The 60948-nt window shown below is 39.6% G+C and overlaps 1 protein-coding gene across 1 annotated transcript; it reads right to left on the bottom strand.

Moving 5' to 3' along the window:
* Positions 1-32479: 32479 nt before the first annotated feature.
* Positions 32480-60560, bottom strand: tmem86a (transmembrane protein 86A). The gene is made up of 3 exons (XM_038275630.1): positions 60388-60560; positions 45207-45471; positions 32480-38809 (listed from the first exon to the last, which is right to left on the bottom strand). Exons 1-3 carry the CDS (start codon positions 60406-60408, stop codon positions 38382-38384), a joined length of 714 nt encoding a protein of 237 aa, XP_038131558.1. The 5' UTR covers positions 60409-60560; the 3' UTR covers positions 32480-38381.
* Positions 60561-60948: the final 388 nt, after the last annotated feature.

Below are 60948 nucleotides of genomic sequence, written 5' to 3' on the forward strand. Positions count from 1 at the left end.
TAAATCTGGTGAAGATAGGAATAGTTCATTAATAAATACACCCTGTCAGATGTCTAATCAGCCATTGAGGTAAAGCTAATAAAGATCAAATACTGCAGAACCTTCCTCATCTTTAACAAAATAACCTCCATTTGGTTTCTCCCAGCTGTGATATCTGATTTAATCTCAGTAGAACTCGTAAAATTCCTCCCTCCCTTTAGATAAATAATCTCATTTCGAGCGCAATGAAATCCTTAGTGTTTCATCTCTGACCTACTTTGATGGCCGATTTATAGTATTATATTCGATGATTGTCTTCTAGGTTTATCCCGTCATATGAAAACTGGAGCTGTTTAATCACACTCACCTGTTAAATAACTGTAAAATATATTTTACCCCTGTAGCAGAGCACATTGTCATAACTACTCTGTTTTGATTCTGCTCTTATATTTGATTGTATAACTAATTTCCTTCAGAGTGAGAAGAAAAAACTAATTTAGTGTTTTTCTTTTGTCTGTTTGTTGGTGTATTTTGAAGTAATCACAGCAGGGGAGGTGCAGACTTTTAACTCAAATTAAAGATGGACCCATTAAAGCTTCAAAGACCACATGTGGCTCAATTTACTGGCAATTAGCAGTGCAAAAAAGAACAAAAAAACAGACCTTATAGACGGTTTATTTAAGAAAATGTATCTTCCCCCACCAAAGAAGCATTTGGCACATTTCAGCTTTCCTTCAGAGATCGCCATGCTCGAATGAAGCCAGAAGGAGTGGTGTGCATCCAAATGATACAGACACACAATGTTGGCAGTTGATGGAGGTGGCCAAGTTGCTGTTTCATGGGGTGTTACAGAGCCCATGCCCACAGCGTCAGGCCTGTGCCCAGTTGGTTGTCACTGGTGTTAGAGTCTGCAGCTGAGCTTCTGATATAATCTACCACTGAAGATTGCTGCTGGGGGGGAACACTCTCTCAGTATGGTTGGATTTTTGATTTTGATAGCAAATCCACTATTCTGCTTCTGTTAGGCATTTTAAAAAATCTCTCCCATTACATGCATCCAACATCTACCTTCCTTTGTCCGCTTTTCTGTCCTTCAGCTTTTACTTTTCATCATTCTCCCACAAACATCCCGCCTCACTGTTTTCCTGGGCAGCACAGCAGCTCACAAGCTTTGATGAGAGATCTGAGCTGAAATGTCACAGGCATTAAGAGGTTTTGACCACTGCATCCCTTTTGGATCAGCTCTGGCTGCACTGTGCGTTTAAGTTTCCTCCTCCATTAAACAAGTGCAGAGTGACATTTCCTCCTGCTGTGTGGTGCCATATTAAACATCTTCCTGTGGAAGCAAATGGAATAGTGAAAGGAATTGTAAATAACAAAAGCCTTTAAAAGGTTCACAGAATGAATTTGAACTTCTTTATTTTTGCAATGAGTAGCTGAAACTTACTTTTTCTGCTATCATGAGATTCATATGGATTCATACTGCTTGAACATTTTGACATCTGGCATGTTTTCTATTTCAGATTAAGGGACAGTCTTATTTTTGCAATACAAAATGTTGTACATGTAGGCCAAAGAAATTTAATCTGGTTATCTAACAATTCCAAATTTTTATACAAGTTTGTCAAATATCTTGTTGTCAATGCATTTTTATTACCCCTTTTCCATAATTCAATTGATTTCAAGAAATACTTTATGGAAAGTAATTTGGATAATGCATATCAAATAGCTGTCCAGTTATTTTCTCCCATCTGACAGGTGGATCTGTGAAGCTCTTCCTGAGTTGCTATGGGGTTTCTTCATTTCTTCTCTACATAAATGTCTGTCTGAGATATTCAAAGCTTGCAATCTTGTTGTAGAACCTTAACCTGTTTTAAACAAACTTTTCTACAACTTGGTCAGAAATGTTTTTGTTACAGTTCTGATCCATCCAAAAAGAACCCAGGAGACCAGTAAGTCAGACAAATAAAGTTCATTTTCAAACGAGGGACTGGATCGCTGAATCATCACTTGGAAACAGGAACTCTGGAATGGAGAATGTAAGGTAAGAGTGGCGTTAGAAGGATAAGACTAATGGTGCACAGTAGGACATGATTCTGCGAGGAGGAGGGCTTCTGCCAGGAAGAGGTAAGTAGTGATGAGATTCTAATCCCAGTCCCTATGGTGGAGAAGCTCAGGAGAATTTGGCTTAATTGGGGGGCTTGTGATGGTGGTGTTGGGTTGTGCAGATATGAGTGATGATCTGAAGCCAAAGAGGAGAAGAGCGGTATCAACCTTGAATCATGAATTCCAGAGAATCTACTGTAGTTATGAGAGTGACACAGAGAAACTTGGAAGTTAATCACATGGAAAGGTTCTCGGGGAAATGACCGGCCATAATGGACATGCAAAAGAGAGTTAACAGGGACAGTGATGATTCAGAGGCTTCGGAAGGTTAAATGTTACTGTATAGGATTAAGGCCTCCATGTACTGTGCATGGTTTCCACACTCACTGTCCGTGGAAATTTGAGACTTCAAACTTGAGTGTTTCCGTCATGGCATCAATGGACGAGAAGATTGGTCCTTAGATTTTGACTACTTGTTGTCCACAAGATGACACCAATTCTCAACCTATCTGCTTGATGTCATATACAAACTTTTACGATCAGACCACCGTTTCTCGACGAGTAAGTGTACGCGGTCATAAAAATTGATCTTTGTGCAGACCTGTCCTGCAAATTCCTGCTTTAAGCCTGTCTCCAAAAGACTTTAGTATACACAGATTTCTGCGGAGTGATGGGAGTACCCACAAGTATGGGGGCCTTTACGCCCCACCGAAAAATACTGGTGACCAACTCTTCATAAAACACTCAGGTAATAAGTCTAGTGATCCAAACATGTATGGAGAGTGCACCTACAGCTAAAGTGTTCAGCCGAGCTGCAACTTCTCGCTACTCTATTGGGAAATAGGAGGGGATACACAAACACACCTCTTTTGCAGCTTAAGCCTTTTGTTGGTGCTGCAAATGTCATGAAATGCATAGCTCCTTCCCATTTCAACAGACATACATTTTCAAAAATAGTCGTGCTGACACTTACATTAGCTGTGAACATGTAAACATGCGGATTCGTTTGATTTTCTAATTGCAATGTGTTTGTTCAGAAGATGCAGCCACAAAGAAGCAGCAAATATGAAAGGATACCATCAGTTGGTAGTCTCCTCAAGTCTATTTCTGAATACACTGATAGCCTTCTTTATATAGCTTCTTAACCTAACAGAAAAAAAGAAATCTATAACTGACAGGATTAGCAGTCTCACAAGCTTTTTCTGCTTCACTGCTGAACAGAACAGCCTAAAATAAAGCTTTACCATCTCATTCATTGTGATTTGTATTGTGAGAATGCAAGAAGGCTTCAATAGAAATCTAGGTCACTCCTATCATTAATATGCCAGCCAGGTGAAACACAAAGAGGATTAGAGAAAAGTAATGCTGTTTGGGCTCTCAGCTTCTGTCTCCTATTTTCTATTACTTTCTCTCTTTAACCAAACAATAAAATGCAAGCGTTCCCTTGTGTAGCCTTAAAAAAAAAAAAAAAAAATCAATTTCAGACAGAATATGCTTGTTACAAAATGTCCTTGCATTAGTCTTGGTACACTTTTTAAAGCCTGTGTGTATATATATATATATATATATATATATATATATATATATATATATATATATATATATATATATATATATATATATATATATATTTTTTTTTTTTTTTTTTTTTTTTTCAGTATTGTGGAAGACCTCCTGCCTTGTGCCAGTACCAATAAAACTGAGCCATCAGAGAGACTCCTGTTGGGCTATGTGAGCAAGCAAACCAGCAGCGATCAGGACCCCCTGCAGTTAACTTATCCCTGTGGAGTTGGGGTTGAAGATGCCATCATACACACCTCAACAAATCCACTGTCATTCAAACACAGCAGGCAGCACTGTGAGCATCATGGTCTTCAGGCTGGTTTAAATTGTCAGAAGATCCAGCAGGTTAAAAATGAATTGAATAAATGACCCATTTTGAGAATTGTTTTCTTTTTAAAACTTTATATGATTACACTCCAAAAGGGGCAGTTGTGTAATTTTAAAGAGCCATTGATGTGGAGAGTGTGACGCCATCTCTATGTTTGGGTAACAGAATTACCTAAAGTAACCTTAACAAGCTGATAAAGGTCAGCTTTGTTCTGGAAACTCATTTAATACTCTCGCACCAACCCCCTTTGTTACTAAGATCTTGCATGTCCTGTAACTGCACTGCTGCGCTCTCCTTCTAGAAGATAAAAAAGCTAAGACCGTGCAGCAGCGAACAGACCACAACCTCAGACATCATGCCTGTGAAACGAATCAACTAAAGAAAAATCTGTGATGCAAGCAGGGCTACCCCCACCGTCATACAGCTTTAAAACAGTGCATTAAACACTAGACGATTGCTTTCCCCTGGGCTCCATGCCTGTTTGGAGAGACGAAATTCCACATGGCATCTTCTGAAAGTGAGCTGAAGCTAGGCCTCTCCATCCGTCCTGCTACCAGCAAACCTCATTGGACTCACATTGAATCACAAGATATCCAAGGCTATGGTAACTGCAGAGATCTACAGCTAAGGTGGGAGACTCTGTCCATAGATCAACAACAGTTGTATACTGCAGAAATATTGCCATTGTAGAACAAAGCTATAGCTTAAAGAAATCCATTAAAAGCATGATTTCAAGTTTATCAAAAGTCACCTGGGAGGCACAGCAAACGTGAAAGAAGGTGCTATGGTCAGATGAAACCAGAATCTTCGCATTATTATTATGGGTGTTAGGATCCTCAGGCTTGCCCTCCAGAGGGCGCCGAGGATCCTCTTCTGCTCTGTGTTTTTCCCTTAGGGTTGGAATTACTGTGGGGATCTGGAGATTACCCTCTGTCTCCAGCAGAGTGCGCCGTGGGTCTTCTGGAGCTGGAACCTTCCTGCTCACCTGTTCCTAATCCTCTCATCAGAAGACCTCTCCTTTATAAGCTCCTGCCTGACCTTGATTCCACGCCGCAGTGTTGATCTTAGTTGGTTAGCAACCTGAGCCTCTGTTACTGGAAGAATCTTGGTTATCTCTAGTGTGAGATCAGATTCTAACTCTTCCCTGTTTCTGCCTCACAGGCATCCTGTCTCTTCATGAAGCTCTGGATGAGCTTAACCTCCTGTCTCCTTGTGAAGCTCTGGATGAGCTTAACCTCCTGTCTCCTCGTGAAGCTCTGGATGAGCTCAACCTCCTGTCTCCTCGTGAAGCCCTGGAAGAGCTGCCTCACTGGTAACCTGTCTCTGGCCTGCAGCTCTGGGAGAGCTGCATCACAGGAAACCTTTCTCCAGCCAGAAGTTCTAGGTGAGCTTAACCTGCTATCTGCCCTGGTGAGCCAACCCGAAGATTCCTACGTGGATGAAGCCTGATGACTTCTCTGTGGAGTTTCCCTAGAGGTTCCCATGTGGATTTTCCCGTTGTTCCCTGCAGTGAGCTGGAAGCTCAATCTGAAGAATCCTTTGTGTAATTCCCCTGTTGTTCTCAGCAGTGAGCTGGAAGCTCAGATCTAGGCCAGCCTTGCTAAGCATTAAGCTAGATGCTTAGCCTCACATGAACTCAGCTAACCAGCCATCTCCCGTTCCCTGCACAGACCCCAGTGAACCAGCCCCCTGCCGGAACTGTTCCAGTTGATAATCCGTGTGCTTGTGTCCTTTAATAAACTCTTTTGGACTTTTACCTGTGTCTCCGTGTGTGTTCTGCATCTTGGGCTTACACTAAGGAACCCCATCATGACAGAACACTGCGGCCAAACACAAAGCCCAGCAGATCACCTCCGTCGTTGGACTGAGAAACGGGACGCTCAGATTCATGAACATACACAAACCCTCCGTGAAATACTGTTAAATCAAACCTTCGCTAACCACTTCTATAGTGCTAACGCCACGTCAGCGCCTCGTCCAACCCCGAATCCACTTCCGTTTCCTGGGTCAGCGGCAGAGACGTCTCTTCCAAGTAAAGATAGTAATCCTCCTCTCAGGTCAGAACTCAACCCGTTGTTTTCATCACCCGGTCCTTCTCTTCCTGAGAGATTTTCTGGCAATCCAAGTAAGCTCAAAGGATTTATATTTCAGTGCCGGTTATTTTTTGGTTTTCACGATTCCAGTTTTACTAAAAATAAGGATAGGATAGCTTTTGTTGTTTCTCTTCTGTCTGGTTAAGCCCTTGAATGGGCGGAGACCAAATTTCCACCTAAAACTAGAGAAAACTGTACATTTGAAAAATTCATCCAGGAGTTTGAAAAAACCTTTAGTCAGGTCTCTAAGTTCTCCGTTTCTTCCAAGCTTCTGAATACCAAACAGGGTAATAGGTCTGTCGCCGAGTTTTCCTCCGAGTTCCAGAGTAGAGCAGCCGTTTCTGGGTGGAACGAGTCTGCACTCAAGTCCGCTTATCTCATAGCTCTAAACGAATCTGTCAGAACCGAGCTTTCTTTTTACGTCGAGCCAGCTAGCCTTGAGGACCTCATAGAACTAGCCATTGGGTTAGACCCAGCATCTCAAACCAGTTTCAGTTCCTCTCCGCGCCAGTTTAGCCTCAGTTCTCATGTTCTAGACCATCATTTAGCTCCATCCGTTAAAGGACTCAAAATTGGCTCACCAGTTCCACGTCCAACAGTTAGAGTTCCCCGCCAGCCTGATCAGACACCTGCACCCGTCACTGTTATAATTAAACCTGTTTCCTCGCCAGATAATCTAGCTACCTACATCCATGAGTCTGATCTTTGGCATTACTTTTATGGGGATAGAGAGGATATCCTCCCTTTCGAGCCACCACCCTCAGCTCCACGCCAGTCAGATCCTGATCCAGGCACTTTCGTTCCTGAACCCGTTCCCATGACCGATTCCCTAGCCACTGATTTTGTAATCCGTTCTGGAACTCTTACTTCTCAACCGGTTAATTTGTCGCCAGATTCAATCAGTAAACCCGTTAGCTTAGCTCCAAGGACCTCTCGGTGTAAAAAGAGGCGTCGCCTTAAGTCAGCTCTGTGCCGTCCAGAGACCCCTGGGTCAGCTCTGTGCCGTCTAGAGACCCCTGAGTCAGCTCTGTGCCGTCTAGAGACCCCTGAGTCAGCTCTGTGCCGTCTAGAGACCCCTGAGCCTGCCCTGTGCCGTCCAGAGACCCCGGAGCTTAAGATTAAGAGGGCTTCAGAAGCTAGAGTTGGTGATGACAAGCCTCCAAGAGTCCCTCAGCAGAGGCCACTAATCGCCAAGAGCCCTCTACAGACGCCTCAAGCCTCCTCAGAGACTGAACTTGAGCCTCCATGGGTGTTCCCTCCAGTTCCAGAGGTGGAACCACAGTCGGTGGTCCCACCTGCTCCTGAGGGTGAACCACAGTCGGTGGTGTCACCTGCTCCTGAGGGTGAACCACAGTCGGTGGTGTCACCTGCTCCTGAGGCTGAACCGCAATCAGTGGTCCCTCCTGCTCCTGAGGGTGAACCACAGTCGGTGGCGTCACCTGCCCCTGAGGCTGAACCACAGCCGGTGGTGTCACCTGCTCCTGAGACGGAACCACAGTCGGTGGTGTCTCCTGTCCCTGAGGTGGAGCCACAGTCGTTGGCCTCCCCAGTTCCTGAGGCTGAACCACAGTCGGTGATGTCACCTGCTCCTGAGGCGGAACCACAGTCGGTGGTTCCGCATTTTCCTGAGGTGGAGCCACTGTCGGTGGTCTCCCCTGTTCCTGACCCAGAGCCGGAATCGGCGGGCTCCCCTGCTCCAGAGCCGCTATAGGCGGGCTCCCCTGCTCCAGAGCCGCTATCGCCGGGCTCCCCTGCTCCAGAGCCGCTATCGCCGGGCTCCCCTGCTCCAGACCCGGAGCCGCAATCGGCGGGCTCCCCTGTTCCAGTCCGTGAGCTGCTGTCGACGGTCACCTCAGAGTCTGTTCCTGAACCACCGAAGAGGGGACGGGGTACCCTGTGGGGGTACCTACTGAAGGTTTGGCGTCATCCTCCTGAGAAGCTGTTTCGCCTCCGGCCCCGCGGCCGGCCCCCAGAGCGTCGACTTCGCCTCTGGCCCCGCAGCAGATCCCCGGAGCATCGACTTCGCCTCCGGCCCCGCAGCAGACCCCCGGAGCGTCGACTTCGCCTCCGGCCCCGCAGCAGATCCCCGGAGCATCGACTTCGCCTCCGGCCCCGCGGCAGACCCCCGGAGCGTCAGCTTCGCCTCCGGCCCCACGGCAGACCCCCGGAGCGTCAGCTTCGTCCCCGGCCCCGCGGCAGACCCCCAGAGCGTCGGCTTCGCCTCCGGCCCCGCAGCAGAACCCCGGAGCGTCGGCTTCGCCTTCGGCCCCGCGGCAGACTTCCGGAGCGTCATCTTCACCGCCGACCCCGTGACAGACCCCCAGAGTGTCAGCTTCGCCTCCGACCCCGCAGCCGGCCACCTGAGACTCTGCTCCGTTACCGGATCCTCAGCCGGCCTCCAGGACCTCTGCCTTGCCTCCGGCCTGGCGGTGGTTCCCCTAAGACGCTGCTTCGTCTCCAGCCCCGTGGTCGGCCTCCTGAGCATCTGTCTCGCCTCCGGCCTACCGCTAGGCCGGAGGCGAATCGGCCTCGCCTCCACTGCCGGTCCCACGGTAGGCCACCTGAGACTGTGTCCTGCTGCCGGTACCTCGGCCGGCCACCTGAGACTGTGTCCTGCTGCCGGCCCCACGGCAGGCCACCTGAGATTGTGTCCTGCAGCCGGTCCCACGGCAGGCCACCTTAGACTCTGTCCCGCTGCCGGTCCCTCGGCCGGCCACCAGAGACGTTGCCCAAAACATTTTCTGGGTTTTCTTTTGTTTTCGTCCACCGTAAGTGGATCGTTTTTTGTTCTGGACTCTGGTTTTGTTTTCTACCCCCCTGGCCTGTTTCCCCCTTCGCCCACCCTGGGTGGGTTGTTTTTTGTTTGTTGGACCTTTTTTTCCGTTGGTTCTGGCCCTCCTCGCCCTAGTGCCCCCTCCGCCCGCCCTGGGTGGGTTGTTTTTTGTTTTCTGGACTTTGTTTTTTGTTCCTGGCCATCCTTGCCTTTGTGCCCCCTCCGCCCACCCTGGGTGGGTTGTTTTGTTTGTTTTTGTTGGACTTTTTCTGGGGGCGTCTGGAATCCGCCCTTGAGGGGGGGTACTGTTAGGATCCTCAGGCTGGCCCTCCAGAGGGCGCAGAGGATCCTCTTCTGTTCTGTGTTTTTCCCTTAGGGTTGGAATTACTGTGGGGATCTGGAGATTACCCTCTGTCTCCAGCAGAGTGCGCCGTGGGTCTTCTGGAGCTGGAACCTTCCTGCACACCTGTTCCTAATCCTCTCATCAGAAGACCTCTCCTTTATAAGCTCCTGCCTGACCTTGATTCCACGCCGCAGTGTTGATCTTAGTTGGTTAGCAACCTGAGCCTCTGTTACTGGAAGAATCTTGGTTATCTCTAGTGTGAGATCAGATTCTAACTCTTCCCTGTTTCTGCCTCACAGGCATCCTGTCTCTTCATGAAGCTCTGGATGAGCTTAACCTCCTGTCTCCTTGTGAAGCTCTGGATGAGCTTAACCTCCTGTCTCCTCGTGAAGCTCTGGATGAGCTTAACCTCCTGTCTCCTCGTGAAGCCCTGGAAGAGGTGCTTCACTAGTAACCTGTCTCTGGCCTGCAGCTCTGGGAGAGCTGCATCACAGGAAACCTTTCTCCAGCCAGAAGTTCTAGGTGAGCTTAACCTGCTATCTGCCCTGGTGAGCCAACCTGAAGATTCCTACGTGGATGAAGCCTGATGACTTCTCTGTGGATTTTCCCGTTGTTCCCTGCAGTGAGCTGGAAGCTCAATCTGAAGAATCCTTTGTGTTATTCCCCTGTTGTTCTCTGCAGTGAGCTGGAAGCTCAGATCTAGGCCAGCCTTGCTAAGCATTAAGCTAGATGCTTAGCCTCACATGAACTCAGCTAACCAGCCATCTCCCGTTCCCTGCACAGACCCCAGTGAACCAGCCCCCTGCCTGAACTGTTCCAGTTAATAATCCGTGTGCTTGTGTCCTTTAATAAACTCTTTTGGACTTTTACCTGTGTCTTCGTGTGTGTTCTGCATCTTGGGCTTAGACTAAGGAACCCCATCATGACAATGGGTATGCTGGCCTGACAGGGTATGCTGAGCTAACAGAACACCTGTGTCCACCACCAGATTCAGGGACTTCTCCCATGATATGCATCGCCGACATTACAGTCATAGCTACAGCCAGCCACATCGGCAATGAAGGCAGAGAGTATGGTCCACTCACACCACCAAACATTCCCAGCAGATCCTCACTACCAGTTCCACTGTACTGGTAACGTCATGGGCCTTGATTACAGTATTGGTCTTCATTGGTGCATTTTGAACTGCTCTTTGTCTGGCTAATTACCCAGAGCCTTTTTACTGTGGGAGACCCTACCCGTAGCGTTAAAGCCCCCGGCAACATAGCCTCTGGGATCATCCAGGCACTGAAACCCCTCCACCATGTTAAGGTAGCAGTTCAAGGAGGAACTTCTCAGTCTCCCCAGGAAGGCCTTTGCTAGACTGCTGGAGGTGGGAGTATGTCTGATTGTCAAACCTCGCTACAGTAGAAGCAGTGTGGTTTTCATCCTGGCAGTGTAACAGTGGATCAGCTTTACAGTCTTTGCAGGGTGTTTGAGAATTTTTCTAACTGATTCACATGCTTTTTTTGCACGAGGGGAAGGCATTCTCCCATAGTACTCTGTGGGGGGCAGTCCAGTAGTATGGAGTCTGAGGCCATTGAGAGCAGGAGTTTGGACTGTATAGCTGACATTACTGTAAATCAGACCTGTTCACGTTGGACTCCAATAGGGTTCCCCTTTGTCACCGATCCTGTTCATAACCTTTATGGACAGCCTCTTTATGGATACAGGCTCTGAGAAAAGCTGTTGCTCCTCAAAACTGAAAAGAGCCAGCTGAGGTGGCTCTGACATCGTTGTAGGATGCACCCTGGATGCCTCCCTCGGGAGGTGTTCGAGACATGAAGCAACTTTGCTCTTGGTTGGCCTGGGAGTGCCTCTGGGTCCCCCAGAAGAGCTGGAGGTGGTGTCTGGGGAGAGTGAAATCTGGGAGTCTGTGCTAAGACTGCTGCCCAGCGACCCAGTGACAGATGAAGCAAAAATAGCAAATATGCCAAATTTAACGTACAAAGACATTAACTCCCCATTGTCATTTTTAAAAACCCTTACTTGAAAGCCAGAGAAAATTGATTTATTATCTAAAATATCTTTATTTTTAACATTAATGTTCGCTAAAAATAGCAAAATATCACTTTGAATACAATGCTTAATGTTTATTGAAAATTTGCAACTTTTGTCTGATTATCGTTCACTGAAACAATGAATAAAAACAAACCAGAGGTAAAGAATGCTTGAAATTTTTTTTTTAGAAGCTCACTTGTACAATGTAATACCTCTATGTATGTTTCCAACTCAGTGCAAAGCATGTGCAGATCAGGAAGTCATTTGTCTGGAGACGATACTCAGCAGGTGTTTCATCTGAGTGTTTCATCGTGGCTCATCGGACCAAAATGGAACCAATAAAGCAGTACTGGACCCTACTGAGAGGGGAGCAGTTAGTGGAGTGAAAACACCGGGGGAGGAAAACATTTGGGGCGGAAGCAGCTGAACTGAAAACCTGGGGCACCGACTAAATCTTTAAGAAAGTAAAGACTTTGCTACTCGGCTTGTTTTTTGTTTGTTTGTTTTTATATATATTTTAGATAATATAGCCAAGAGGGGAGTAAAGAAATAAAAAATAATAATTTTACGATTTGCCATGCTGAGAGCTGTTTGAGAGGAAGATCAAGGAAAGAGAAACAAAGAGGCAGAGAAATAGATGGGTTTGGGGGGGGGTGCTGTAGTGTGGCACTTGTGGTGAGGGATCAACCTGTTCCCTACTTTGTAGCTTCCAGTCACTTTCAACTCATCCATACTGCTGAGTTATACCATCAAAGGGTTTTCTGTGGCTGCTGAAAATAACTTCCCCTGGTAGGTATGAAAGCTTACCAAACTAATTAGCCTCTTAACCCTGAAGTGCATTCTACTACATTAAATATTTATTTGTATAAAGCATATTGTGAATTTAGACTTTTTGTCTTGTGGTGAAGTTATGGTGTTGGCCAGAGTGCGAAATACGGGGGGGTCCGGGGGGGGCTCGACCCCCTCGATTAACCCATGAGACCCCCTGAAAGCCTCAAATCAAAATTTAAGGGGGGTCTTAAATTGTGTCAAAAAAATTTAAATAAAATGTTCTGGCTCCTTAGGAAGCCATTGCTAGGGTGACCAGACGTCCCCGATTTCCGGGGACTGTCCCCGTTTTGGACCACCTGTCCCCGGCTAAAGCTGTCCCCGGAAATGTCCCCGATTTTACCGAGGCGAAAAATGTTGCGTGTAGACTGTTATTACGGTAGAGCTGTTGCGCGCAAAAATAGGTATTACGGTAGCTGGTTGCGCTGCTGATAACATAAAGATAAGGAACAGAGCGCACCACTAGAAGGGAGGTAAATTATCCTTTTGGATGTCAGCTGCCATTAAAACACAAAAAAAAAGAAGAGCGCATCACTTTTAAAACAGAAGAAGAAGAAGAAGTGGAAGTTCGTTTTTTACAACCTGTGGCAACTAATGGGGAGCTACGCTGAGTGATGGTAAGTGTGTTAATCAATTTATTTTATTCTGATCGGGCTGATCTTGTGATAAATGTTTGGTTTGTGTCCAGGTTAAAACAGTAATAAAAAGTAAGACAAGACCACGAGTTGAGCATGAGTAAAAGACGCTGGGTTAAAATGTAGCAAAATGATTGAAAACTCCTTGTAAGGACCTAATCTGGTACGCTGGTTCTCCAGGGATCAACAAGGGTTTGTATAAAGATGTTTTAGAATGGATAGGTGACCTTTAGTTTATATTTCAGATAGTTATTATAAGTAGAGTTATTTCAATTTGTTTTGATGATTTATGGTTGTGATTTATGAGCATAGACTTCCAGTTTTTGGTGTGCTTTTTTACTGCTCAGTTTGGATATATATGAGTTCCTTGAGAAAAAATAGGAGTCAGTAACAGGAGAACTGAATAAGACAAGATCTACATGATCTGAGAATGATGGAGGAAGAGATAACCACCTGTTTAATGTTCATTTATTATGTGGTTTTTGCTTGTAGCTCCTAATATTGTGGTAATTAGCATTTTTAGTATTTAGATGAAATATTAATAATAAGTTTTCATGTGGCACATCCTAATTTTTTTTGGAGGTGATTTTGATTATATAATGTCTCTGTTTTAGAATAATGTAAGATTGATGCTGGAGGAGTGAGGAAGAAGATAGAAAGACAGAATGGAGATTGAATGAGAGAGGAGGAAACTAGGAACTCTGATAGAAAAAACGGTTGACAAGAAGGGAGAAAAAATTACTTTGAGGACTAAAGCAGAGAGCAGGCAGAAGTCAGAAGAGGGCTAGAAACAAAAGCAAGGTGGAGAGGGAAGAAAACTGACAAGACTGAATGACCAGATGGCTCTTTCAAAGAAGAGGAAGTGTCATTTTACGGAGAAATTACAATCAGAATTTCCATTGGGAAATTATATATGTATATGTTATTGCTGTTTATAAATATGGACTATTCTTGGATTATATACATTGTGTTGATGTTAAGCCTATTCTGCTGTTCAATGGTTAAACTTCTTTAAGATATTTAAAAAGGTTATTTTGCTTTTTACTTGCTATGTCTTCTCTTATATTATTTTACCCAAATTACCAGGGCCACTGCCTCAGACCCTGTTCAGTTAATATTTCTGTTTCAAACATTTAAAATGTATAATATGTATTAATAAAGTTCAAGTGATAAAGCGTTGACATGATTTGAGTGATAAACTAACATATTGAGTGATGTAGTGTGCAAAGTATGCTGTGGAACACAGAGTGGCTGTATACTCAGGTTAGTAGGAAAAATGAACCTGCTACTTTGAGACACACAGGCCCCTGATGTGGCTAGGTGACAGTAAGAAACATATATGAACCTTTACCTGCAGGCTTGACTACTACTTGTTTTTTTTTATGTTAATGAAGAAAAAAAATATTTCTTATAGGTATGTACAGTAGATGTAAACAGAATAAGTATTTGTTGCACTTTTTTGAAGAGGTGGGGGAACTCTGTCTCAACAGACAGCCACAGGCATAGAATAAATGTTTGTATGTACATTTCTAAATTTCTTTTCCTCATGTCACTCTCCCCTTAGGAGGTGGCAGAGCTCTTTGGGCCCGACAAAATTGGAAAGCCCTGCTAATGACCCTTGACCCCTCCGCTCCCACCCCCACCACTTTGCCCCAACCCAGAGACACAGTTCTAGTTTTCTACTAATAACACTATTCATGTTATTAATCTTAGGATACACTAAACGTTTGGAAAGGCACATTCCTGGCTTTTACACTTGATTTTTGTTGTTTAAATATTAATAAATATGTAAAAATATATGAAACCATTACTGTCCCCGTTTCCTAATTTCATCTCGATAAGATGTATTGATTTTTATCCACGAGCAAGAAATGTCCCCAGATTTGATTTCAGAAATCTTGTCACCTTAGCCATTGCTCATATTTGTGTATTGTTTCTAAGTTATATACTATAAGCTTTCTTATGTATAATCTTTGATATAGTCTTATTTTGAAAGCACCGGTAGTTGAGCAGTTGGTGTCTTCCTGTTTAACGAGTAAACGCTGCATAGCTAAATCTGTTCTCTCTGTGCTGCGTTTATGGCCAGTACAGCATGTAATTTGATGTGAAGGGTGTATTTCGTTTATGTACATATAGTACTATGTTTCATGTTGTGTTTAGAGGTTTATTGCAAGAAAGGTCACCGAGAAGTTTAAAGTTTAAAAAGACACCAGCATACGCGCTAACTAGCCGTTAACATATGCGCTAACTAGCTGTACCGCTAGCTAGCGGCTAATGTTAACATGTTGTTTGTGTCATCATGTGTTTCTGTACATATTCAGGGAATATGTTGAGTTTATTATTTAGGAGAATTGTGCCTGTTTATTTGGAATTGTGCCTGTTTACACAAAGACTTATGCACATTATTTATTTGTTGCAGTTTTACCATTCATTCATCCATCCATACCAGCCAATAAATCCAAAGAAAAGGCTTACGGTGTGGTTATTGGAAATGATGGTTATCTACCTGCTAAGCTAAGAGTGAGGGCAGGACAAAAATATTTTTTTTTGTCACTAATGGTCACTAAAATGTTTTTTAAGCTCAACATGTCCAGTATTAATATTCAAAACCCTTATTCACAAATATGCTCTGTTTTTTGCCAAGGGGAGCCAGCCAATCCTGTTTGCGTATGCAAATTAGCCATACGCTTTTCTGCAGTTAATAACACGGGCAACGTGGAACAGATTGCGTGAAGACAGCAGGTCTTCACTCCTGTTTGTGGACCTCAACGGACCTCCTCTGGACAAATTTAACCCAGTTCCATTCGTCAGAAACTGGATTAAAGCAGGACATGTGCGTGCATGAAGGAGAGAGACAGACAGACAGACAGACAGACAGAGAGTCTTTGCGTGTGTGTTTTCATAGACTGACTGTCTGTTCAGGCTCTTGCACACTCCACCAGATTCACAGAAAGCTTCATCCACCAAGCTGTCAGGAAGCTGACCCCCCCTCAAAAAAAAAAATCACTCCGGACAAACTGTCTCCTGCACTACTATTAATACTATATTTATTTACTGTTATTTTGCACTGTTACTGTTACAAATGCTATATCTTACATAATTGGTAATAATAATAATAATAATTTTTCTGCTGCCATTACCATCTGCCTTTTTGCACTAGCATAAGTATTGCATATTTTATATTATTGTACATTTTATATTTTATTGTGAAATTGAATGTTTAAATTTTAGTATTAGGAACGGATCTTATCTGATGTGCCTGTGCACTTTATCGGTTTCACTGTTGGTGAATGAGAAATGAATGTCCTCTCGAGTCCTTCTATGTCTGGTGAATCAGAAGAATTGACATTAAAGCTGACTTTGACTTTGAAATGTTATAGGCCTACTGCATATTGAGAAAATTTAGATCGGTATTGCGCAACAATCGGGAGATGGGGACCCCCCCGAATATTGACAGGTATTTCGCACACTGGTGTTGGCCTCTGGAGTCTGATTTAATGGTAAATCTTCTCTGAAAATGGATTTTATGTAGATAAAAACTATTTTTATTAGACTATACATATTTGCTTTTAAATACTTCATCTAAAGTTCTCAGAAGTAAATATTACATGTTAAATAAAAATCAATAATATTTAATATATTTAAAACAAGGTTTGATTATTTTTAAAAATCATAACATTTTAAACATATTTAAAAAACTGAAAACTTAAATGAAATATTAAGCTAAATGCAGAAGAATGAACACAACAAGGAAGTCTTGCAGTATTTTAGTCTAATAAATCAAGCTATATCGAAAATGCTTTGAAAATATGTTTGCGATGAACAAGGTTGGAAACCCTGTGGTACAGATGAGAGTAGTTTTCTTGACTGCCGAGAAAAAAATCTACTGTATTTAATACCACTGACAAATAAATAGTTGAGTAGTTTGGTTTAAGAAACCAATTATTTGGTCCTTTTGAGAAGCTGAATGTGTCTTATTTGATCCCCAATCCTGCATTGCTAAAATCATAGCAAATAAGTCTCATGTAGGGTAATAATCACCAATAATGAACAACAGTTTTGAGTATCTTAGCTTGAAAAAAGTGCATAGATACCCTTTATTAACACTGGTTTTAGCGTCAGGTTTATCCTATTGCAAGATTTTGATGTAATAAAGTTCAGATTTTTCATCAAGTCTGTATGATAAGAAAACAAAATGTGTTTCACTTAGCTTTGTGTGTACCTCAAACAATATGCACAACAAATTCTGAATTTTACATAGTATACATAAACAAAGATGGACATATAACTTATTCACGATCTATCAAATGTGGAGGGAAAGGAAAATAAAAACTGGGCATCAAAATAAACTACAAAAATAGTATAAGAAAGGCAGACCAAGGTTTGTTGGTGGAAAAAACCTATAGCTTTATCTGACTATACAGGTGTGTGAGTTACTTTTTTCATTGCGTTTGCCTAAATCAAGCAAAGTCCTTCAAAGAGTGATGATAGGGAGCAAAGAATGTCAAGGATGTTACATATTTTTTTTTACTAAAGTGGGCTCCTAGAAAACCCTAATCAATTTTCCACACAAATTATGTGATTTTAAGACACAAACATACTCACAGAAACGGAAGAATAGAACCACTAAATTTAAGAGCAAAAACACAATCTATTATCAAATAATATCTATGAAAATCTGTCTGCATTATTTTCCTCCCATTTTCCCTAGCACTTTATCAGATCTAAGATGTTCTTACCTGTAATCCATGGTTGTGTCAGGGTTGGTGGATGTAGTTGTGAACCTAAATGCACAGTAGAGGAGGCAGAAAATTTTGCAGTTTTAATGGTGAAGTAGACGATACAAAAACATACATCCAGAAATAACAGGGTGGGAACTCAGAAACCAAAAAGTAGAGATGTTCAGGAGAAACATACAAAAAGAAAAGACGACAATCCAGCACTGAGGACCTGCAGAGGAGGTGTATATAGGTGAGACAGAACAAGGAGAGGAGTAATCAGCTAATTGGGAGCAGGTGTGAACAGAAGCAGCTAGAAAGGAGCTAAGGGGAAAGGAAAGGGGCACTAGGGGCAACAACGAGTAACCAGGAAAAACAAGGTTTAATTGTAACTAGAAAAGAACTTAAAAAAAGGCTAAAGGGGAATAAAACTAATGACTACAAAATAACGAATAACAAAGGGGAAAACTAGAGGATAAGAGAAGGGACTGTGGGTAACTGAATCAGAGAATAAGTAATAGAAAAATGCTGAAAAGGGAATAACAAGGGTAAAACTAAGAATTCAAAAATAAGATAAATCTTGAAAACATAGAATAACAAAGTAAAGCATAACAGAGAATCCAAAATGAAAACTTACACAGAACCAGCTGCTCTGATCACTGAAGAGAGAGGAAGGATTGCAGTTTCTACAGTTTGGTTCAGTAACTCAGTCTGAAGATGTTACACAAGCAAACTCATCATGACTCAAATAGCCAAACATAAAACTCATACAAAACAGCAGGTTACACCAACCTAGGAGACTGACAGGTGGGTCGCTGTTTTTCACCATACTTGAAATCTGTTAAGGAGGATGGAGCCTTGGATGCTTAGAAACATCAGTGCTCTGTCTATAATTTGCTCTAGTGTGAGCTGACAGAATCGACAAATTGCTGGATATGTGTTGAAACCTTTTCAGAAAAACCAAGCAAAAATCGGGTTAGTTCTGATTTCAACCTGGATTGTGGCTCCTCTCTAGAGGAAGGAGAATATTTTCCTTAAACACAAGAGGTCAAACATGAAAGAAAAACAGCCTTCCACAGGAACTGTTGGTCATTTTCTACTCTTCCATTATTTAGCATGTTTTTGTCCACATCAGTCACAGAGTCGGGGGTGAGTAAAAGGGCACCTAATAAACCCCACAATTTGAACTCAAGTTTCTGAGACTTTTTGTATCATTAGGTAACAGCTATAGAACACTATTTGCAACAACCAGCAGCTACAGAGACAGTTTCTTCCCCCAGGCTGTCAGTCTACTGAACACTTAGTAATAAGAGTGCCCCAATTGATACCATGTATGTTTGCACTATTCAGCAATTGCTTTCCTTTTTATAGAAATAATGTTAAGTATTTGTGTGTATTTATGTAAATCTATATATTTTTTCCAACAGTTTTTTTCCCACTTTTTGTCACAGTACCCTTTTCCTTGGTTTCTGTTTTCTCCTTCTAAAACACTGCCTGTCTGAGTGCAAAGTTTTTCTATCCAGACCATTGTTCTTACATTGACCACACTGAGACCTGAATTGTCAGGATTCCATTTCTGAAGAAATGCCAGATAAGAGGACACTTTAAAAAGTACGAAGCCACTGTTGTAATGTATATGCTTTACCTTAGCTGTGGTGGAGTCCCTTAGCAAGGTACAGAAACCCTCAAAGAGCCAAAATGGAGAGCTCGCTCCTCGACTGACCAATAATGAGGTGAGATCCACTTTTTTATTCTACAAGCAAATTATGATTTGATTAAGTACCCAATGTGTCATATTACATTATAAATAATAACACTTGAGGTTGCTTTAACTTAACTAATTCTAGATACTTTCCAGTAGCTTACCCAGAAACTCAGACTCTTTTGTCCATCCATCCATCTTACTTATCCCAAGCAGGGTCCCTGGTGCCTTTCTCCAGCTGTCTACAGGCAAGAGGAGTGGTACACCAGTCCATTGTAGGAGAATTTAGAGAAGCCAATTAATCTAACACTCATGTTTCTGGACTGTGGGAGGAAGCCAGAGTACCCAGAGAGAACCCAGACACATTCAGGGAGAACATGCAAACTCCATGGCGGAAGACCCCACACCGGGAATTGAACCCAGAACCTTCTTGCTGCAAGGCAGCAGTGCTACCCAATGCACCACTGAGCAGCTCAGAAAGTCTGCCACATTTAGAAAAACATACAAACTTTTATTTCATACAGATAAAAATAAAGAAAGCACAACACATTTAAGAGTAACAAGCTTCTTATGCCAAAAAAAGAAAGCCTTTTTTCGATTTCAATGAATACCAGAATCAGCTCTTCATGAACGGCAGGCTTTTGAAAACTGATTCACCCTGCCATTACCTGTGAATTAATAAATAGCAGAAGACAGCCTGTCAAAGTGCTCACAAACTGACAAACAGGCACTGCATTGAAATTTCTTCTTAACTAATTTTTAAAAGAAAAAAAAAAAAAAAACAGTAGAATACATTCTTTAATATATTTGAATGAAAGATATGCATGCTGAAGATATTTACAATAAAGAAAAAAAGCTAAATAGTTACTTGTTAATTCTGCTAATGATTCCAATAAGCCAATTTTGGTATTTCTAAAAATGGCTCCAAAGTACAATAAAAGGGTAGCTTTAAGGGATACTTGGGGGATTCAGCTTAACACCTGTATTCATAAGCAGCAGTTGACTTGTGGTTTACCATTCAGGCCTTCCGTTAAATATATATATATGTAGACAGAGAGACATTATTTTTAACTATAAATACTCTAGAGTGGATTTTTTCTCTTTTCCTGTCACAGCAGGGCAGCTTAAGTGAAGCTTAAATAGCTATTATAAAGCAATTAAGTTGTAGTATCTGACATATGCAGCTCCTTTTGCCATCTGTTTTCCTGGTAAAGGGTGAGTAGTAAATTTCAAAACTTAATATTATTATAGGTTCTAAGCTCACCACCGCCTCCTACTGTTGGAATTAAGAATTGCATTTTTAAAATTAAAGGTTTGGGGGTTTACAATAAATGAAAACATGAGTCCTCTCTAAACAGTTGTGCTAAAATGCAATCAAAATAGGGGTAAATTGTACAGAATAAAAAAGATGAAATAACGTTGTTGCCTACAAGGACATACATGTAAACTATTACCTTGTTAAAGCACATTTTAATGAAACTTCATCCTTTAAACAGTCTTGTTTCAGCCTCCTTTGCTAGTAACAATCTCACATTTAAATGGATTTTGTATAAATGTTAATGAGTGAAGACATTTATGACTGTTTCCTACTGTAGCATAAATGGAAACATTGAATTAAAAAAAATGGTATGCATTCTTATGCAACCAGTTTATACAGGTGTTTTTAGATTAATTTAGATCACAAAACCACTCCATCACCACCCTAACAGAATACATGTGGAATAGATTACATTTATGAAATGTATGTTTTTTTTTTTGTTTATGTGGTGCATCAGATAAATGTTGTATCTAATTGCTACCAAATTTAGCAGCTAAACATAAAGAAATATGTAACAAAAACAGCAGGAACACAAATTTGTTGACTCATACTTGCCATAAGACTCCCACAACCTGTCAAGTTGGATATCACTGTCTTTAAAGCACCCCATGTCTGTTCTTTTTTTTTCCTGTTTGTCTGCCATGCATCCAGAAATATCAGTGGGAAAACATCTAAAGACTCCAATCTATGCCAGTGGCCCCACTGGGAAAAAAGAAGATGCTTGGGAAGTTGCTTCCTTATATAAATGCACCATCAATCATAAATTCTCACCTATAAAAACACACACATATGGGCATCTCTTCTTCCAGCTAAAGCTCAGCTCTGTTTGCATCATTTTATAGAAGAAATAAGAGAATAAGGAACAAAGAAACAGATGTTAAAGATCTTGGCTGGAACTGACAACAAGGACAATGACAGGATCCATGCTGAGTTTCTGCTGAACTGACTTCAGACGCCTTGTCAAAAAGCAGAAAGCGTTGAAGAATAAAGTTCAAATAAAGGCGGGTCTGCCATATAAGATTTGTTTACATGTGACAGGATCACACAAGGACGAGAAAGTTTGTGATGTGATGTAGTGAAAAGCTCAAACTAGATAAAAGTAAGTGCAAACTGCAAAAGTAAAAAGAGGACGGGTAAGGCAGAAAAGTGAGTGAATATCTTTTTATGGGATATCTAAAACCTGCTTTTTTTTGTTTGTTTTTCTTTACTTGTGCTCTTTTAATAAATAGAAACACACTAAAACCCCCCTTAAAAAAAACAAACAACTAAAACAGATGTTAATCTCATCTTGAGCAAAGGCCAGCAGCTAGACTAAATAATCCAGTGCTTAGGATGTAGTTATATGTGATAAAATTCGTTGGACTGCTCCTCATCAACCCTTGCCTGTCGTCAAGCTAATTATGAAAACCACTTTGAAATGTTCCCTAATAGGATTCTTATTCATAATTCGGATTGCTCAGCTAATGCAGATTTTGTATTCCCTTAGAAATTCAAACAGCTCAGAAACATGAAATAACTGCAGCATATTTCAAATACCAACCTCTGCAACATTTGTATTCATATTCTGTCAGTGGGAAATCAGTGGTTGTTCTCAGGAAATGGGGCTGTGTATTTCTTCTGTGGTCTGTCTGTTTCAGGTCTGCAGAGGTGCTCCTGGAGGCACTACCATCTCCTGCTGCACCTCCTCATAGATGCAGCTCATTAATGTCCTTCTTCTAGCAGCATAAGAGGAGCAGGAACTCTAGTCCTGAGTGTCAACCTTCACTCAGCTTTATTCTGAGTCGAGATGGTTCCTTTGTTTCATTTAGTAATTCCTGTGTCTTTCCTTCTTTGAGGATAACCACCTGCATTCCAGTTCTTAGTGTTCATGTTCCCCACTAAACTTTCTTCTACTATTCCAAGAACCTCCATGAATCCCTGAACATTCCCAAGACTGTTCTCCTCTCCTCCTGAATACTCTGACCTCATCTGCTGCACTACCTGTCCACCCCATAGACGCCTGATTGGACGCTGCCAGCAGCTAGTCCAATGTGCCTATATACACACATGGGCGACCACCTTATATCAGACCATACTTCAGATAGCTGTTGTTAGAATAAATAGGAGACACCTCAGATCTCATTTTAATCACATGTAAGACAGGTCAAAGATAATATCACAATAATCTCTTACAACTCCATAAAAGACCAAAACAAATGACCTTTCAGTTAGATTACATATTTATTCAGATTAAAGACTATTTAAAGTCAAACTGGATTAAATGTATACAAGCAGTTATATGTTTTAAAATTAAATATTGATATGATAAACACAATATTTTATGAAAATATTTTTTGATATGAAATTATAAAAAAAATATATTTATATAGTACACTATTATTATTCTGTATTCATAAGGATTGTCCTGTCATAATAAGTATCATGATCTATAGAGAAAATGTTGTAATGGGATTTACAAAAGAGAGTAAAGTTATTATTAAGCATTTAAATTAATTCTAATGTTTATTTATTTATTTTTTGTTAATGTCAAGAAGTCTTGCCAGATCGTAGTGAATGGTAAAGATAATGAGTAAAGATGAGTTGTGTCTAACTAAAGGATTTTTGTACTGATAAGTTTGTCTGAATTTCTTCCAAACATTTTTTTTCCAAACTGTGCAGTTTTTTGTGTTATTTATGCCAAATGTAAAAATGTGTTCATGTGTGTCACACACACACATATATATACATATATATACATATATATATATATATATATATATATATATATATATATATATATATATATATATATATATATATATATATATATATATATATATATATATATATATATATATATATATATATATATGACACAAATGAAGAAGGAAGCTATCCTGTTAGTTCTGAGCAGATTTATGTTCAACGGCCAACCTACACACAAAAGTTTTGTTATATATAAAAATATGTATTTATATTTATATCTATATGTTTATAGTTGAATATACATATATATTTAAAGTTATATTATGCATATATATATATATATATATATATATATATATATATATATATATATATATATATATATATATATATATATATATATATTTGCTACCTAACATTTCTACTTTATTTTATCATGAAATGCATGGCAGGTGAATGGCTAGAAATATAAATTAGTGCAAGATGAACAAAGGGCATGTGTTATTGCAATGTGCAATGTGTTATTGGAAAAAAAAGAAGATGCATCCTGTTCCACTCTTAGTGTTTCAACAAACAGGACCATTTATCCTCTTTCTTGCATGTTTTTAAATCTAATATCAGTAGAGCAAAAAACAACAGGGATTTTTTTTTTAAGTGCGCCAAAGTCAGCTGAATTATTTTAGGCTTGTTTATCACCCATGCTTTCGGCCAAGCTTTGGCTGTTGGACAGATGGGCTGACTCCTGTCTCTGAGTTTGAGGTCAACACAGTGACAGCAAGGTCCTCAGACCTTCTGAATCTAAAACAAGACAACTCTGTCAACCCCCCAACATCATGCTTGCCAGCTGGTTTAAGATGCAGATATCCTGGTTTCAAACGTGAACTATGATGCTGTGCTCTCTGACCAAACATCTTTACTTTGTTCCAAAGTTATTGTGATTGATTTGGATGAAACCTTGCAAAGCCACTGGATTGTACTGCAAGAGAGAGAAAAGAGCTTCTTTCCAGGCTACTCTACCAAGCAAGCCAAAATAATGCATTCTTTTTTATAATCGTATTGTCATGAACTTCAACATTTAACCAAAGCCATAGAGACTAAGATGAAGCTTTGTTCATTGCTCAGTCTGACCTTTGTGCAAGTAGCGTCACTCCTAGTAAATACTACCAATGATGGAGTTCAAACTGGCTGTAACTATCCCAGATTAACAAGTATTGATGACTGCTTATCTAAGGTCATTGCTCACTTCATCCCTCATTGGCATTCTATCTTAACACACCTATACGTCCCAGACCTGCAGAATGTTATTTTCTGAGATTGTTAAATATGCAGGTGATCAAATAATCAAGTTCATTTATTTTTCAGCTACTGCTAATTTTACTCACCATTTGAGGATCAGATTATGTTTTTTAAATTATTTCCTGACATATACAACTGAGGATTTAGCACTGGCAGCTTTTTATCATGTGTTTCTTTAGATAAGACTTAAAAAAGGGTTTTCTCAATTTTACTTCTTGACAAACTTTTTTTAATTATTGTATATATTGTCATTTATTTAGAAGAGTTAGTTTGTTGAAGCTCATACCTCTGTCCCCTCTTCAGAAGCTATTCCCGCTATTTCCCCTTAGCAACATTAAACATATCGAACATCATCGTCCCTCTCATCCAAATTACATTTTAATGAAGGTTATCTTCTGGTACCAAGTTGAAAGTAATCCTTTTTTTTTTAAAACAAAGGACTTTATTACAGCTCCCTCTAACAAGATGTGTAACTTTAAGGCATTTAAATATTATCAGAAGGGCTAATGTTCACATGTTCTTGTCATGGTTTTGCTTCTGTTTAAATTTTTGTTTGGAGTTTAGTTCTTTTTTGTGTTATTCTAGTTGTTTTGGTTCCTCTTCAAACCAGCCACTGTCGGTTTGAGTGGAGGTTTAAAGTGGACCCAAATGCAGAGACAGAAGCTGATGTGGCTTCCTGTAGATTTAATGCAGGATAAAAAAAAAAAAAAAAAACACAGACAAAATACTGAAAACCAAAATCCCAGAGACGTGAGGAAAAACACACATGGGGGCAAATAAATGACAAGAACCCAGCAAAAAGTAACTGAACAGGTGTATAAATGGGAGACTAGGCTAATCAGCAGATTGGGAGCAGGTGTGGACAGAAGAATCTAGAAGGGATCTAGGAGGAGAGTGACACAAGGAGGAAACAAAGAGTAAATAAGATACAGAACAACTGAAATACAACCAAAAACAACTAGAATGACATAGAAATAAATCTAATGAAAACTCAAAAGGAAAACGTATCTTAAGAGATAAATTATCTTAAGAGAACTCTTTCTTTTCTTCATTTTTTTTCTTTGCAAAATTTATCTTTGTTTGTAGAAAAAATGTTTGATTATGTGAAATATTTTTCTGTAGGTAAACAGAAAACATGGAGGGATTAAGTGCAGAAGGGAGAAGTGCAGCCAATCTCATGCCCAGATGTTGTGTATATGGGCACTACAGACTGCAAGGCCAGACCCAAATCCGGTTTTAATTTCAAAAAACAAAAGGAGCATCAAGTTTGGCAAGACCTAAATAATAATCTATTATCTCATAAATAAAACAAATGAACTGCAAATCTGTTTCCCATTAGCAGGGGTGGAGCTCCCTTTTATTAATGACAATTCACTTTTTCCTCTTATGTTTTCAGATTTTTTAGGCCCAGGAAAAGAGAAATGAGTCACTCAGGTCCCTATTGGGCAGCATTAGGCAAGTATTGAGAAAGATGATGTATAACTGAAGAAAAAATGTAATTCTGGCTTTTACAGCCATCTTTCAAAAATATAGATTGCTATCAAGTTCACATGACAATGATGCTATTACTAAAGGTATATATCTGTTTATTTTAGATCTGATGTTTCAGGTAGTGCAGCAACAACAGCAGAATCCCTTTGTTTGATATTAATATTGTGCATTTCTGCTTTTAAAATTACTTGGCACAATTTTCTAAATGAAAATGCACAAACGGGTTGTTAATTAGCATATCAAAAGGAGAAATATTATATATTTCACCTCTCAATGGTTTAAAAGTGTTTCTCCCACATTTTAAATGAAATGTGTGAAAAGGTTTTGGTTTGACTGGTTTGTTCCCATGAAATGTGGTGAACAAGTCCATGCTGTGCAGCAGACACCTAATGACCTCCACTATCTCCTGACCTTTCTCCAAATGCCACGATAAGCTTGGCATTTGTAGTTTGGGAAGAAGTTCTAATTAACTCTTTAAGGGATTATGATGAAATGCTTTACCTTGTAGCTAACCTCAAGATGTCTCATTAAAACCATTTTTAGATTTCATTTAGTATCATGATAATTTTCCTCCTTTTGACTGGTCAGATTTCAGTTCAAGGTTTTATTTTAATTTATATATTTTTTTTAATCTTTTGTCAGGAAAAAAAGTACAAAGTCTTACAATGTCTTTCCCTGCAGTTAGTCTAAGAAAAAACTAATTCTTGAGGCATAAGAGATGGAGACATATAGAGCTAGTTTTGTCTCAGGATGTTTTCCCAGAGCCAAGTAAAGAAGCATTGCACTATATTAAATAGAAAGGACCAAGTGAGTCAAACAGGCGAGAGGAGGAGCAGATGTGATAAAGTTTGTAACAATGATGGAGTCAAGGATTAGAAAGGAAGAATAAAGGGGGCAGGGATAAGGGAAGTAGGCATAGGCAAAGAGATTTGGAATATAGGGGCAAGGGAAAAGGAGGCAGAGGAAAAAAGGAAAGAAAAAGAAAAGTAGGAAAGAGGGACAAGAGAAGAGGGAAGCAATATATATTAAAAAAATAAAGGAGATAAAGGTAATTGATGAAGGTGAAAGAGATAAAAGGGGTAAGAACAAGGAAGAAAATTGACAGAGATGAGGAATGAAGGGCACGAGTGATGAATCAGATAGAGACGATGTCCTTCACAAGACAATGTCGGATGTAAGGATGAGAGATGACGAATGTAGAGAAGTGAAATGAAAAAGATAGGATGAAAAATAAGGGAGGCAGAAAGAGATCTGGGGTAATGACTCCTCTTGCAAAAATGCTTGTTTCAACATAAGATCTAAGATTCGGTCACAAAAACTACAAGTATTTATGTAGTTATTATGAAATAAATAGAAAAGTTTAATTAAAAACAATCTAAAATTGGATTTTATCAATGCTTATTGTAGCTTTCCAAAACTGATAGAACATGCTGTTCTACACAAAAATAGAATAAGAGGGTAGAGAGCAGTAAAGCTGTAGCAAAAGGTTGGACTGAAACCAGTGTTTTAATATCATTTCCGTTCACACAGTCAAATCGTGATAATAATTACATCAAGTTTATAGAGGAAGTTTGCAAAAATCATAAATATTTGATTAGTAAAACGTGACTCATGTGTCTCAAGGGAACATAACCCACACACAAACAGCAGCAGTTCTGTTTAGAACAATATTTTTAATGGTTCAAAGTGGCTGTGGTTGCTTTTTTTTAAAGTACTGCAGAACATAAATGTTTGAAGCCATAATCTTTTAACTCAATTGCATGATAAACTTAATTTTTCAACACTAAAATTTGAAAATATTGATGATTTGTGTCTTATTACAGTTAACAAATTGACTAATTCTAATCATGAAATGTTTCAAACTTTTCAAAACTGTTCATGTTACCCATAGTCTCTATTCATAATATTAGAGCCTGATTAGGACCGAGTTAGGTATTATTACCGGTAATATTATGCCTTTAATTAGTATTTAGTAATTAATCAAATGGACACTAGATGTCAGTGTTCTATTTCTTTCTTCAGCTACAGATTATTTGAAAGTTGTTGTTTTTTTGGATTGGGTTTGTTAGATTAGATTTTCAGTTCTTTTTTCTGTATTTTCATAATTAGATGTTACTAACCATCCCTAAGTATTGGCAAGCCATGTTCACACCCCCATTAAAAACTAAAGGGAAAAGTCTCTCCTCTTTATTGTTGAAACTTGTCTGAGGTCAACATGTGGTGCAAAAGCTGAGCTAAATGTAATACTTTTGCAAGTAAACCTTCAAAGTTAGGGCTATAAGCTCTTCTGTGTTCTAAATAGAAATAAAACAGAAATGAATTCTGTCCAGCTAAACATTTTGTATGGCGTCTTTTAAAGGCCCTTGCTTAGAAAAGAGGCCCACCGCTCAGTGAGAGGCAATGTGGTGTGGTATTCAGCCTTCAGTCCGACAAAGGAAGGTTAGATTCCCTCTCCGTTCTGACCTTACTGCTCCTGGTTCCCAGTGCACCATTTCTAAGCTCTCACCAGAGACTGGCAGTTAGGTTGCCAGTTCAAATCAATTAAGCACCATAGATGTCACTGCTACCTTCCGGCTCTTCAGTGGCGAAGAATAAAGTAGAAGTAGTCTGAAGTGAAACCTTGAATACAGAACTTAGGAACTGCTGCCTATGAGTGGGGAAAATCAAAGACTGTATTAGATTGTGTCGTTTAAAGTCCACACTTTTTGATCTATTTAAGGAGTAAATATTTGTGAAACTGATGTTATGAAACTGATGTTATGCAAATAGCAGTGGTTAAAGAGACCACTAAAGGAATCCCATTAAAATACTTCTTGGATGATACACTAAATTACCAAAAGTATTCGCTCTGCCTTAACTCACACATCACATTCCTAATCCATAGGGGTTCAATATAACGTCAGTCCACCCTTTGAGGATAGAACAGCTTCAACTCTTGGAATAAGGCCATCCACAAGGTTTAGGTGTGTTTATGGGAATTTTTGACCATTGTCCCAGAAGCACATTTTACAGGTCACATTCTGATGTTGTCGAAAAGGCCTGTTTTTCAGTCTCCATTCTAATCCATCCCAAATATGTTTTATTGGATTGACGTCAGGACTTTATGTAGACCAGTCAAGTTCATCCACACCTTGAGCACTTTTGCACAGCATGTTGGAAGAGGACGGAGCCATCTTCAAACTGTTCCCACAAAGTTGGGAGCATGGAATTGTTCAAAATGTCTTGGTAAACCTAAGCATTCAGTGTTCTTTAAACTGGAAAGAATGGGCCAAGTCCAGCCTGAAAAACAAGCCAACACCATAATTCCACCTACAACAAACTTAACACTTGGCACAATATAGTCACACAAGTACGTCCACAAAACCTAGGTCCTATGTCCCACCGGAGAATGTTTCTCCACTGTTTTTGAGTTCAGTTTGGATTGCAATTGGTGATGTATGGCTGCGATGCAGTTGCTCGATCATGGAAACCCATTCAATGAAGATCTCTGCTTACTCTTCTTGAGCTAATCTGAAGCCTGAAGACCCCAGTTCATCAGATTACGTGGCTGAGTCGCTGTCGTTCTCAAACCCTTCCATTTTCTTACGATGTAGCTGACAGTTGACTGCAGAATCTTTAGGAGCAACAGGACTGGATTTGTTGCATCCGATCTAGAGTCCTGCAACGGGTCGGGTACCCGCGGGTCCCCGACGGGTCACCCACTAAAATGCTCTTTTAAATACATAAATAAAAATAAACGGGTACGCGGGGTCGGGCGGATATTTTTTTAGTGCGGGCGGGTAGTTGGTGATTTTTTTTTTATGCGTGTGTGTTGTTATGGACATCAGAAATGTTATATTAATCAGGCACTGGGGTCACCCTTGTTGTAGCTTAAAGCCCTGCCGGCAGTGTGGGCTTCCCTCCAAAAAGGCCACAGTCAGTGCATACACGTCTGCTGCAGTGTTAATGGTGCTAATCTGCAGCGCAGTGTACTATAGCCTATTACTTGATGTGTTAACGGGTCGAGTTGCGGGTTAAATATCAACGGGTCGAGTCGGGTTCGGATATGAATTGAAGATATCCGCGTGTGACGGGTCGGGTTCGGTAGTCATCCTAACGGGTTCGGGCGGGTGCGGGTTGGTAAAACTCGACCCGTGCAGGACTCTAATCCAATCAGAGTTCCACATTGAAATTCATTGAGCTCCTGAGAGTGAACCATTCTTCCATCAAATTTTTTTAAACAAAGAAAACCCAAGTAAATAAAAAAAAAATTCAAATTATATTTATCCATTGTTGAAAGAAAGTTAGCCATACAAACCTGGTCTTATGTGAAAAGCTGTTTCCACCAACCCTAATGAACGGTTGTGCCATACTAGGCAACGACTGCAATCAAGCTTTTGCAGTAATTACCAATGACACTTTCACATAACTACAGTGGGAGTGTTTTGCTCACTCCTCTGTTTAATTTTAGCCATATTAGAGGGTTAGAGAATGAGCAGCCTGCCTATCTTAGTGGCGCAGCCTCTCAGTCAAATTAAAGTCCACTCACTGACCGGGCCATTTCCAAACTTCCAATTTACCTTTTATGAGCCATTCAGAGGTGGCCTTGGTGGTGTGCTTTAAATCATGTCTTGCTGCATAAGCCACATTAGGTCAGACACTTGATGACTGGCCTTTCTCCCTGAGCATTGGGTCCTAGAAAGCAGAATTAAAGATGCCCCAAACCATCTCACTACCACTAACTCATTCCATAATCTTACAATTGGTCACACCAGCCTATTACACATATTCCCAAAGTTTGGGGGATCATTAAGTTGATTTTATGGCAAATGACGGGCAGGCATTCATTTGATTTAGTCCTTAAAATTTTCTATAGAAGACAGTGCCTAATCTCATGCCTTATCATGAATACTTACCTTAAAGGAGAATTCCGGTTTTTAACACTTTTAGCCCATTTTCTGTAGTGTCCAGGATGAAATCGAATGATCGACACCAAAATTTTGACAATTGGTCCTGTCTCTGCTTTTTGGCTCATGCAGAATCACCCCCTGGCTGCTTCAGAATGGCTTGCATAGTGCATGTCCGATAATGTCCTTAAAACAACCTTAAACGTTCTTTTTTTTAAATATGCTACTCACCGGGTCGTCAGCGCTGTTCAATGACGTTCCAAAAAAAGTTACGTAAAGAAAAAATGTTCCTGTAGTGTTTTATTTAGCATTTTGTAAATCCCATTGAGTTCTGTTGGAATAGTCAATATTCCCCTGCCACCGGAAACGGAAATGGGGCCTGTTTACACAGTTGTAGTCTTTTCGCTTCACTCTGCGTACTCCGACGTCGAGAATCAAGAATCCACCTTTCGTATTCCATTTTCAGAGTTTTTTAAAGTGTTTAACAGAGACGTTAGCACCTCGACGTCGGAGTACACAGAGTGAAGCGAAAAGACTACAACTGTGTAAACAGGCCCCATTTCCGTTTCCGGTGGCAGGGGAATATTGACTATTCCAACAGAACTCAATGGGATTTACAAAATGCTAAATAAAACACTACAGGAATGTTTTTTCTTTACGAAACTTTTTTTGGAACGTCATTGAACAGCGCTGACGACCCGGTGAGTAGCATATTTTAAAAAAAGAACGTTTAAGGTTGTTTTAAGGACATTATCGGACATGCACTATGAAAGCCATTCTGAAGCAGCCAGGGGGTGATTCTGCATGAGCCAAAAAGCAGAGACAGGACCAATTGTCAAAATTTTGGTGTCGATCATTCGATTTCATCCTGGACACTACAGAAAATGGGCTAAAAGTGTTAAAAACCGAACTTCTCCTTTAACTGAGACAAATGACCCCTGAAATGCTGCTCCTGGTTCTTTTGCAGTGCTCTAATTGAAGTGTTTCTCATTTTGTTTAATTTGTTTCAGAAAATAATGGTTGTTACTTAGTAATATAAATTATTTTGTTGCATTTCTTATTTACTAGGGGAATAAAAGGTGTTGCTTTTTCAGATCTGTTAGCCCGCTTGCTGCAGTCAGACACATTTACTGACATTGGGTAGGACAGGCCTCGTCATCAAGCCTGGAATTGACAGATTAAATCAACCTGAAGTCAATGAGTTCAATAACTTCTAATAAATTACATAATTAAACATATGGGCAGGATTTTTCTTTTCTTTTACAAGAGGTCTTGTTGTAATGAATAACTAAAAACTATATATATTTTTTAAATAACTCACCTTAAAAATTCTAAACATGTTTAAAGATGTGAAACATTTAAGTATGAGAGCAAAATAGAGCACATTTGGAAGAAGCCAAACAGTGTTTTTCACATCACTGTATATAGAAAATGAGGACACACAGTCCCCAGTTTTCGGGGTTAAAGGGTGCTGAAAGCAAATTTTCCACCTCACTGAGACAATAGAGAGCAGCCGTTACCAGAACAGAGCTCTTTGTTGTCCTCCAGCCCTTTCTGCCATCATGGCACTTTAGCAGCTGAGGACCAGCAGCTTCAAATGAAACACAAAACATTGCAGAGTTATATATATATCAGCTGACATATTCAATGCAGCACCTTTGTTTTCCAGGAAAGAACAAAGCCAAAACATTATGCTAAAGTTGCATTGCAATTGCATTTATTTTTTCCAATAGATATTCACATTCATTGCAGTTTCACTACAGCAAAGAAATTATATCACCTCCACAGTCGAGGGAAAAATCAATCACAAACTGAAAATCAAGGACATGATAAACTGTAACAACTGATGCATGTTTATGTGCTTTAATGACTAAATGTCTTTTTGAGGAATAAAATGCTGAAATTAGTCTTTTGGATTCTCAAGGATAATACCTCAAAGAAAGACGTATACATCAAGGCTGATAACACTTCAAAGGAAAGGAATCACTGTTTATGAAAATAATTTCTCTTTTTTTTTTTTTTTTTAAAGTACAACATAGCATATACTTCAAACTGATGAGGTACAGTACACAACAGGTCTTGTTTTACGGTGGGTGAGCTTCGAAGACTGACTGGCCTTACTTTGGGTATGGAAAAGTGCAGCACACTGCAGGTTAAATACAAAGAGAAGGCGGTAATTTACATACTTCTCATAAATGTTCCTGGTGCTGGAGAACTACCATCATAAAACCTGTGGGTGTTTAAATCGATCCGTCATACCTCTTTAAAGATATTAACTTTACAGCTTTGTGCGTTGAATGTCACCTGCTGATAATCATAAGAACAGCGCATTGACAGCAAATGTTTCAAATTACAGATCAAAAAAAAGAAATATTCAAATATAGAATACAAAAGAGGGATAAAAACTCAAAGGAAAGTGCCAGCTGGTTTTTATAATATACCAGCAACTGGTTCCAGCTTAATTCAAGCCGTGAAGAACGAAGCGTCGCTGCTCTCCCAGGTCTCCTTTTGTCTGCGCATGCAAAGCTAAGAACAACGGGGTTGTTGACAGAGCAGGTAAAGTGATGCGCCTGCTGGTCTGCCACCTGTGGGGAAACAGGATGGGAGCTAACCTGATAGATTGGGGGTTGGGGTGGGTCGACTCTTCCTGCTGTGTGTCATATTTCAGCGCCTCCCCTTATTTTAGGTGGAATATCGCTTGACAATAACATCTCTGGGGAAAGGCACGGCTGGCTGCGAAACACTAAGCCAGAGACAAAGGGGTGTTTGATACGTCACATCCAGTCCTTTAAATAGCTTCCTATTACTATATAATGTAATATATGATTTTATAATATTACAAAAGTTGTATTACCAATTTAAACAATCTCAAGGTTTGCTAGATTACAATAAGAAACCAGTTTACTTAATTGAGATCAAAAGTTATAGACCGATACAAAGTAAGTCAGAAGTCTGCAGAGGAAAGAAAATGATTGTTTCTGAAAAGTGTGGCAAGCATATGCATTCAGCCGCTTTTACCTCAAAAAAGAATCCTTTCTAATGAACTCCCTTGGAGATAATCTTATTAGTAAATAGAGCCACTCTATGTGCTATTACACTGTAATCCTAAACAGTATATCTTAATCTAAAGGCCTTGAAGATTTTTAGAAATCATTAGAGAACAAACATAATCATGAGTATCATGGAGCACACTGGACAAGTCAAGAAAAAAGGTGTGGATAGGTCTATACCAGAGTGTGGGTAATATTAGTGTATAAAACTTCAAACTTGCAAAGCATGGCAGCGTTGAGCAAGAGTAGCATTTTCAGACAAACAACCAAGGGGTTGGAGCTCAGGCGGAGGAGCCTGTTGCAAAGACAGCTAGTTGTGAAGCACATCAATCCAGCTATTATGGAACACTTGCCAAATTATTGAAATGTTGAAAGAAAGCCACAGTTTTCCACTAGCTCTGGCAAAATAAGAGAGAACATAACCTTTTTGATCGACAAGCAAAAGCCTGAACCGGCGTGAAACATGTTGATGGCAAAGTTAGGCCATGGGGATGCTTTTTATCAGCAGGTCAGTGAGGAATCTGGATTGATGAGGATATGGATGGAAATAAATGATAGCCAATTACAGCTTCTCTCAAGGCATACCCGCAAAACCTGCTGCGGTTCTCAAAGGGAAAGGGGATTTTACATAATAATGACTGGCCATCTTTTTATTGTAAGGATAGAGGAAAATCCAGCCTATTTTTTCTTTACATTTTTAACTATCCACTACATAGAAGTTGTTTAGCAGTGAAACCCCCTTAAAACAGATTGACGTTTGTGGTATTTATGACAAACGTAAGAAGGTCCAAGGAGTTCAAATCAAAATAGGAAAAAAGTAAAATACTTTTAATACAGCTTAAACAAATGTGTCCAAACCTCTCCTCAAATACTTTTCTTCTTTTTAAAGGATATTTCAAAAATACTTTAGTAAATCCTGCCTCCAAAAGTCAGAAGGCTTTTTCTGGCTCCGTGCAAAGGAGCAGTGCTTACGTAAATTGCCCACACACTGTGGATAAATAAGACTGCCTGACTGAATGTTGCCATCCCCCTCTTGGTTTGACTCAAAGCTATATACTGGAATCATCTGTGTTTTCCATTTTCTTCACTTTACTTACTCTGTCTCATTAGGAGACAGTAGGTTTGAGGGCTTTTAAGCAGAAAAAACAAAATTCCCTGCAGTGGAAAATATTCTAAAAAAAACCTTTGTAGTGCTGGGAGGGTTAACCGAAAACACAAAACAGAGAACTGGTGCTCACATGTCAAAAGAGAAAGATAGTGCTGACTTAAGTACTGACGCGACGAGGCAATTGAGGAACTCTGATAAAGTGATGTGAAATGCCTGCTGGGAGTTGATGTTTTTCTCGGTCAAATGGAAAAGCATGACCTGCCTGCAGATCTCGCTGCGGTTGGCTCATGTGATGCAAATATATTTTGATGTAATGTGTGTGTGTTTTTAGGGATAGTGGTAGCTGTGTGGGTCAGTGACCCAGAATAAGGAAAAGCAACTTTCCATGTCTGTTCAAAGCATAAACAACCTTTATATGGGTTTTTCCATCTCAGCCATCCTTATCCGCTGTTTTCTAAAGATAACATGATCCCTCATAAAAATGATACTCTGATTGGGCATAAAAATGTCCAGATTGAAAATAAGTGGGATTATCAGTTCCACTAAGATATATGTGCTGACTGACAGGCCTATTCATACCCTTTTAACTTTTTTTTTTTTTATGTTAAAACCATAAAACCTAGAATTATTAACTGGGATTTTATGAGAGATCAGCGCAAAGTACATGGAAATGTTTAAAGAAGGGTTAGGAAGAAAATGGCATTATCTCAAGATTTGAACCTTTCACTGAAAATAAAAGTAAATTATAGAACAGGAGTGGTTTTAAGATATGGCTGTTCAGCTACACTGACAGGCCAGCAGAAAGGACATTTAATTAAAGAAAGCAGCCATGATAGCTCTGGAGGAGCTGCAAAGATCTACAACCCCCTGACAGGAAAACAATCGATTGAGCTCTCAACTAACTCATTAAAATTTAACCTAATTCAAAAAGTGCTTTGTTAATCTCACTTGGAAATTAAATAAAGACATCTAGCCGGGTTAAATAGAATATCAATAATAAATTATAAAAATCCCGGTAATGTGCCAAAAGCAATCTGTAGGACACAGCAAATACTTGGAAAAAGGTGTTCTGGTAAGATAAATCCATAGCTGAATGAAACATGTGCAAAATGTGATGCGAGGTCGAAAACTAGAGCTGAAGTTAACATTGAAATGACATCATCTACAAAGGGCTGCAAGTATCATGCTGTGGGATGTTTTTCTTATTTCCAGAGGGAGAAGGCAGTCGGTCAAAATTGATGGGGAGATGGTTGGAGCTAAATAAAGGAATAATTTGGAGGAAAATCTCGCAGAAGTCGAAAAAGACCTGTGACTTGGTCAGAGGGTAACATATTCTAAGAGCAAAGGCCTTAATCTTTCAGCCAGAGCTTTGATGGAATGCTTCAAACCAGAGCTTATTTAAAGCTTACAATGGTCCACTAACTTTTCTGCAGTAAACCAAATCTGTTGCAGACAATGGATTTAGACAGATGGTCTTCAACTAATGTAACTGAGCTTCAGCTATTTTAAAGGACAAATGGAGATACATTTCCAGCTTCTGATGTGCAAAACTCAAAGAGGAAAACCCCAGAAGACATACATATGATCGACTTTGTGTTAGTCTCTCACTGCAAAATGTGAAAAAGGTCAAAGGATACTGATGAATATTTTTTCAAGCTGCAGGAAGGTAAAGAAAAGAGTGCCAAGTAATAGGAAAGTCAAGAGTCAGTTTGGATCTGCTCAACCAAAGCTAAAATAAACTGACATTTGCTACGACTTATATAATAGAGTTGCAGTTCTAAAGAGGAGTTAGTATAAAGGAGGTTTTAAAAGCTTCTATATGAACACATGAACATGTGTCCGTGTAATATTAACTTTGGGGTGCAGCGTATCTGGCCTGGAGCAGGGTCTGACCTCCACTCAACAGTTAACATAAAAACAAGCACACTAAAAACAAAAAGCATACAAAAATGTACCTAGTTCAGTAAGACACTTCAAAGTAACATGAATGGAAAGAAACAGCAGCAGGATCCAAGGACACACACACACAAAAAAAAAAAAAAAAAAAAATAGACCGGACTAGTCGAGGATAACCTGCAGTGGATTTTTCCCAAATGTCCTTTGAGAAGGAATAATGGGGAATAATGGCATGGCTGTTCCCTTGCATCACAAGACGCTTTCTCTTGTCTCCTTGTTTTTCCCAAGCTGGCTGGCTCTGTTTGTTGCATTGCATAAATCTGTGTGCGCGTTGTTCCGAGTGAGTGAATGCCTTCAGAGTTGGAGACTCTGCCTGCAGAGTATATCAACAAAATGAGTCCAGCCATCAACAAAGCCCTTTCTTCTGCTGTTTTCATAACACGGTCTTTAACAGCACGTCAGCTGATTGACTCAAACAATAAGACCCCCTATGAACTTTCCTAATAACTAAACTAGGAGGAGGTGTTAGGTGCAGGGTATGGTGCTATTGAATGTATAACACCAAAAGGTGACGAAGGTATAGAGAACAACACGTTACACCAAGAGGATCAAAACAAAAGTCAGTTAGAACTAAAATCTGAACGATTAGGTTTCCAAAACTTCCCCTGCTCCTTAAGGAGGCGTCCAATGTCTAAAATGCTATTTTTTTCTTAGTCTTGCAGCCGTTTAGCTGCTTTCAAGTCCTCTATATTCATCTAGTTATTCAAAGAAATCTTCAAAAGTTAAATAAATATTCCATTCATTAAAGCAAACTCAGGAGTCTAAAGAAGAAAAGAAGAGAAGCTTCTGCAAATGAAATGAAATGGACTGCAAATAATTAAATAAAAAGGTAGGAACATCGTCTTAGCGCTAATTAGCACCCTTAATGAAGTGCGGCATGGATGGTTTGTATAAAAATATCCCTTTTGAAAGAATTATGCATGCAATAAAGCAAAAATTAAAATACACAAATGAACTGCTAAACTGTGTTAATGGACCACTCAGAGTACAAATGTGTGACGGTGTGTCTGTGCGTCGGAGCACTGTGTGGAAAGTGAGGTAAGAGTTTCAATCAGTCGCCAAACTGTACAGACACGCTCACAGAAAACAAGTCTCATGCAAACTGCTTGAAGGTGCTCATCTGAAATCAAACCAATCACGACTATATTAATGCTTCCTATAGGTTAGTAACTCTACAACTCTCCTCTGTAACTTGGTTTGATACCAAGTTTTTTTTTCTAAGTTCGATTGCACTCAGGAGAAGCTGAAAATAATACAACTGTATCTTCTCTAAAAGGAGATACATATGAGACTACCATACTAGTGAGATTGAGGAGGGAGTGTTGTGGAGAGGATCAGTCGGCATGATGACAGTCATGTGGGAGAGCCATATGGAGATGAAGGATGGGGGTTTGGGATTTAGCAGTGAGGGATGTCCACAGCCACTCAAGGCTGGAGTTGGAACCACCTCTACAGCCTTGTACTTTCCAGAAACCACAACACTTCATGTTCTCTTCCGGGACACCTCCACATCCTGACACTCGACCACCGACAGGGCTATGAGCATCTGTGCGGCGTAGTAGGTGGCCATGATGATGGCTCGGGAATGGGGCACAGGGAAGCAGAACTTGTTGACGGCAATGGTGAGGTCAGAGACCATGAAGAGGACGGCGCCCAGGCAGGCCGACAGCTTGGTCCAGGTCCAGAGGTCGTTGGCCAGCTGCAAGCCTGCTATGGCTCTCCAGCCCATGAAGCCGATCAGAGCGATGTAGACGGCCACCAGGTAGGTGAAGGGGCCGGACAGGTATGGGTACAGCAGGAGGTAACACAGGGAGGACACAGCGGTGATCACCAGGCCAGCCTGCACATTGATCGGCTTCATCCCAAAGGCAGACGAATACAGAATGTGGGTGATGGCGAACATAAGAAGACCTGCAAGACATGAAACCATCGGCATAAAGCACTGCAGTATGACCGTGCACTTCAGAAAATGAATGTTTAATCAGGTTAAATACATTGATCAGAACTGATGGTTTTATTTTTGTGCTTTTTGAAAACATTTCATTAAATTCTGCAGTTGAAATAATCACCCTGTTTTGTTTTTGTTTTCATTGACATTTTTTGCTGAAAAACTAAAATCACATCTGGATGGCATCTGTTACTCAAGCAATGGCATGGGTTTCATAATTTTACCGTTGTGATGCTTTGTGGAGATGTTTTCTCAGGAATAGTTTTATCTTCAGTTTTAAATCAATAGCAGCTAAGTTAGTCCCTGCTTTTATTTTACACCTGGGATTAGCAGAAGTGTTCATTTCAAGGGGGCAAACATTTAGACCAGGGTTAAACAATAACAAATCAGTGGGGTCCCAATTAAGAAAATCATTAACCAGTAAAGGTCCGGAGACATTTTTACTTATAATCTGTTACTTTAAACAACATTTAACGTTTTTCCATTTTTAAATCTAAATAGTTTTTGAAGTAGAGAAGAACAGTCTTTCAATTTAGTATATAGACAATTTCCTTACTAGCTTATAAAACACCTGAACTGACCGTTTTTTTTCTATGTTGCTTTTTTATGGCTTAATGAGAGCAGTGGGCTTTATGCTGCCCTGCAAGGCTTTAAACCTGGGTTTGAATGGCGACAAAGCCATTGTGAAACACATATCAAGCTGCTCATTTTCAGCCTTATCGAAATTTATTTTTGATTATGTTCATAGTAAAGAATCCTGCTTCACAGCAGCAGGTTGAGCCAAACATAATCAAAATGTGCAGGGTCATCTTTAAGCACACCATTTCACGTTTCTTTCACCAGTTCACCGCGGTTCTTCCAGCAGTCTACACTTTCTCTACTCTCTTTTTCTCATCGTCTTCTCGTTCTTTCCCATCGCCCGGCTTCCCACAAGTTTGCCTGCTGTGTCTAAAAGTAGCTAGAAGCAGCAGCCCTGACTGACACAGCTCATTGGCTAATTTGCAGTGTTGTGCCTGAACGCGTTCATTGAACGAAAGTTCATGAACTCGTTCATATTTTGGGCGAACGTGAACTGAACGTATTGCATTACTGCCTGGTGAACGTTATTGTGAACTCGTTCATTCTGGTGTCTGTGAACGGCACGCTCTCTCAGTTCATCTCCGTTCAATAGGTTGCCAGATTTCTATAAAGCCCTCCAGGCGAAACCCCAGCTAAATCACACCGTAAACAAGCCTTAATATGTAGCGGGAAAAACACCCAATCTGGCAACGGGAGCTACCAGTGTCGTAGCCTACAGCCGCGTGCGTCATCAAAACAAAATGCAGCGTGGAAGCCACAGCAGCATGGAGGCGACTTAAAACAGGTTTATGACCAGGTGGTCGGTGAGGATGATGGCAACAAGTTTGCCCGCCGGCTTTCAGTAAAAAAATCCACACTTCAGTAACCTTAAATTCCTACCTCAGCCTGGTCCCTCAGTTTGTGTTAGTAAAATCTTCTTGAGCGGAGGTCTTCAACAGGGGATCCGCGACCCCTAGGGGGTCTACGGAGGTACTGCATGAGGGTCTGCATTTCCCCACTAATTGAAATGTCTTTAAATACTCATTAACATGAAATCAACACACTGTAGTAAACAGATAAATGGAGGCAGAAGATGTCTTTCAGTCATCAATGCACACATTCAGCGACACACAGGAGCTCTTTCAAGCTGGGCACCGTTTCCTTCACAACACCTGTCCCATCAACCAGGAATCAGAATCAGAAAAACTTTAATAATCCCAGAGAGAAATTAATTTCTTTACATTACTCCATCTGTAATAGAGTGACTATAGGACACAATTTCATACAATATATATAGTTAGGGGGTCTCGCTCCATCTCGCCATCAGTTTGGGGGTCCTTGGTCTGGAAAACATAGAAGACCCCTGTTCTTGATGGTTTTACTATCCATGTAACTTGTTTGTTAAACCTGCCTGGTATAATTTTCCAGGATTCCAGTATTCCTTTTTAGTATGTATTGAAATGGAATTTCAAATGGAAAAAATTATTAAAATAAAAAAAAAACATTTGCACCTTAAAGACTACTTTCCTATTTTTCTTTTAATAATTACTCATAAAAAAGACCATTCAAGCAGCACATTTTTCCTGATGTTTTTGAGAATATACTGTAGGGGTGAAAGCTGCAGCTGCTACTAGTGTGAAGTGAATGGACAGCAACAAAGCATTAAAGCAACAATGGGGAAATGCTGTCCCCTCAATGCTAATGGAAACCCTGGTTGGATAAGGATTCAAAACTGGATATGAAGATGAAATCTGACGCACAGTTTCAGTGTTACAACTGATAAAATAATTGCTGTCTGTGGTTCTACAGTAGGCTATGGTGTAATTGAGCAATATATGAAAAAAAAAAAAAAAAGAACTATGAACTAGTTCGTTTTTTGGAATTGTGAACTATGAACTGAACTAGTTCATTTTAAAATGTGTGAACTGAACTTTGAACTAGTTCACGTAGAAAGAGAACTTTCCCAACACTGCTAACATGCAGTCTGGTGCCGGACGCTCCGGATGGCTTTACCGTACAAACAGGAGAAGATGCGCAAGTGAAGTTTAGACACTGTCATCGGACAACATGCGGTAATTTAAAAATGTTTTAAATCAGGTTGGGTCCGGATTAGCCAGCAGGTGGGTCCGGATCCGAACCCTGTTCCGCTAATCTGTGACCTCTGATTTAGACGAAACAATGCAATATTTAATATTAGCTCTAAAAGCAACACTTTAAAATAGCAACTAAATGAAGAGAAAAGCCAAACTAATTAAACAAATGCCCAATTTCGAACAAATTCGTCTGCCACTTATAGAGAAACCTCCTTGTTTATTGGCATATGTAGAAAAGAAGTAAAATTACTCCAGCATCACCTCATGCTTAGCATGTAAAAGCACCGCTTTAGAAAATAGTTATTTTAACAATTCCCCTGTCGCACACCAGGCACCGCTTCTTTGAACAATAAAATAAGTGAAGCAGTTAAATCTGTATATTTACCCTTTTAAACAAGTCAGTGTCTAGCTTGTTTGATGTTGTCTATTCTCTTCAGCTCACTTAACAGGTTTCCTATTTAACTTAGATCGGACTCTGTGATGGTTGCTTGTTGTTTCTGCCTTTGTGCTGAACTATCCACCAACTAAAGGACTCAATGGTAACCCGGTATCAGTGACTGTGTTTTATTTCAAGTGTTTCATTCAGAGATTTCTGTTATTTAAATTATTTGATACAATCTAAACTGGAGCCCTTTGAGAAGAAACAGGCCCACAGCATCCTTGAAGCTCCACCGTACATAGAAGCCAGCATGTGACATGACTGCATGTATTTTACCTGTGCTTCACATCAGACCAAGCTAGAGGGGTTGCTGTAGTAAAGCAAATCTCATCTGACCAAAACACATTTCCAGTTAAGGTCTTAGTAAAGTTCAGCAGAGTCCAAATATTTATGTCTGTGATGCCACGAGAGAAAAATCTTCTGGCCCACACCTCACACAACTAGTTAGTTATTGTCGGAACTTGATGACCCCAAGAGGCCTTTTTCCAGAGGTTCTCTAAATTGGAGGTCTTCTTTAAAATAATAAAATGAACACTTTTAATACTCATTTTGTAGAGTCACAAAAGGCTTGATTGAGTGATAATACTCAGAGAGCAATATGCCCCATTTACACTACCATCTGAAACCGATCCGTGCTGAGTTTGGACCGAGCTTGGATTAGGTAACCTTGTAGAGCTCGGTTCCTTAAGCCCCTGTCACACGTTGACGTTTTAGCAGGTACATGCCAGATGTATGAAAAAACCTGGCAAAACCGCTGGTGTACATAGGATAAGTTGTGGGTCAGTTTTATATAAGTTATGAGCACGCTGAACCATTCTGAAGCATGCTGGCACACGTTGACATAGGGCAAGTATGGCATGCTCAAAATTTCTTGACCTTGGCCTTCCTCCCTCAGCACTGGGTCCTAGAAAGCAAAATTAAAGATGCCCCAAACATTCTCACTACCACTAAGTGTAAGTTACTCATAAGTCGTGGTGTCTAGCTTATCCAAGACCTATGAGTAACCTGTGCATAACTTATGCATAACTTATCAAGAACTTATCTCCAACGCATAACAACGTATCTGACGTGTCCCAGATGACCACTGAATGTGTTTCTAACTTACAGCTACTGTATAATGGTGTAGTGGCAGCATTTCTGGTATGAAAGGGGGTTCACAGGAGGAAACCGGGAGTACCCCTTTAGACTTCATCGCGATCATAGGGTGAGTGTGAAGGTGAGTGTGATAGATCCTCCATGCATTCACGCCCACAGCCACAACCAAGAAACTTCCTAGCAGACATGACGCTTAATCTGCTGTGACTGCAAACCTTCTGTCTTTCTTGTCTTTTTTCTTTTTTTTTTATTTATTTAATTTTTTTCTGGCGGGCAGTAAACAGGAGCTAGATTACAACCGCTATCAAATAAATCTCTTTATGCAGGCCGGGCATCTTCAGGCGCATTACAGCCTCCCCAGGACACTGGCATTACGATGCCATTACGATGCCATTACGATGCCAAGTTAGGCTGACGTTGGACATACGTTCTGGACTTGTCTAGAGTACTCTATTTATACACCCAAAATTGAAAAAATACATATAAAATTCAGGTATTCCAGCATTTTAGAAGATTTTGGGACATCAGACATACGCTGGATAAATCAGCAATGTGTGACAGCGGCTTGAAGACTTTACACATCATGCAAGCACGGCTCCTTGCCGCCTAGTGACGATCTACGGTACTGCTGCTCTCTCTCTGAATTTACTTCACAGAGTCAGCTTTTGGAAAGTGGATACAACAAATGATTTTCTAATCAGGGCTTACAGACAGAGGAAACATCAACAAACACTGAGGTTCATCACACTGCTAAGCAGAGTCATCACTGGAAATCGTGTGGCACGGTAGGGAAGCTAGTATTTTTATAAATGTTTGAAATTTAATGAGTACGGAGGCTGACTGTAAGGAGATGACGCGGTCTTTGTTATCTGAGAACAGAGCCTCCACTGAACCATGCCGAGCCCTACTGTTGAACTAGTACCAGTTTAGCGCGGTTCGGTTTTGTCTGGCATGGTCCGGTTCAGTTTGCATGCCATTTATACTCAACAGTTATCTCAGTTACAAATGCCTACTTTAAATATACTTTAGATTTTAGATGTAGGCTGATAAATTCTGATATTTGTTTTTGGGCTGATGTCGGAATAATTTTCAAAATTAATATCTGACTGGGACATCCCTAATGTTAATAACACGGAGGTCTCTGCAGACCTTGGGTGCGCCAGAGATGGAAAAGAAGCTGAATACAGAGAGCTGGTGAACTGCTTCGTGGCATTGTGTGAAGACAATCATCTGATCCTGAATGTCAACAAAACAAGCAAGATGATTGTAGATTCCAGAAGAAACAGGAATAAATCCATTGTTACAAGCATCATGGGAGAAAACGTGGAGATGGTGGAGGAGTAGAAGCACCTGTCTCGTTCACCTGGACAACAAACTCAGCTGGAGATGCAACTGGGAAACCCTCTACAAGTAGGAACAGAGCAGACTATACTTTTAAGGAAGCTTTCGGCGTTAACTGAAAGATGCTACATATCTTCTATAAGTGTGATCTCTTCTGTCATTATCTGCTGGGCTAACATATTCAGAGAAAATGACTTAAAGAAGCTTAATGAACGGATAAGGAAGGTCGGTTCTGTTTTAGGAATACCTCTACAACCTCTAGAGATGATCTTCAGTCAGAGGCTTCTCTAGATCTGGTGCAAGACAGACAACTACAGAAGATTTGTCCTGCCTAAAACTATTAACATTTGCAACTCATTTTTAAAAAGCTATGATTTAAATTAACATTTAATCTTCTTTTGGGATTAATAAAGTATTGTTGAATTTGAATTGAATGAGTGGAGATCAGGGCACATAGATATGAAAAGAGCTAAACCTGTCCATATCCAGAGTCATTGCTTTAGTTAAGATGTTTAAAACAACTAAAACTTTGACAAACAAGGCTGGGTAAGGACCAACGTCTGTTGGACCATCATGCACAATGACTGTGATGATATGGCAGGTGTATAAAAATCTTTAACACTTTATTTTTAGAAGCCACTGATAAGGAACTTCAGTACCAGTTTGTGAAGGAAAACTAGAGTTAATTTCGAGTGCTTATCCACATTTATGAATGGTAAAAACAAAAGGAAATGTTTTTCTGTTCTCGTTTTGTAAACCTTGAATTTATTGTATGACCAAAATGTATGAACCTTCTTAGAATTATAGCAAAAACATTATTATTTTTCTCCTCACCATGGACGAAGTAGCCCTGCTCCTGCCAGATGAGAAAGGCATCCCCCAGAGCCGAAAAGATGAGACCAGCCAAAATCTTACGGGCGCTGGAGTGATCACAGAGGAAGCTGAATCCATGAGCCAGCAGAAAGACCCACAGGCAAAAGATGGGTAGACATTTGATGAGAGCGCTGAACCAGGATGGGCTGGAGGTGGGCAGCCAAAGGACAAAGTAAACACAGGTTGCCTTAAAGAAAGGCACCAGTTTGGGTCCTTCGCTCTTGACCTGGAAAGAGATTCAGCATTTAAATAATGATAGAAGGTATTCTATGAGACAAGATGGAGCTTAATAATGGTTTTGTTTTTTCAGGAACTTCTCTCTTTGCGGCTATGAGGTACAGAAACCAACATAAAAAAAAAAGGAAACAAAAGTTAAAAGTGCTTTAGTTGTGTTTCGGTTTGTGTGGTTGTTGAGGCATTCCTCTTAGACCTTCACATGTCTTGGTGTTTATTCTGAAAGCTGAAAGGTAAATGCATAAAGCTTTAGCTCCATGGAATTGACTCCTAGTAACCTTTTTTTTTTTCTTTTTTCCCCGATACAAGCTTCTCTGTCTTCTTCTTTCCTGCCTTCTGAAGTTCTAAAAAACCAGCTAAGTTTCCGTTCCCTAAGGCGTTTTATAAGACTTTTTTTTACGGTACCCCTTACGGTTAGGGCAAAATACGCCCAGCAGGGTTAAAAAAAACAGACCCACCAAATGCTCTGGGAGTCATTCTCAAGCCTGAAGAACAGGAAAAGACAAAGGGGGAAAAGTCGTGTCAAGAGGAAGAGAAAATTAAGTGAGGCTTCACTGAGGCAGAGGTAAGGAGGGTATAAGTGAAAAATAAGCAGATAAGAACAAAGAAAAGTGTTGCAGAAAGGTGAATGGCAAAAACAGTCAAAACAATGTTGATTTGTGAAAACTGCATGAGTTCATATAAAGGTGAGGGGAACAAACAAAAAAAAAACAGAAAAAAGAATCTTAAACTCCCTTTAGTGAGGGAGTTCAATATATAAGACAGATTTACCAGCTTTTAAATTGCATCTGGGTGGGAGAGGAACAGAAGACTGGAACAGAAATTGAGAGATTGAGGGGTTACAGTAGGTCAAATGGCCTATTCTACCAGAGGAGGAAAGACATAGATTGCACAACACCTCAATAAAGAAAGCGCACTAAATAACCCTACAGGATGGAGCACAATATATGAGTTTATCTGAAATAACCAGAGACAGGAAAACATCAGGGAGCAAGAAAACACCTTAACACATGGCCACAAATCTGTTCGGACAAAATTAAAAAGGCCAGCGTGAAGCGGGCATTCTCATTTATTAAAAACACCAAAGACCAGCCTCAGAGCATGTGTTCAACATCAGTCTATTAAAAAAGCCACAATAACTCTGAAGCTTTAGCTTAACAGGAAAAAAAAAATGTAGCTTCAGTTGAACAAAACTAGTTATAGCCTTTCTATGCCATTACATAAACTTGGTAGAAAATGCTGCTATGCCTTGTTATATATGCTTTCATGGTCTCCAATAACAAGAGTCTAAAGTGCAGCTCCAGAAAATGCATAATACTGTCTCTCGTATAAATATGGAGTAAAAGGTTTCTGACATCTTGTTAAATGTACAATTAAGGTTGTTCCAAAGGAGAATGGGAACCAACCTTTAAGGTGTTCCTCATCGTGTTTTTATATTTTGAATGAATTATCACATTAAGAAGTTTAACATTTTATTCCATATTTCCTAACATGCATTTATTACTAATCACAGGTTATTTATTTAACTGATAACAGTCTCGGATTTATGATTGCAAGAAAAAATATAATGCTGTACTTATTAAATACTAAACATGGGAATTTCATATATTTTTTTTTTTTTTGTCTTTTTGAGTTTAGGTTTACTTATAAGGATTGTGTACCTGAATGGAAGCGAAAGCGTTGTTTGCTTATCGTTTTAACCCAAAAATGAACTTTATGAATCTTACTGTCATATTTATCTAAGCTATGATCTGATTTCTGGAAAAGCTGGTGTAGCAAGAAATAGAAGCTAATCAGTCTACATATCAACATGATGAACTTTGCTCTACTTTGCATGAGAGTCCATGTTGAGGTTACCGGTCTCTCGAAGCCGAATGGGAGCCAAACAAAGATATAAACACAATCAGTAATCTCAGACAAGCCAACATCACCCCCATGTTTATCCTGTCTCTGGTTGCTACACATACAGTTAAATCACAACACAGTTCTGTAGCTCAGCTAAATAGCTGATAATCCATTTATAATAATGAGGTTATAATGTTTTGCATGAGATCTAATATCAAGAACTTTAATTGATAATAATAACAGAGTGATATACTACAGAAGGATAAAAAAAACTTGTATTTAAATAAAAAGCAGTACAATCTTTTGAAAACTTTTTACTCCATCTTAGATTTAGGTTTGACCATAATCTCTAGTTTTTTTCCTTTTTTCCAGAGATAATTATCTTTAGACAAAACATTAAAATGGGTTAATGTAGACATTTTTTCAAAAAAGGAAGAAAAAATGCTGTCTGCAAATAATGAATTAAATAACTTAGTTTATTTATCTACTTACAATTAATAAAAATTAATAATTTCATCAAAACTATAACAACCTTCATTATATTTATCATTATAGATGGACCGATACAGGGTTTTAAGGGACAATAATTATTATTTTCACAGTGTAACCGAGATGTGCTGCCAACATTTTTGTGCCGATTCTACATACATATGTATATATTTATATATATATATATATATATATATATATATATATATACCTGGAAAATCTTAAAAATATATTTTGTTGCTGTAAAATAGTCTCACACTGAAATCTTTTGTTGCAAATCTCATGGAGTTGTTCAAAAATATATCTTAAAGTATATCTTAAACCATTCACTTTAACCATTTAGCCTTAATTTGTCATGGATCAAGTTCATTTAAAAAAATGTCCTGGAAACATGCATGACGCTTGTATAAAAGGTTCATTTTACGTGAGGATATTAGTGTATGTAAACTGCCACAAAAGCTTAATTTATTGTAAATCATGTTTTTACAAATCTTTGCCGGGAATACAAATAATTTTAAACCTGTATGGCAAAAAAAAAATGTTTTTAGTCACTGTTGAACCATGTCACTATTAATGATAGACATGAACGTCAAAAGCTACATAGCCACATTGAGGAATAAAGTTTATTTATGAAGCCTTTTTATACACTGACAGGACCACACTCTTTCTAGACAACTCCTGACAAACAAAACCATACTCTTTATATTTATTGTTAAATACTCTACACATGAACAGACGCAGTGCAGTGCAAAACAACCCATAGTAAATGTTGAAGGTTAAAAAAACAAAGAAAAAAGTTGTTCACCAAGTTCTTGCGGCTACTCTTGCATCAAAAAAGTTTCCAAAAAAATCAAAAATTGCCAGAGTAGTCTTAGGAGGAGGTTTTTCGACTCACAAAACAAAAAGCACTCGTGGAGAATTTTCTTGTTTCAAAATAAGGGTGTTTTCTTTACTAATAAAAAATAACAGAAATATTCTCAGAGTTGACTTACAAAAATTCAAATATAAAGTTAAGTGATGTGTGTGAAAAAACTGTTGCACTCCTCACTCCTTCAAACAAACAATCAGCTCCACCTCATCAGCTGCTTCTACTTTTTAATCTCAGCAGGAGGCGGACTGACAAGGAGGAGGGTCAAAGCAAAACAAATACATAAACAAATAAACAATAACTCTACCATTCACATAACCTTAGCTCTTTAACATTAATAATTTTGCAAAAGATAAATGAATCTAACCAGCCCCTAATTGTTAGCCTTAGCAAAATAACAATTACAAAAATAATATTCACAGGAGCCTAACATCTAGCAAAAACATTACATAAACTTCATTCTTTTGTCCATAAATGTTACCTAGAGCTTCTCAACATTTCTAATGCTTAAAGCAGTCCATAGAAAGTCTTATTTCATCCAGCTGCCTCCATTAAAAGACAGAGCTTATCTATTGGTCGCTGGATGACTTTGGCTTTGGTTTTAACCAAAACGCTTCTAACAAAACCTTTGGCATCTGGAAAAATCCTTATCACACGACCCATTGTCCATGCGCTCCTTGGTGCTGAGTTATCCACAATAACAACCAGATCTCCAGGGCTGAAGTTCCTCCTTTTGCTGTTCCACTTGCTTCGTTCTTGCATAAGTGGAAGATACTCCCTTGTCCAACGTCTCCAGAAAAGATCTGCAAGATACTGTGATTGTCTCCATCTTCTTCTTGAATATTGATCTGTTTTCTCAAAGACTCCTGGTGGTAAGGTTGCTTTTCCTTTCAGCTGGAGTAAAAGGTTTGGTGTTAGTGGTTCTAAATCATTAGGATCATTCGACACTGAAGTTATTGGCCTGTCATTTAGGATGGCTTCCACTTCACATAGTGCTGTTGACAGGGTTTCATCATCCAGTGTTTGTTCCTTAAGGACAGATGTGAGGGTCTTCTTGATTAGACGTATTAGTCTTTCCCAGACTCCACCATGGTGAGCCCCAAAAGGTGGGTTAAAAATCCATTTTATTCCCTCTACTAAAAGGGTCTTTTGGATTTTCTGATGATTTAGCTCTTTTAATGCTTCTTGTAATTCCTTTTGTGCTCCCACAAAGTTTGTCCCACAGTCTGTTCTGATGCTCATCACTGATCCTCTTCTGCAGATGAATCTGCGTATAGCATTTATGCATGAATCTGTTGTTAAGAAGTTTGCCATCTCTAGGTGGACAGCTCGACTCACCAGACAGGTGAATATGACGCCCCATCGTTTCACCTGAGCTCGTCCCCTTTTTACTTCAATAGGACCAAAGTAGTCAATTCCAACATGACTGAAAGGAGGTAGGTCTGGAAATAAACGGTCCTCAGGAAGGTCTGACGTCTTCTGTTCACCAGGTTTTGCCTGCATGCGTCTACAGAATACACAGCTCTTGATGATTTTTCTGGCTAAGGAGTTTGCATGAGGGAGCCAGAATTTCTGCCTTAGCTTGGAGAGCATGTGGCTCCTTCCTGAATGTCCAACTTGGTGATGAATTTGTTGTAGGATGAGGTTAGATAAATGTGAACCTTTAGGTAGAATGATCGGGTTTTTCTGGTGGAATGGCATTGCGCTTTTGTTTATCCTACCACCAACTCTCAAGATGCCACCATCGAGCATCGGATCCAGTTTGAGGATGGTACTTCTTGAACTGAGAGGTTTGCCTTGTTCCAAGCAAGTAAATTCACAGTGAAAGTAGCGTTTTTGTTCAAAACAAATGATTGCTTTCTCTGCATTCTGCATGTCCTCCACTGATAAGTATTGCGTCTCGTGTTGATTTTCCAACTTTTTCATCACTTCTGAAGACAGGTGAGTTTGACTTTTTCTTTGCTGGCTTAGCAGTAGAAGATGTATTTTAACCTTTAATACCCAGGCTACAGACTTCTGAAGTCGGTTCCATGATGAATGATACTTTATCATCTTGCATATTGGATGTTGATCCTCCATTATCACACTGTTAACTGTGATCTCCTTTCTTACTTCTGGATCGTTCGCTGGTATTTCTTTCAGACCTTCTGTGTGTTTCGGCCATGTTCCTTTTTCTCTGCTGAGATATTCAGGACCAGTCAGCCATTTTGATCTTAAGAAAGATTCTACATATAGCCCTCTTGATGCGTCGTCGGCTGGGTTGACTTTTGAACTTATGTATCTCCACTGGCTGGTGTGGGAGAGGTCATGGATTACAGCAATCCTGTTGGATACAAAAGTGTGAAATCTTTTAGTTTGATTGTGAATATATTTCAAGACAGAGGTACTATCTGTCCAGAAAGTTGAATCAGAAAGTGGTAAATGCAGCTCCTTCTTTAGCATTCGATCCACCTTAACAGCCAATGTTGCTGCTGTTAGTTCCAGTCTGGGTATGGTCATCTGCTTTAGAGGTGCCACTCTAGCTTTTCCAAATATAAAGCAGATATGGATTTGACCTTGGTGATTTGTTAATCTGAGGTAGCTTACTGTACCATAGCCTGACTCACTTGCATCACAAAAGTGATGCAGTTCAGCCGTTTCCACGGGATCAAAGTTTTCAGGCTTCATGCATCTTGCAACTTGAAAGTCATGTAGCAGATTTAACTCCTTGAGCCATCTTTGCCAAGGCTTTGCAAATTCCTGGGGAATGACATTATCCCATCCATACTTGGATTTGCAGAGTTCCTGAAGTAACTGTTTGGCTTTCAAGATGAAAGGAGAAAGGAATCCTAATGGGTCGTATACTGAACTCACTGTGGAGAGTATACCTCTTCTGGTAGCAGGTCGACTCCTGATGGTGACTTTAAAGCTGAAGGTATCACTGAGAGTATCCCAGTGGAGTCCAAGTGCAGACTCAACTGTTATTTGTTCTTTCAGCTTTTCTTTATCCAGATCTAGTTCCTTGAATGCTCCAGCTCTGTGATGTTCAGGGATGCTTGCCAGCACTTCATTGCTGTTGCTGACCCATTTTGTTAATGTAAAACCTCCCTCACTGCAAATTTTGGTGAGATCTGTGACAAGCTTCATTGCCTGGTTCACTGTTGCCACTGATCGGAGGCAATCATCTACATAAAAGTTACTTTTAATGGTTTTGATAATTTCATCAGAATAATGTTTCTGGTTGTCAGCAGCAGTTTGACGCAGAGCAAAATTAGCAATGCTTGGGGATGATACAGAGCCAAAGAGGTGAACTTTCATCCTGTAAACCTCAAGAGGTTTGTTAATGTTACCTTCTGGCCACCACAGAAACCTCAGCAAATCTCTGTCATTTTCATCAACAAAGACTTGATAAAACATTGCTTCAATGTCTGCCATTACTGCAATGGGTTCTTGGCGAAACCTTAACAATACCCCAATAAGGGTGTTTGTTAAATCAGGGCCTTGGAGGAGCTCCTTGTTCAGAGAGGTTCCTTGAAATGAGGATGTACAGTCAAACACCACCCTCAGTTTGTGCTTTCGCTTATGGTAAACACCATGATGTGGAATGTACCAGACATGTCCATCCTTCCTGCAAAGTTGCTCAAATGGAACCTTTTCTGCATAGCCCTTTTTCAAAATGTCCTCCATGAAGGATGTGTATTCTTCTGTGTACAACTTATCCTTCTTAATTTTTTTCATAAGGTGCAGTGTGCGTTCCTTAACCATTTTATAGTTATCAGGCATAACTTTATCTTTGTTTCTAAAAGGAAGTGGTAGGTGGTAGTGTCCATCTTTCATATACAATGAGCCAGAAGCAATCTCCATAAAACGCTTATCCTCAACAGACATCTCATTTTTCTCTTCATACAGGTTCTCAGAGAAATCCTGGTTATATTGTCTGATGAGCATATCCTTCAATTCAGTAACAGAAATTCTGTTACTGGACACTGCAATAGGCCCATCATATTCTGTGGTACTATCAACACCAAGTGGTCCAGTTACCACCCATCCAAGTACCGTTTCCACTGCATACGGTCCATTATCATGACTGTTTATTATTTTCCATGGCTCTAATGCTCGAGGAACATCAGTTCCAATGAGGAGTTCAATGTCTGCCTCGATTTTCTTTAAAGGGACACTCCTGAGATGAGGCCACATCTCCAGGTCAACTTGTGTGATGATGTTTTCTTTTGAGACAGCTATTTTATCCTGTGTGTAAACTTTCGGCAGGTCCAAGTATGTGCAGCCATCAATATCTCCCACCTCTAGTCCTCTAACCTCGTAGGTTCCTGCAGGCTTTTCCTGTCCCATTGTTCGCAGAAGTATCTCTGTTTTGCGTCCTTTCAAATTTAGCCGGTTCATCAATCTTTCAGTACAAAACGTTGCCGTGCTGCCTGGGTCAAGGAAAGCATAGGTTTGAATATATTTGTCCCCTTTTGCCACCTTAACACGGACAGGCACAATGGCTAGTGCACAATCTTTCCCGGCCCCGTTTACATCACCTGCTGAAACAAGAGCACTACTTATGGGAGTTTCTTCAATCTCCGTTTGACTGTCCTGCTTTGAAACGTTTACACTTTTAATATGGAGTACTGTTGGATGTTTCATTCGACAAACTTGGCATGTTAGTCTCCTCTTACAATTTTTGCTTAAATGACCTTTAAGTAGGCAACCAAAGCAATATCCGTGACTTCTCAAAAATTCAACTTTACAATCATGCAACTCTGCTTTAAAACGCAGACAGTCAGCTAAGTTGTGTTTTCCCGGGCAGAATCCACAGTGAGAGATATTGGCAATGGGTGTGGATTCTGGAGGTGGTGGAGACAAAACGGATTGCTTTATAGCAGCATCCTGTTTTCTCTGTAACTATTGATGTTGCAAAGCTACTGTTCTTACCTCTCATTGATTTTAGTTCACCTTTGCCTCTTGGGAATGTTTTTTTGGTTGTTGTTTGGTCTTGAAGGTCTCCAAACAAAGGATCCAAAAGCATGTTAGCATGGTTTTCCACAAACTTGACAAGATCTTTAAATCTGACTCTCCTGCCAGTTTTCTGTTGTATTTCATAAGCTGTGGTTCGCCATCTTTCTCGCAGTTTGTAAGGTAGTTTGGATGCTAACAGCCTTAAGTTTGATGGGATTTCAAGTTCCTCTAAGTACTGTAAATCTTGCATTGCATTACAACATCCTCTCAAATACATTGCATATGCATACAGCATCTTTCCATCCTCAGCTTTAATTGCTGGCCAGTTCAAGGCTTTATCCAAATAAGCTCCAGAAACTTTCATCTCATTTCCAAAATGTTCCGTTAATAGTTGTTTAGCTTCCCTGTAGCCTTTACTTCCTTCCATATGTAAGCAACTGCGAACTAAATCTCTTGGCAAACCAGATGTAAATTGTTCTAGATAATACAGTCTGTCTTTATTATTTTTAGTCTTGTCTTCGATTAATTGTTCAAATGCATGAATAAAAGACTGGTATTCTAATGGGTTACCATCAAACACAGAAATATTTCTTGGAGGTAACAAAGACAGATTTTGCTGGCTGACAATGAGTTCTGCTATGTCATTTTGTCTTTGAATAACAACATTCAAATTTTCATTATCAGCAGTAACAGCCACCTCTGGGTAATCTTGTGCAGCTTCAGATGCGTTATGATCATAAATTGCAGCTTCAGTTTCACTTTCAGTGGGATTCCTATTTTGGGGTTTATTCTCTGCTGTCCTTAATCTACTGGGAGACGATTTACATCTCTCCAAAATGGTCCGTTGAAGTGGAGTCTTTGGTATAGCACCTAAATGCATAAATTCCACATTGCCCTCTATCGAATGTGGTTCTTGATGAGAGCTATAATATTCATTCATGCCGTCACCTAAAGACGGTTCCTGGTCCACCTCAACACTTTGCAAGGTCTTTATTTTAGCATTTGATGCTGCAAGATCAGCTTCTAGCTCAATTTGCTCCATCTTTAACTTTAATTTTGCTTCCTCCATTTGTAAAGCATGTTTTTCTTTCAAGGCAGCAACTCGTGCCAGTGCAGCAGCCTGTTCTGCTTTGGCCTTTTTTAACTCTGAAGAGACTGAGGAAGATCTGGATGTGGAAGAAGATGACTTTGATTTCTTTGATACATTAGATATGCTGTCTGATGGTTTGATTGTTGATTGTACAATGTCTTTTTTCCATGTTTCGACATCTTTCAAAAAATAGTTTAAGTTAGTTATTCGAGGCTCAAACCAGTCATTATAATCATTTTCCTTTTCGTCCTCTGATAAGAGCTCTTGAACCAACCTATGAGCATTTTTAAACTCATCCACGGCTTCCTTAAATGCTTGTACTAAATCATTGACTTCATCAATATTTCCTGCATCCGTCATCAAAGCCTTTATTTCATTAATCTTTCTAGTGCAGGCTCCCAATCTGCCTCTGCGCGAAAGGACGCGCTCTTTTAACATGTTCTCAGACGCAGGCGTGGATTTAGGGTCCAACATTGTTAATGACCACACCGATCTTTTCACTTTCAAGTAAGTTCATCAATAAGCATCCTTCTTTGAAATCAACAGCTTTGCTTTCTGTAGTTATCGATCATTCTTTGTAGCGCAGCGGCGCCTTCATTCATAAACTCAGTCAGCTGATTGTACTCACGGCCCGCTGGCTGCTTTCTTTGCGCATCAGAGCGTGATCGGCTGGTGGCTCCCGACTTTAGGCTCTTCTTCAAGTCATCGGTGAAGTTTTTTCACTTGTTGCGGCTACTCTTGCATCAAAAAAGTTTCCAAAAAAATCAAAAATTGCCAGAGTAGTCTTAGGAGGAGGTTTTTCGACTCACAAAACAAAAAGCACTCGTGGAGAATTTTCTTGTTTCAAAATAAGGGTGTTTTCTTTACTAATAAAAAATAACAGAAATATTCTCAGAGTTGACTTACAAAAATTCAAATATAAAGTTAAGTGATGTGTGTGAAAAAACTGTTGCACTCCTCACTCCTTCAAACAAACAATCAGCTCCACCTCATCAGCTGCTTCTACTTGTTAATCTCAGCAGGAGGCGGACTGACAAGGAGGAGGGTCAAAGCAAAACAAATACATAAACAAATAAACAATAACTCTACCATTCACATAACCTTAGCTCTTTAACATTAATAATTTTGCAAAAGATAAATGAATCTAATTCTTAATAGGCTCCAACATATTACGTTAATGAATACCTTCTATAAGGCAGGTTTTAGCCTTGAGCTACAGTCCTGGAAGAAACAAGTATCTATTAGAGAGACCAACTCAAACTAACTGCCCTGAAGCACCAAATAAGATCCGCTCAGGATGAAAGCAGCTCATCTGCTGTGGGTGTGTAACGTGATACACAGAAATATTTAAAGACACTTGTATGCTCAACCTAGAAGAGGGTAACTGTAATACAAGAAAGGCCCTAGGAGCCACAGCTGGCCTTTTCATTCGCATGACAATGCTACCACAGAAAAACACTTCCTACTATTTAATCTAAATTTCCATAAAGACTTTTTCAATGTTACACCATGTTATTATTTTCTTTTAACAGAGACCAAGAGAATCAGCTAATCAGATAACATTGATAATAATAGTCTTAGCAAACATTTTTGGGGAAAGAGTTGTAATTATATTTGATAAAACTGTGTTTGATTTTATGTAATCAAGGACAAAAACTCCATGAGCTCGCTTATGAGCACACAACAGTTGGTTCGGCAGATGGTGCAGAGCAAAGCAGCGTTTATCAAAACCCAGTTTAGAGTCAAAAACACAAACAAGCACAAACATATAGAAGCGTCTTTTGCACCCAAATGAGAGAGATTATAGCCTTTATGAGGTAATCAACACATTGATGTGGTCATTTTTTTTTCTTTATATGTTTCCTTTAAAAGATAAAGACCTTTGCCAAAGTCTTGATTCCTCCTTGAACTTTTTTCACAATTTGTAAAGTTAAAACTATACTGTTCAAACTGTACTCTTGGGGGATTATGTTTTATAGACTAAAAAAGCAAACCATACTAGTATACTGAAAGAAAGAGGACACATAGATCTATTGGTATCTAGAGGTTGGTATAGAGTTATTTACTCTACCACCACTAAATAAATTTCTAACAACTAATAGTTAATTTTATATGTTTATAAATCTTGCTCTTCTGTTACAGAGTTTTCTTTAAAAAGAGTGTTAGGATAATTATCATTGAACATGTGTGACTTTATCACACCCTGATATAGGCTGCCTGTTGCGCGTCAGAACTGCCTTTTTAATCTAATTAGGACAATTCCTCCGTCTGGATATACAGTTATAATCTTCATTTTGTAAGTGGCAAAGATTTGGAAATGGAATGAGAGCGATGTCCTTCAGCTAAGAACAAAATGTAATATTTTGATAAGGCTGGAGCCATGAATGTCTAATCATATGCTAACATTGTGATGATGTCGCAGACTGGAGACGTATAAAATGCCTTTTTAACTGTTAATCGGGGCCACTTCCTGAGCGATGAGCCCGGAGGTCAGCAGCTGCCATTCTTTAACCCTAAGCAATTTCTCTTATCTGAGTAAGATTACAATTTCTATCAAAGTCAGTTGTCATGTCTCCTGGTTGTTTAATACATATAAGTGAAATGTTAATGATGCTGTTAGTAAACAAAAATCATCAAGAAGGCATAGGAACACAATAAACGCACAAACACATGGTTGTCAACTAATGCCAGGTAAGGAGAGCTTAAAGGGAAAGGTGATGGGGGCTCATGGTAGCTCTGGATGAGCTGCAGATATCCACAGCTCCGGAGAACATGTTATTCACTCTTCACATCAGGGCTTTTATGGAAAAAAATAGCTAAATATAATTTTATGAGCTCATGTAGGAGACGGCAATCATATTTATTTATCTCGTCAGGTCAGATGAGACAAAATTTTAACTTTTTTGACAATATACACAATGCCATTTGTAGGGGTACCAGTTAAATGGCAGATCAAAGAGCCAAATACAGGGCAACCCTGGAGGAAAACTTTGTAAGATCTCAGACTTCACCTTTGCAGTACAATGACTCTAAACATACAGCAAGAGCTCCAATTGGATGGTAAACATCATAGCTTATTGTGTTAGTATAATATATTTGAAGTACCCAAGATTTATTTAATTGAGAATTTGTTATAAGACTTGAAGATGTTTTTTTCAGAAGCACCCTTGAGCACTTTCTGCCAGATTCCCAGATGTCCGAAGCTGATAACACAGGCAGAGGTGAGAGGCATAACTTGGCAAAATGTGCTAAAGATAAAGACCAGAGAAAACATGGATCATTATCCTTCCACTTCAAAATTATTAACTTTTTATGTCACTTTGAGGGCTACCATTAATGATTATTTTGCATATCTGTCAATAGTTTTTTCGATTAATCGATTAATAATCAGATAGCCAAATATTCCTTAAATAAGACTTCTGACAAAATTAAACCTGTTAAAACAAAAGAATTTACCACTTGAGGAATTCTGGATATAGCATATTAACCGACAAAAAAGTATTCTTTATCATAATTGTCAAATGTTATGTATACTTTTTTTTTACGGTTTTGATCGCTCAGCTAAGGGCATATAGAGTCTCCATACTCCAGTTAATGATTCATTGATAACTAAATTAGTTGTACATTATTTCAAAAATCGAATCAAAAATCGAAAACACTATTAATTCGATTAATTGTCTCTGCCCTAGTTACTTTATCATTGAAAAAACAATTATATAAACCAAGTTCAAGAAGTTTTCACTTGTTATATTCTAAATTATTATAATACATATTTAAAATGCAGTGATCTAGAATAATCTACAGTCTGAAAGGATTAACTCCAAATGACAGAAGTTAATAAGTCAGTAATGTAAAATATCTACTAGAAAGTGTGTTAGTGGTTATATTGGGAGGAGTGTCTGTCTAGTGGTTAGAGCAGTGCTCTGAGAAGGTTGAAAGTACCCCACAGCCTGCTCTCTGGGTTCCTGAGTGAGACCCTTAACCCCACACTGCTCCCCGGGGGCCACACAATGGCAGCCCACTGCTCCCCAAGGGGATGGGTTAAAATGCAGAGGGGGAATTTAGTTGTTTTTTACTTGACAATGTAATGACAATAAATTTTCATTCTATTCTGAAATTACAGCCTGTTTCCAGGTGTCAGGTAACGAAGTACAAATACTTCGTTACTGTACTTAAGTACACTTTTTAGGTATCTATACTTTACTCCATTACTTATTTTTCTTCCTACTTCTGACTTCTACTCATTACATTTTCACACAAGTATCTGTACTTTCTATTCCTTACATTTTTAAAACAAACGTTACTCATTACTCTTGTGTTGGTTTAATGTTTATAAATACTTATTTCACGTCATGTGCGCCATCCAATGCAAATCATTGGCTCCATCCACATCTAGTGAAAACTCGTGTAATTAGATGAGTCACATAACGCAAACACTCATTGGTTAGCTAAAGGAAATCATCAGAAGCAAGCAGGTGTTCTTCAAACTGCAAACGTGAATTGTCTATGCCATGCTACAATGTTGGATTCAGAAAAAGATGTTGAAAAGTCCAAAAGGTCGGACACAGGCGAGAGCGTATCGGTAGATGGAGACCAACAAGACCCCCCGCATCCTTGGCCCTATCTCAAATAATTTTTCGAAAAAGTCGAAAAATTTAGCTTTTTTTTAAAGGTTACTTTATACTTTTATACTTTCAGTAGGTTTTGGAGCACATACTTTTTCACTTTTACTTGAGTAAACAGGTCAATTTGATATTTCAACTTTTACCAGAGTGTTTTTAAACGGCAGTATCTATAATTCTACTTAAGTAACAAATGTGTGTACTTTTGACACCACTGCCTGTTTCCCCTCTAATGTAATGTCATGCTGGAAGAACTGCAGTTCATTGTTCAGGGGAAGCAGATGCCATTAAAATTGCTCTAAAGGGAAACTCCAGACCTTCACAGCATCCTTATCACTTAGGGAACTGGTCTGGTTTGCAGACATTCCTCTACACAGGCTCCTCTACAGGCACCACATCAGGGTTCACCTCAGGCCAACACACCCCGCACCATCATCCAAAGTCCCCCCCACATCCCCTCACAAAGAGGAGGCTGATTTCAGGAGAATGACAGCTCCTTGTTTTTTCTCTAAATGAAGCTATTCGGCACTGGAGAACACATAAAGCCGAGCTCAATAAAAGAGATGAGAGAAAAGCCTTGGCGCATGCGTTTAATGAAGAACACAGGAAAGAAAATAAGGCAAAGAAAGGCTCCACTCAGTCACATGATCTAACGCTTTCTTTCTTTTTTTTGCATTGGCATTTTACATAAACGTTTGGAGCAAAGATGAACAAACAAGCCGCTGCAGTGCCTAAGGCAAAAGGAAACGAGTCAACAGAAGGAAAAAAAGTTACTTTGCTATGTCTCTACATAGCAAAAATTAAGATATTTAGATGGATTATAAATCGCTCCATGTTTTTGTTGTTCTGGCGGTTAAAAACAATCAACCAGAACGCACGCGCTGGCTTTTAAGAAATGTAGGAGGCGTTAAATGCCAACAAAACACGCATATAGCTCAGCCATTCGATTGTTTATCATTTATAACTGAGATATTTTAATGTGGAATATAACTAGCTAAACTGCTTTTCTTGTCCGTACGTGACTGTTTAGATGCCGGTTTAGACGTTGATACTCACTACTGTTGACGGAGACACCATTTCTCCCTCTTCGCTGTCGTGTCGGTTAAAGACGGTTTAAAGATATCTAACCGTTTTCCCCAAATTGGTCTGGATCTCCTTGTTTTTACTGCGCTGTCAGAGGGATGCCGATTGTTTTTGTCCTCGAGCCTGTGGGCAGTACAACATCCCGGAAGGAGGGGACAGAGGCACGTTGACGTGGGCCGGCCTACGGATTTGACCAATCAAAGCGGAGGGATTTGGTGAAAGGGGCGGGAGGAGTGATTAGAGACGTCCTGATAGGAGGAGGCAGAACGGTGATTACGTATAGAAGCAGATGGCCTTTATTTACATTTTCAGATGTTGAGCCTTTCGGTTTTTCGCCTTGAGCATATTGTGGATTCTTTAACAAAATGTTCTTGGTTTAACGGAATAGAGGGTGTTTTAACCCCTTAAATAACACATTTAATGCTCTCTTGAGAATGTATCATTAAATATTGGAAGGGAGTAAGAATAATGTAACCATCAGTTTCTACATGGTATTTAATTCAAATTTAAGGCTTGACTGGATTGGCAGTTTTA

This window comes from Cyprinodon tularosa, unplaced genomic scaffold (assembly GCF_016077235.1).
Source record: "Cyprinodon tularosa strain WSP-4 unplaced genomic scaffold, ASM1607723v1 ctg121, whole genome shotgun sequence".
In the NCBI taxonomy this organism is placed as follows: Eukaryota; Metazoa; Chordata; class Actinopteri; order Cyprinodontiformes; family Cyprinodontidae; genus Cyprinodon; species Cyprinodon tularosa.

Coding starts and splice junctions, on each gene's coding strand:
- tmem86a (XM_038275630.1), bottom strand. CDS start 60,408: ATGGTGTCTCCGTCAACAGTA. Junction 45,472..60,387: donor TGGTGTCTCCGTCAACAGTA/GTGAGTATCAAC, acceptor ATCTCTTTCCAG/GTCAAGAGCGAAGGACCCAA. Junction 38,810..45,206: donor GCAGGGCTACTTCGTCCATG/GTGAGGAGAAAA, acceptor CATGTCTTGCAG/GTCTTCTTATGTTCGCCATC.